Here is a 72,089-nt window from a genome sequence, read left to right as displayed (position 1 = left end):
TCATGAGAAAGGGTATTTAAGGTGGCCAACTGCAAGTTGTTCTCCTCTTTGCATCTTCTCTGAAGAGTGCCAACATGGGAGCCTCAAAACAACTGTCAAATGACCTGAAAGCAAAGACTGTTCAACATCATGGTTTAGGGGAAGGATTCAAAAAGCTCGCTCAGAGATTTCAGCTGTCAGTTTCCACTGTGAGAAACATAGTGAGGAAATGGGTGACCACAGGCACAGTTCTGGTAAAGGCCCGGAGTGGCAGGCCAAGAAAAATCTCAGATTAAGCACAGGAAAAGGATGGCGAGAACAGTCAAACTCAACCCGCAGACCAGCTCCAAAGACCTACAACATGATCTTGCTACAGATGGTGTCACTGTGCATCGTTCAACTATTCAGCACACTTTGCACAAGGTGATGCTGTATGGGAGAGTAATGCGGAAGAAGCCTTTTCTGCTGCACATGCCACAAACAGAGTCACCTGAGGTATGCTAAAGCACATTTGGACAAACCAGCTTCATTTTGGAATAAGGTGCTGTGGACTGATGAAACTAAAATTGAGTTATTTGGATCTAACAAGGGACGGTATGCATGGCGGATGAAGAACACAGCATGCCAAGACAAACACTTGCTACCCACAGTAAAATTTGGTGGTGGTTCCATCATGCTGTGGGGCTGTGTGGCCAGAGCAGGTACTGGCAATCTTGTTAAAGTTGAAGGTCGCATGGATTCCAGTCAGTATCATCAGATTCTTGCGAACAATGTTCAAGAATCAGTGACAAAGTTGAAGTTGCGTTGCGCCGGGGCTGGATACTTCAACAAGACAACGACCCTAAACACTGCTCAAATTCTACTAAGGCATTCATGCAGAGGAACAAGTACAACGTTCTGGAACGGCCATCTCAGTCCCTAGACCTGAATATTATTGAAAATCTGTGGTGTGATTTAAAGTGGGCTGTCCATGCACGGAAACCATCAAACCTGACTGAACTGGAGATGTTTTATAAAGAAGAATGGTCAAAAATACCTTCAACCAGAATCCAGACCCTCATTGGAAGCTATAGGAAGCGTTTAGAGGCTGTTATTTCTGCAAAAGGAGGACATACTGAAGATAATTTTTCTGTTGGGGTGCCCAAATTTATGCACCTGCCTACTTTTGTTTAAAGAATTATTGCACACTTTCTGTAAATCATATAAACTTCATTTCATTTCTCATATATCACTGTGTTTGTCTGCTATATGATATATTTAACTGAAATTGCTGATCTGAACAACCAGTGATTTATAAAGGAAAATCTTGAAAATTATCAGGGGTGCTCCAAACTTTTTCATACCACTGTAACTAAATAACTTGCAAAAAAGCCTCCACTGCTTCATAGCAGTATCTACATAAATAGCAGGGTCCACTTTTTAGTTAAAGTTTGAGTTAATTTGCAGGCACTAATGCAGCACAGCACCCTTGTGAAAGGGCTGGACTACTCTGTGGTGTTTATCAGCTTTGGGTGAAGGTTTTCCAGCTTCACCTCTAGATAAACCTCAAGGTTTCAGCTCACAAACTTTCAGCCGCACACTATCTACATACAGTTTGTGCAGCTAGTATAAATAATACAACGATGTCAAATATGAAGGACCAATACTGAAAAACAGCTGTATGTGCATGAGGGAGGACAAAATGCTATGGAAACATGTCTGGAGGTGACATCTGTTGTAATTTTTTCTCTTCTTTTTTTGGAATCAGACCCATCAGGTTTTCTGTCTTATACCGACCCGACAGCCTGTGACAGAGGTTTTTCTTGCGGACACAAAATAACACCACAGAGCAGCCCTTACTGGCAGCTGTCCAACAGTAACACAGATAGGCTGGTTCGTGCCGATTCAGCTCCACAAGCCATTAATTTCCACCAGGGCATGAAGCATTGGCCAGCACCAAAGCATGCTGGGTAAACTTCTAGACAGGGTGAATAGTGCACAGTCATGGTTTTTAATCATTGTTAGGTTTTACTGACCATACGCAACACTCTCCTCTGACGCCCTCTCTGCAGACAGTGGTGCAGTAGTGCCACCTTAAACCTCAATTATGCAGCTGTTTGTTGAAACATGTGTCTGTCTGTTTGGCCCTCATTTGTAACTGCTGAGGAGCTGTGACAGTATTAACCCCAGAGTTAATATGTGCAGCTGTGGTTTCTGAGTTACTGAAACACTTCACAGACTTCTGAGTGGTTGCCATGGTATTAGTGGGAAACAAACAGATTAATTAAGATGATCTACTGAGTCAGTCGTCATTTAGTGTTACCAGCCACGTCCTGTTTTTCAAACCACATCTAATTGTTACATATTTCTTATTATGTCATCAATTGCTAATAAATGGAAATACCACTGCTGAAAATGTTAAATAGGCCTACAACTACCAATTATTTTCCTTATGAATTAATCTGTTGAATATATTCTCTAATTTTTCTGTTCATAAAAGTCCATAAGATAGTGAATAAGGGACATCACCATTTCCTAGAGCCCAAAGTGACATTTTTAAACTGCTTATTTTGTCTGACTAACAGTCAGTATATTCAACTTTTCTCTAGAAAAAACTGCAGCAATTAATCAGTTAAAAAATAGTCACCAATTCATTCTCTGTGATCGACTTACAATATATCAACTCATCATTTCAGATCTGATCTGGAAGCACACTGTTAAGCACTCCTTTCAGTTTTCTGTTTTAAAGTTGTTTCAATTTGTGACATCACAGCAACCAGTCAAATAAACTGTGAATTTAATCAGTCTTTACATTCCTGTTTACAGTGCAGAGGCTCAGCAGGAAGAAACATGCTGTAAAGGAGGAGGGCAGAGAGAGAAAGAGATTATCTTCTAACCACAGTGTCCCAAGGTTTGATCCCGACGACCTCCGACCTTGTAACCCTGAGAGACAGATTTCCAGTCTCTCCCGGCTTCAGGATTTTTGTGCCCTGGATAATGTGACCCTCACCATCCTCCCAGCTATTGATCCTGTGTGACCCTCACCTTCATACACAAATCTGACGTTCTCCTCATGTGCAGGAGTGAATCCCTCCGCTGGGCTTTCGGCCTTCTGCGTGGCTGCACTGTGGTAGCGCTTCCCATTGAGGCGGTTGAACACGATCTTCGGGGGCGGCGAGCTGTAGAGAGGAGACAGGATTAGGGTCTCAAGCTTTTAGAGAAATTGAACGTTGAACCTTCGTTGCTGACCTTGGATGTAGTCATTTAACAAAAACAAACAATAACTCAATGTCCACCTTTTTCCAGAGCTTTAAACCACATCTGAAAGTCTTCATCATCAGCAAATGGAGTTTAGAGAAACTGATCTGTGTACAGTAAGCTATTGCTGAGTTTTTGTTTTCTTTAATTTGGACTGAAATGACCTAATGTTACTTTCTTCATCAAGAATGCCTTTCAAGGGCTCTCAGGAAAGGGGAAATATAATGTATCGCAATAGCAAGATTACAATAGTTTAGTGCAATGTAGAAAATTAAAACTTGCAACCTTTATTTAAAATGCAAGACATCTTGTTCTTGCAATGCATTCTGGTCAATTGCGGCTTGCTCTATATAGGATATTAAATACTGATGCAGACATCCTTAGTCTTATTGACGTACTGACACTGGTTTTTAACTTTACTCCTCAAGTTATCAAAAACGTAATTTTTCTGCTGTCATATTCAGCTGAGGGTGAACCGGGAATGCACTAAAACCCTTTTAGAAAGGTGTTGGTTTAACTTCATGGTCATTCTGGAGGCTGTAGTTTGTGGTACCGTCCAATTATATTGTATTACACTCAGAGATGTTTCTAATATTTTGCCCAACACATTTATATAAGTGAAGGTTGTATTAGACTGAGAAGGTTTTAGCTAGGCGTGCATATAAACTGGCAGCCGTATGGCTCATAAGTGAATTTTGCATTTCCGAGCAGCACCTGAAGGAAGCACAAGATCCCTGCTACTTTGAGAGCCAGAGCCAGACAGGTGGGGTCCCGCACCGGCATCACACCCCGTCTACACCGGGTCACGGGTATGATTGGAGTGGGTACGTGGCACAGGTTCACGCGGTACTCTCACGGTACCAACAGCCTGGTTAAGAAACTGCCGGAGAACTTGTGTCCGATAATGGACTCAAAGCCCAAAGTCACGCCGAGGTTGTTACATGATCGCACCCGCGGCGCACGTGCAGAGTATTTTGGGCCCACGCTACTCAAACAGCCCAAAAGAGAGAAAAAAACAACACAACACACGACTGAGAGCAGCTACTTACTTTGATGTGAGCCAAGACGTCGGCTTGAGCTTCAAGTCGCTGAATTTGCTCTCGATCTGTTGAGTGGGACCTGAGAGACAAAATAAAGAGTTAAATTGCTCTCATTTGCACCGTTTACCTCTGAACTCTCTGCATGCAAAAACTGAAACGTTTTAACTGGTGCGACAACTCGAAAGTTCCTTTCATAACCCAAAAGCGATGTGATGTTACATTGCATCATACTTGAGATAACAGACACAGTCATTCACCTGTCCTCCGCTGTGTAACAAGTTTGCTGGGACCTCTGGTAATTGTGTACATCATGTGAACGCCGGTAACCTCAAGAAATCCTGTGGCTTGTGTGTGTATAAAAATGCTTATCTCGTCAATAATCAGGTGCAAACATTGACTGTCAACTGTGCAACTCCCAGTCCTCTGTCCGCCCCTCCTGACGCAGCCGCGACTGGAGAATTTACGCAACGTGCCTTATTTTGTTCCCCGGGTCAGCTGCTCCGGAGTCGGCCTGAAAGCCTGCAAGAGACTCGCTCTGACTTGTTGCCCGCTGTAACACGCACACCGCCGCTCCTCCTGACCAGCAGGTGTTCAGCTGTTACGAACCGACGTCCGCTCTGCTCCTGTGAGAGGTGGCGTGTAGGTCATCCAAGGAGAAAGCGGCTCCACATGCCGGGACGGAGGTGGAGGTGGTAGAGGGGGGGCACACTGTGGTTCCTGACGTCCGAGGACAGTGACACTCCGTGCTGGACACTCTGTCCTCTTCGCTCCGCTGATGCTCCGGGACTGACAGCAGGACCTCGGCTCTCTGACAAACTACAAGGACACTGCACACTTTGATATTTTCATCAGGACGGAAACACACCATGCTTGGCCAGCGTCAAGTTAGCCAGAATAAAAAACACGATTTCCGGTCTTGGTTTTCAAAATAACATTTTGCAGCGTTTGAAATCTAACATTTCATGTACAAAGGACATCAAGCACCACTTAAAACGTGAGAGGTCCAACATTCATTCATGTGCTATTTGACATCCTGTAATGCAAATACAGTTCAAAGTTGGGATTTCTTCTAATACTGATAAGAAATAGGATCTAGAGTGATAGTGTCTTACGTATTGATGTTAACCATTCATTGTGAACCTCTAGCATTATTTTGTGCCTCTGCTTTCACAGTGGAACTAAACAGTATGATTTTCTCGACTGGTTTTAATTGCTTTGGTGGAAAATTGTCCCCCAAAAACACAGTAATATCTGGATTATCCAGGGCATTGTTTCTTGTAAAACAAAAGCTATTGAATTTTTACATTCAAATAATTTTTAATAATTTCTATTCTATTGGCATTGCAGAAGAAACCTCAGGGACAGATTACAGTATATTTAAACCTGAGAAATACACCCAAAACTGTCTACATGGTGGGATATCAGCAGAAGCAGGTAAGAAGTTATGTTTTCTACAGTATGGATCACTTAATTTCCCTGAGGGAGTCATCCCAAAGGGATCAATAAAGTCTTGTCTAAGTCTATGTCTAAGTGACCTCTATGAGGTATCTGAGTGTGAGGCTGCTTGCAGGTTACCTGTCTAAATAGTGCAGTTATCACCTGACTATTTACAACTCCACTGTCAAAACATGGGTTGAACAATTGCACAATTATTTTGAAGTTGGAGTCTCTTCATTTCCGCTCTCGTTGTTTCTGTTTCGTCTCTGCTCGGTCTGCTTAGGCAACCCCTCTCAGTGACGTCACAGCACGCCCCTCAGACGGAGTTTTGGAGGAGGAGCGGCGACGATCACCTTTCACCTATTAAACCAAATGCGCAGATAGATAAATGTGTTTACAGTAATGAAGAAATTTGAGATAAAATTGATCTTTTTCCGCAGGCGTTGTAGATTTCCCTACGACTCCACTGTTATTAAGTAATAACTACGAAAGCCTGACAATTTCCCAGTTAACTCACATTTTTGACTTATGATAAACTTACAATTAGGTATTATCTCTAAGTCATCTTGCTAATGCTGTGTGAGGGCTATTTTGTTAGATACCTTTAACACCCCTTTAAGATCCAGGATATAAGACGCAGGTACAGGTAACAGTCAGGTGAAAATCACCAGGGTGGCTCCTCACACAGTATGAGCAGACAGGCTGCCTTTAGCAACTGAAGATCAACCAGGACAAGAAGTGGCTCAGACAGGCTTATCCAGGGTGATATCCAACACTACACCCCCCCCATTCATCTGTACTATCTGGGTCAGTCACCTGAGTCTCCACACCAAGAAGCTAATCATCAACAGTCCACACCAGACAGCATTAACAGCAGATAGGGCAAACTACAGTAGAATGACAGTCAGTGTTCACTGAAGAAAATACATTTATCAGCTTTTGCATTCCCCCATGTATTAAACTTTTAAGAGAAAGCATCTGTTTATAACAGTGCAGACCAATGTTCAGAATTAATCAAGGAAGTTAATGGTATATTTTTTTCCTTTCTTAGACTATAACTGGTTGTGTGATCAGGTAAAAAGCATCTGTGGGAGTTTTGCACAGCACCTGGCTGCATGATGTCAGCTGAAGCAGAATCCATTTGGTGTCCCCAAGTCTCAGCTGTTCCAAGGTGCAAAAAGACATCAAATAACAATTTTATTAAATTCAATCATTCATCACAATATTAAGTCATATGAAATCAAATCTTCACAATTTCTTTTCATTTTAAAACTAATTATGGCTAACAATGATATAAGTCTAACATTTTATTATCCTTGAAAATTACAAGACTAATTTTTAATGATTTTAAAATAGAGCTGCTTAGATTCATTTCAGCATAGATATGATGCAGCTGATTTTGATAGTTTGGTTAAAGAGCATCAAATGGTAGTAGTCTAGCTTTCATGCTGACTTATTTCAGAGCACTGTTGAGTCTGAGAAACCTATCCAACAGAGAAGTCAACTTGTCAAATGCTTGTGTAATTAATAACATTAATTAGAGCTGTGTTCCATTTAGGCCCTGATATTGCAAATCTGGATCATTGGCACAGCTCAGGTCTACTGCACTTTTAAAGCCTCATAAAATCTCTGTACATTTACCCTATAAATCCTTATTGCTGCCTATTTCATTTCAGGTCCCTCACTGCCCCTCTACACTGCCTTATTGTGTTTCCACATACAGTACTGTGTTACTAAATTGTACTCAAGTGTAATTCTAATTACTTTTCTTGGGACTTAAGAGGAGGATTTGAGAATAGCTGCAGAAAGATCATTTATTGTTTCTAGAGAAGCACTGACAGAGGCAAAGCTAAAATGTTACTGGAGCCACTGGTATCTGCACTACAGACACAATGGGCTCCACTACCAAGAAGCAAATTTTGTTTCTCAAATAATATTGCATTATTATCTAGAAATAATGTCAATACTGAATTGTATTGTGTCTGTATGCACTGCACTAGACACAAGATCAAAAACCTAATATATGTGCACCAATATTACTCTATTCTACATCTCAGTATATTAAATGAATATTTGTATTAGTTCTAAACTGGTGTTCATTTTTCATGAATGAGAGAACTCATCTCTAGGTAGTTTAATTCAGACTAATAGCCTTTACTGAGTAAAAAGCACAGACAGTGCATGACCTTACAGTATGTATATATGTAGAGAGAGAGACAGTAAAATAGACACAATTACCAAGACCAAAAAACAAACCCAAAAAATCAATGTAGTCCTGAGCTGGTGAATACAGTACATTTGATTAAGGTCTATTATAGACACGTATTACCCAAGTGTTTGTATTAAAATGTCTATAAATGCAGGTGTCCTGACATGTCTGAGAGAATTCATCATAATATTAAAATGAATGAATCAGAAGAAAACCTGTAACATGGCCTCATGATTTTAAGTATGGCACCCAGTCTGGTCAGTTTGATGGGATATGTGCATGGAAATAAAAGAGTGGCCCACTGTATGTTCTCTTACCTAATGCCACATATGGGTGATGGGTAGTGACATGTTCTTTTAATGTGTGTTTTATCTTGAGTATGTGTTTGAGGATATTCTGCTGGGTTCCTGTGAGTTGTCAGTAATGAGGTTCACAGTCTTCCACCAGGCTGTCTGTGATGTAGTTGACTTGTAGCAGCTCCTGGTAATACTCTTTCTCCACTTGTGTGTTGACAGTCCAGGCTACCACCTCCACCCCTCTCTGGGCCCAGAACTGTGCATAGTCCCTGCAGACAGAAATACACAGTCATTATCTGGTATGAACAACATGATTTGCACCAAGTGATTCTATATCACTGTTTCCTGGGTTTTTAATATTTACGGTTAGCCAGGTAATCTGGCTCAAACTATTAACCTAAGATGACTCACAGTTGACTGAGCAAATATTAAGAACGTTTAAAGTAACGTAATATTTGACATCCAGGATTGTAATAAAACAGCTTCTAGCATCCCTGAAAGGCGTGTAACGATAATGTTTTCTTCCTAATCGATTCAAAACAGAAATATCAGATTGCTAAGAAAACACCCTGTGAACTAAATAAATAATAATGTGAATCTCATGAAGTCATTTTAATATCTTTTTCCCAAGAATGCTGAATTAAATTGGGATGAGAGCATTTGACTGTAGGCTCTCAGCTGCAGAAACTCACGGTGAGACAAAGTTCTTTTGTATCAGGAAGGCTGAGATGCCACAGAGCTTCCAGAGCACGTGATGATGCGCTAAGTCCAACACAATGTCCATTAGTGTCATCCAATGGTGTTTCCATAGTGAAGAGAACCGCGGGGCACCGTCTCCAAAACGACTCAGGCTCCATGGCCTGTGGGTCAATGCTGTGACCACCTCTGGGTCACTCTGTCTCATCTGGGCCGGGACAGAGCAGAAACAAAAGCACAAGTTATATTTGTTAAACACAGTAGCTGGCAACACGTAGCAGGTATGTAGGCAAATATTTTAGTTTATTTGATCAGGACCAGTATGTAAACAATGACACAGTGAGAAGACAAAAAGCTGTTCTGTTTTGTTCCAAGTGATTTTCTTCTTCTTCTTTCTTTTTTTTTGTCTTCTTTAACATTTACCATTTCTTAAATCTGTACCACATTAATTGGAGTTGTAATGAAATGTATTAACACAGACACATTCAGTAGAGGACTTGTGGTTCAATCTCTGTATCAAATTATTATGTACAATTTATGGTTTGGCACATTCAGAGCATGGCCTCTAGCTTGAGACTCTAGACCTGCCACCACAGATGGTTGTCGCTGTAGATATGTGACTATACTCAGTCTTAGAGAATGTGATATTTAAGCTTTTAATCAAACTGATTGATATTTAGCCACAGTATTGCACTACAGTGTGTTCAGTATCAATGTCATACAGCTCATTATTGATTCTCAGTCACTGTAGCTAGCATCTCTTCATTTAATTTAAATGGTTGTAATTTTGTGCCCTTTGGCCAAATTTATGGTTTTTCTCAATTTCCTCAATCAAGCCCACTGTCAGTCAAACAGTCTTCTAATATCCTAACACACTTTAGCGTGTCTGCTTACCCTGTAGATGACTTTAGGCTCAAAGGAGCAGACGATGCTGCTGTTGTAGAGGACTGGATGTTTCTTATACAGTTCTTTAAGGGCTGCAGCTGCCTGGGAGGAGAGGACAAACACATGGTTATAGTAGGTCAGTCAACTGTTTACAGTGTGTGTGAGGCTTTGTGTCATTGTGTGTGTTCCTGCACAACCACGTGTTGGTAACTTGCAGCTGTGTGTGTGTAAACCTACAGTCTATGGTGTAGACACACTGCTGTGGGCCCTGAACTCAAGAATGTCACAGCCTGAAACAACAACCACCACCACAGGCTCTGCATTCCTCACTCATCTAAAAATGTGCTAAGTAAGGGACCAGTGCCGAGTGGTTAAAAGTGCACCGATTCAAGCTTTAATTTAGATTTTTATGTGCAGAGTTAAATGGTATGAACACTGCAGTAAGTGACTTAACTGCATCTTTCAGCTAGGAGCTGCAACAATGACTGCTGTCTCTCTATCATTTTGTGGCACAAACAATAAGGTCTTATTTTCACATACTTGAAGTAAGTGACACACAAATCCACAAGTATCTGGTGATGATGCAGTGTTACCACTACACCAACTGCCTGTGGCAATGTCCTAAATGTGTGAGCAGTTGAAATTGTGTGTGTGTGTTTTATGGAAGTTTGGTTTGTTCAAAAGTACAGGACAAACTGAAACAAGTTTTTGGGACGCCTTACAGTGTTTGTCAAAGTAACTGTGTGCCACTGGCGATGATAAGGCATGCACCTAATGATTAGTTAACAATTACATAATCTACCAGTGTTTTTTATGTTCTAGTGTAATTCACTATGTTTTACTTTCACAAGGATAACATGCAGGAGAAAAATGTGATTTGTATCAGACTGTAAAACAGAAGAAATTCTGCTAGAATCAGCAACAAGAGACATTTGACAGGTGATTGGTATGACCTGTACAAAGTAGCACAAAAGTAAAGTAATATGTTATGAAATTACTTTCTACCCTAGATAATGAGTGAAGTGATTAGCACTAGATGATTAACTAATCAATTAATTAATTGACCAGCTTGTTTGAGCGTTGCTTAACAACCCTATCAAACCCCTGCATATATATATATAATGATCACTTTGTACTAGGACAGAGTAAATGCTACGTCTGGACCATTATAATCACATCATCAGGTTCTCTTCATTATGCAATGTTGAACTGGGTACAAATCGATTAAATCAACAAGCATAAGCATAACAGACACATAACATTGCACATTTTACGTAATAAAGTCTCTTTTTTCTGTTTGTTTTGTTTGCTGCACCTGATCTGGATGACCTTTGACATCAAAGTAGATGGTGAGCTGCAGTTTGATGCATTCCTCCACGGCCTCCTCCAGAGTTGGGATCTTCTCTCCAGCAAATTTCTCCCTGATGGACACAAATGTTGCAGTGCTACATCAGGCTCACATGCATCTCAAAGTTACAGTTTAACTGGGAAACATATTGTTTAATTTAATCAGTGATACACCTACCTCTTCTGTAATGAAATGATGAAATGCATGAGATAATGATCATGAGTCTCTGTATATAAAAGCTCTTTTTATCTGCCTGACACTATTTAGACAGGATTCATGGGTAATAATTATAATCTAAGTCAGATCTGTAAAACATTTGTGCAGAGTTTATGCTCCTGTGGTATTTCTTGTCTCTCTATCACATGTCCGGTATTATGTACGAATCGAGCACTCCTCCTAGTTTTTGTATATGTGTTAAGGTAATGGAAGAAGTTTTAGCCTTTGTAATTATCATCCCAAGTATTAGCATTAATTAATGAAGTAAGTAAGTTCTCTACACCTCAGAAGCTGACTGCCTTTATTCATAAAGTTTATGGTTATGTGTAAGATATCATTGTCACATTCTTACTGTCATATTATTTAACACTTAACATACGACTCATGGAGCCTCATTTTATTGGTGTAACCAAATCTCAGCATGGAATAGATACACTCACTTCTGTAAATTAAGAGACAAATTACAGAGATTACTTGTCATGAAGATTGTTTTTGAGCGTTGCAGTTGTCCTGTGATATTTATACAATTACCTGTCAGACAGGTGTGAGATGAGAATGATCTGTCACAGACTCTACCTACTGTAATCTGTCTAATGTGCTCATGTTTAGAAATTAACTCTATTTCTACTCTATTTTTGTGTATTGCAATGTCTTGTAATGATGGTGATTAAGAAAATGACATTTTCTGTTCCACGCGTCAGACTTCTTGCTGTAATAGGGTCCTGGCTGACGTTTGTGTTAGCATTAAGTTGTTATCTTGATTTTAAGGGACTGTTTTGCATTTTTCTTTCTTCTTTTGTTTGTCCTGAAGGAAGCTGTTTTTAGAAACCCCCTGGGTTACTGGTCTCCCCTGTATAAGCAACAGTGTGCCTCTGTATTAATAGCGTTCTTTCCTTTCAAATCAAGGTTTTATTGTCATTACTCAGTTAATTATGATAATGTGTTAACTTATCTTTGTCAACTCCTTTTAATGTTTTCTTACAGACATATTGGAGCCTGGAGTATCCATTATCACAGTCAAACATCTCCACCTGGCCTAACTGTAATATGATCATTTCAGTGTCCCCCAACTGCTGTGGCTGAACAATATATTCTGTACCAGGGGATTCTACTGCGGAGAGTACATTTGAAACAGAAAACCAATCTAGCATTGTAGGGTCAATGTTTTGACTTGGTGATTAAGGCAAGGCTACATCAGCAAACTGAACCAAAAATCTGCCACAAGGCACTAAATTATAATATAGTCAACAGTATTTAATAATTCAAACCTCCAGTCTGCCCAAACAAGACACACGGCTTGTCTAACCAGCTGCCATGCCTCCAAATTTCTGCAAATCTGGTACCAAACAACTACCTACAAGCGTAAAGCAACTGATACACAGCCAGAGTACTTACTGACTCATCTGTTCCTTCAGACATACAGTGCTAGTTTTTAAAAGAATTAGAGTCATTGGTACAAGTTTTAATGGAGAATTTCAGTGAATTGTGATGACATACCTGCTGCTTCAGATGGTTTTCACACTTAAAACAATGACAAGCTGGTGGAAACAAATTAAGCCTGCAATTTTTGTCCCAAAATACTCTAATTCCCTAACTGTAACTTCAATTTAAATACTGATTTATTTTTAAGCACCCCAAAAAACTTAAAACCTGAAGTATTAGCTATTAAAAGTTGTCTATTTTTCTGCTTGCATGCATGCATTCATAGATATATTCTTCTTTCTCACCTGAGTCGATGTTTAGCAGCTGCATCAAGTTTTCCCAAATCAGAGAGTTTCATCTGGCTGAGCGGTCCCGACCCATTGGTGGTCCGGTCCACAGTCTCATCGTGCATCAGTATTGGGATGCCATCTGCTGAGAACTCGAGGTCCAACTCCACGCCTGTTGCCCCGTTTTTACTGGCCTGGTGCAGAACAGACAGGTTAGAGGGATGGAAGCTCAGTATTTCAGGAGGGTTTGTTTCTGGTCATTATCAAATAATCATAATCAAATTCAAGATCAGCCCACGAATGAAAACAAGATTTAAGTAAGAGTTTGTTAATGCTTGAGAAATACATCGCCTGGGCAAATAAAATGGCCAGTACAATCATATCACAGATATACTGGGGTGTGTAACATGAACAACGCTTTTCAGCTTTGCCTTGAATGAAAATATGACATGTTCCAGCCTCTAGTGGTGGTGTGCTCCTTGTAACCATTGCTATCTGAGAAGGAGAAACCCACCAGACCTCGCCAACCCCTTATCCTCTCACCTCCCGGATGGCTGCAATTGTGTTCTCCGGTGCGTCGTGCCCACCGCCCCGGTGAGCGACCACCGACACCTTACCGGAGCCAGCCGCGCCCCTGGCCGGGTGCAGCACCTGGCGGGCTCGGCTGGTTGGTACTTGGGGAAACCGGAACATGACCAGAAAGAGGTAAAGAGAGGCGGTGACGACGGTCGTCCACACCGGGCTCCGGGTCCCCAGCAGGACCACCAGGAAGACGACCGAGTACAGGGTGACTTCGTCTCCCAGCTGCAGCATGGTTGTCCTCTGTTGTCTCCTTGACTGTGTCCAAACACAAAAAGTAGCAGCGGGAAGCAAAACTACCGCCGCCGCCGGTCCGTTTAGCGGTACCCGACGTTAACCGCCCGTCCTGCTAACTTTGCTATCTTCAAATGCCCTGTCCGAGGGAGGCTCATGCTCTGCTTAGCAAAGTGGCAATATTAGCTGTTGAGAAGGAGCACTAAAACATTTACCTTGGGCTGAAGAAAGAAGCTTCAGCCGCTCTGACAAAGTACAGGTTTATGTTCAGGAGACTTTTAAAAACACAAATTCTAATAAAATCTATTTAAAGGTACAACTCTCCCACAAGGGGGCACACGAGAAACAAAACAGGAAGAAACAACATCCGGGTCAAAGTTGGCATTTCATGTTGCTTAACAGAGTTGCCTTTGGTCTGTCGCCTGTTTCTTAAAAACAGAAAGCTCGGTTCAGTGTTTCCTCCTTCTTCTTCCTCCTTAGTCTGTCGTCGGGCATGGTCAGCTTCTTTCTTTCTCAAGCTCCTACGCTGTTACACAAGTTATCAGAGGAAGATGTAAAGGCTAAATTATTAGCTACACAAGCTAACTGATAGCTGCTGCTTTGCCTGGTCTGAATGACAGCTCAGCCATGAGTTGTGTGACTCTGATTTGTTAAATACACAACAGTTGTTACATGTTTGATGTTAGTGCTCGTTTCTATTGAAGTAGTTAAACAGGTGCATTTGCCCTATTGCTTATTTATATATTTGATCATAACTTTATACTACTGTATATGCTCATTGTACCTAAGATAGCCAAAATAACAGAACATCTCAGGGGCAATCTAGTTTAAAAGCCTTGCAATAATGTTTAAATGTTCTTGAGATATTGCAGTGTTAACGGGAGCTGTGGTGGTTTTATGTTGCAGTACTTTGTATTGTGGGACCTAAAACGATTGATTCATTAATCGATTACCAGAAAATTAACCAGCAAAAATTTGATAATTAACTGTTTTAGGCAGTATTGGAACATAAAGGTATTTGCTTGCATTTTTATAGGATATCAAATTAATCAGTTAAAAGGAAAATTACCAGTTAATTCATGATTAATTAAAATAATTCAGTTCACTTTAATAACCTCCTGCATGTCTGTTGAGGTCAGTTTCAAACTTATCTTTCTGATGTTATGTTTCCACAGATCAGGTCAGTGCTTCTGCACAGGTTAACCTCTCACATCCTGTCCTGTACCAGAGGATCATGTGCACTAACAGGCCGGATACCTTATGGTGTGCAGCTTCCTTCACCGGGTCAAACACCCGTCCAGCAGAGCTTCCATGGACCCCTTATCCCTAAAATCACAGCTCTGGTCAGGTACTCTGACTTGTCCACGCAGAGGTACACTATGATTTACACCTTGCCATACATTAAGCACCTCAGAGCCATGTCCAGGCTCAAACTGCTCCAAACTGCAATCACCATGGTCATCTTGCCCCCAGTGTACGTCCTTTACCTCCAGGGAGATGTCTCCCTCTTCTTTGTCAGCTACACAGCGGGGATAGCACTGTTTGCTGGTGTCATGCTGTACACTGCCAGTCATTTTTTCAGGAGAGTTGTGGGGATGATGTACCTGGACCCATCACAGACTACACTGAAAGTGTCCCACCTCACCTTCTGGGGCAAGCGGCAGGATATCTACCTCCCTGTGTCGGATGTTATGACTATCGCGGACACAGGTGACTCCACAAAAGAGACGATATTGAAACTACAGAGATACAGCAGTCCGCAGACATTATATTTCTCCATTCGTTATGGACATGTGGTGGACAAAGTGGGTTTTGAGAGGGTGTTTGGAAGTTTTAAATGATGCTTAATTTTTAAAGTGCATGGATTTGGATGACAATAAGTGATTACTTCTGAATTATTTAATGTTCCTTGTGCAACATTGTAATAATGAGAGGGGTCTGTTCTCCATGGAAGACGGATAATGAATATATAAGTGTGGAAGAGTGGAACAACATGCAAGGTAACCAGTGTTGGCAATGATATGTGAATGGTAATAAGATTACTTTTGTCTGGTAACCAGTGAGCTGATGTGTGAAAAAAGTAAAATAAAATCAAAGTCAGCTTCACACAAGTGAGATTGTCCTAATGTTTTCCAAGCAAAAGTAAACTGAAAACAGTTTCAAAGTAATGAAGGTTTTTTTTTTTTTTTTTTTTTTTTAAAACTATTAAAAAAACCCTCTACTGTAAAACTACAAGTAGCTCTTACCAGGAAAGTTGCTTTGAAATCATTTGGAAATTACAGTTATATACAACAGTATGAGTTTTGTTTACTGTACCTTCATTTCCACTGTAAAGATTACCATCATGAAGTGGTATCACTGGTAGTGTTATCACAATCCTTCAAGGCAGCATAACATCTCTGGTTTTCCCTGAGCAGGTGATCTCCATGCTGGAAGAGGAGTAATAGGGCTTCATCAACACATACTCTCTCAGTGCAGATTCAGACTGAACACTGAAATAGTTTATTCTCTATACAGATCTTGCTAAATCACTGTGTTTGATTTTTTATGAAATAACAGATCCACAGTTCAACTGTCTACATGCTACAGCTGCTGCTCTTAGGTTCCTGGAAAAAGAAAGGCTATCCACTGGCTTCCAGTCATTATGGAGGCTCCTCCAATCAACCTCATATCACCAAGTGCTGATCAGAGACGAGAAAATGATCAACACAAAAGATGAAGAGCAAAACACGGCTCCTGTGTTTACTTATGTTTACTCTTCAATACTTTCTGAAAACACACACACACAAAAGATGTCTTTGTGAGACTCAAGTTGTACATCATGTTTAACACAATGTGTCATTCACTTTCATATTAAATACATTCAAGTAATAATATTACAATCACACGGTGAAAGAGTATTCATTTGATATTTGTATGTGGTAAAATGTCTCTAACCCTGGTTGCATATTACCACCCGATACAGCATATGAACCACATGCATCATAAAGTCTCTTTTCATACACTACAGTTGCAGCATCACAAAAACTGGCTGACTGTCAAAGTGTCAGATGCATAAAACCTGGATGTTCCACTGAGTGGAAGAAGAAAAAAATTACTCAAAATGCCAATGAACAAATGCGTCAAATATTTGGCACAAAACATTATAAAAATGTTCCATGTCTGGTTTACTGTGTGCTAAAGTAAAGAGGATTAAGTTTGGCTGGATGCTCCACTCTTTGCTCAGATGTTATTATCGGCAGAACGGGTGAATCAGAGCTCATAGAAGATACCAGGCAGTTAACCCAGCAAGGACGGCCACCCAGGCAGCCAGAGCCACCTGACAGGGCGGATGTCTGAGAAGCATCATGGCTAACTGGCACATATAGGTGGGGTTTCCACTGGCAGCTGTGGAGGAGGTGGAGGAAGTGAGGGATGGAGAGCAGAGGACAATAATGAAGCAATGAGACCACACAAAGCAGGAAGCTTCTTATTTCATGGATTTCAAGCTCATCATTCATAAATACACAGCAGGGGATACTGTCTGTAAAAGTGATAATTGACTACTTGATGTAGAAAAAACGTCTCTATTTCTATTATAATCAGTGTTCAGGAATATGTGCTTCTTTCAGACCTTAACACTTCAAATAACATCTTACCCATTTTTGCAGCATAGTAGGGGCACTTGTTGATATCACCACCCTCCATGATCTCTGCATGACTGTGTCCAAGTCCTGCATCTTGGATTTCCTCTTTGATTGTCTTCCCAATCTCCTCAAGGTCTGTGAACACCTGTTTTCAAAATAAAAGTAGATTTTTGTCATACTTTTATCTTTTCCCAACATTGTGTCTTCTTGTCATCTTCTTCGTGCAGTGTTTCTTTATCATGATGATTTCTGTGTTGTCAGAACTTTCACATCCTAATGTATTCTCTCCCTCACCATCATATTGAAGCTAAATGCCCGGTTGGACTCATCCACAATCCTCTCCTTTGGTCTCAGGGTCCAGTTCCAGTTCATTCATCCTGCTTCGGTAAAGCTGCTTGAAGCCTTTGTGACTGTGGATGCCTTCAAACTGATAAAAGTTGAGACCCTCGCCCGTTGATGGGAGCTTCAGTGCCCTCTGTGCCACTTTCTTGAGGATCTGTCCGCCTGAGAGGTCGCCCATGTAGCGGGTGTAGGAGTGGGCCACCAGCAGCACTGGGTCCTTCTCTCCCACCTCGTGGATGCGGTCCACGTAGGGTTTGGTGCCTGCAGAGAGGCTGATCTGTGAGAGGGAACACTGCTATGGTCAGAGGTTTGTTTTGGTTTAATCCATTTTAAAATACTATCATCAGTGGGAAGTCTAATAAAACTAAGTTGGGTGAAAAAACACTGGCTGCATCAGAACTAAAAGTCACACTAGCTCATGTCTGAATTTCAGTGGTGATTCAAGAGGCACCAGGTGACTGATGGTCCATATAAGGCCAGCAATGTCTGAGACTCCACCTTGTAACCTTTATGTCACAAGACTGACATGCAACCTCTTTTTGCTCTCTGCTGACCTGGTTCTCCCAGTCCTCTCCATAGAAATACTCAAGATCCCGGGCTAGGGCCTCGCACCTGTGAAGCTCTGTGGGGAAATAGATTGGTGCGATGTGAGGATGGTCTTTGTTCTTCTCGATCTCCTCCTCCATGGCAGAGTAGACAAAGTACAGAGCTGCTGTGCCTCTCTGACAACAGAAGCAGAGAGAGAAAAAAAGTGGAACAGACTCACAGATAAAACGGTAACTGCCTATATGTCTAACATATCATTTCTGTCTTTTGATTTATGTTATTTAAAGCACAATGCCTTGAAACCCAACCTTAAACAGCTCCCTTTTGATGCGGCCTCTGAGGAAATCTTTGACAAACTGGCAGTTCTCTGCTCTGTTGTGGGACTCCTTGGTCCCCTCAGCTAACATCTCAGAGAGGTCGGTCCGGACTTGGTGGAAGAGCGTTGAAAAGCGAAAGGAGAAGTAGAGACAGACAATAACACTTGTGCCATTTGGTTGCAATTTAAATGCTTTCTACAGTGAATCTAACAGCAGATGAGCACCAGTGCCAAAACAGGCTGCTGTTCTCCTCTGTACCTGAGAACTTCATCGTCATCATCCACAACAATCCTTGCCCCCCCATTATTCACACCAATGGATTTTGGCTCTGATGTCAGCTTGGTTTCCATCTTGGTCGTTGAACTGTGTTTTCACCTTAAGTAAGCAGGAGAGAAACAAAGATATATTAAGCATGTGTAATCCACATGTGATGATACAATACAAGAAAACAACATGTGCAGAGAGATTCTTGTATTTTTATGCACCAGTGATATGTATCACTATATCAGTGGAAAAGAAAAGCTGGAAACTGAAGCACTCTTTTATTACTCTAAATAAAAGACAATTGCTTGAGCTAAATCACTTTTTTAAAATAGGTCGACATTGCCTCATAGATATCTAATGGTCCTTCTGTGAGTGTAGATTGTGTTCAGTTTCCCAGGGTTACAAAGCACTTTTAAGTGACACCACAGGAGTTTGTACAAAGTTGTTATTTATAATTCCCGGTTAAAAGCCCTATTGTGGTTGTTAGTGAGCCACAGGAATTACTGTATCGTTGCTCTGACACATTAGCTTAATATCAATGGTATACAGCATTATAGTAACAGTTTTGACACGTATTTTGGTAAAAACATTGCACTGAAACAAGTTGAAGCAAAGACATGCTACTGGACTGGAGAGTTACAAAACTGACACCGCACGTCTTCAGTATTATGTAAGCGAAGAAGCTACAAGACGCAGCTCCTTGAACACCATATGAACTAAAAATCACTTCCTGTCTATAGATACAAGCACACGCTAAATGTTATCACCGTATATTCGTAAAATGAGGATAAAACATTGGTTTACCTTGTTACCTTGTTGCTGCTGTTATAACCCGTCACAAAGCAGAAGGACACCGAGTACAGGGGGCGCGGTTCTTATGACAACAAACCAATCACAGTTCTCCCTGCAGAGAACGAGCATGCTGATTGGTTACGTTCACAGACCATTTACCAATCATATTTCTCATCACAGAGAAAAGGCGTGCCTCTTCCAAAGCATGTGTTGTTGATAAATATAATTAAATTGGTGTTGTGGGAGATGAAGTTTGGACCCTTATTATACGAACGTTAAGGACACACACATTTTTATAAAGCTTAGAAAGCAAAATGATTATTCACTGTTTTATAAATATTTCCATTTAAATTATCCTTATTAATACAGTGTGGTTCAGTTTTCAGATCCTTTATGCTTGAACTCGTGTTGTAAAAAAATGTTTGGTTTTGGTTTTAAAAAAAATATTTTTAATGTAAGCTTACCTACAGACAGACTCTTCGTGGTCCATGGCTGAATTCACAGATCCCTACTCATCTCTACACTCTGTTCTGTAGTATGTTATTCAGACCGCCAGATGTCACTAGACTCCATGTAATATACCTCAAATGCTTATCAAACGTTCTTACTATTATGTTCAGCAGCTAGACACTGTCTTAGTAACCTAGGCCAGAAATTCAGATGGAGCAAAGGATTGCTGGCCTTATCTCATAAACTACACTGGTGATTATTTAACAGCCAGCAGCTGCTGTTGTATGGACATTATGCATTATAACGATATATAACCCAATGACCTCACCAAGCTCTGCAGCAACTATCTCCATCTATTACTGCAAACCTTCATCATTGTTTGTTGCTTATCACTTATCATTAAATCACCACATTCTTTACTTGTCATTGCTCCTTCAGTATGATGTCACGGATACAAAGATATTAATGCACATCCTGCTCTTGAACCAGCTGACAATGCATAGGAACTGTATTATTTACATGTCACTATCATATTTTGTATGGCTTGTCCCCCTATAGCTTGCTGTTTACATTGCTAGGCTGTGCTAATCTATACATCTACTCAGCCTGAAACATCCACCAGATAGAGACTGTTATTGTGTGGTCACACCCCAGATAAAGAACATCCTCAGTTCACCTATGGGTTCCCAGAAGAACACTTGAGAACATGAACAAAGGAACAAAGGTATTAGATTGGAGTTTTTTCCTCTGCAAAACCTCCGTGTATTGAAAGAGACTCTGGCAGCTCTGAGGGCTCCTTTCATGTCTTTAAGGGCCCTGGAGAGCCCTGCTCCCCTGTAGGAAAACCCCACTTCTACTTGTTGCTGTCTTACTCTGAAACGTCCGACTACAGACCCACCTCTGTTTGTTTTTGTCATTGTTAATAACCGAGACCAGCTTCCTATGATCAACAATATTGCATTGACCTCGACTCCATCGCTGCCTGAATGATTTTGCTTTTATATTCAATACAATTTCCTGTGTTTATGAACATTTTTGGCTGCTTTTCTCTGACTCATTAGTCATTAACAATATATAGGAAGGCACATGCAGCTTTTTAGAACTGGTGTGTAATACTCTGAAGTATGCCTTGCCGCTTTTGTATTCCCAAAGAGGCATTTATCATAGTGCAACCTGGATACCACCGTGTTTGGATCACTCCCTGTAAGTGCTAAACTAAGGCCATTGCTCCCTGGGGTTTACATGACGCTGCTATGATCAGCTGCCCAGCCATACCAGATCCTGGTAATCACACACCTACCATGTGGGTAGTTTGTTCCCTTACATTGTTTACCACATTCCAGTTTGTTTTTTGGCACAATATTTTGGATCTTTATTACACAAAAGGGAAACCTTCCTGTCTGTGAAGGATTTCCTCTTGTTTTCAATAATGAAAAGGCTCAGGCAAGAATAATTCAGAGCTGGATTCATTTTTGGCTCAGTTCAAATTTTTTGATAAAAATGTTTTTTTTTTTATTTCTTTCAAATGGCAGCAACAGTAGTGCGCCATTGATATTTTGTTATTTTGTTTCATTCATTCATTAACATTTTTCTGGTGTTTGATCAGTTACACAAACTATACTTCTGTCTTTGACTCATCTCTGTCAAAACATATGGCTCATTAATTAATATGAACTAAATAATATGAACTAAAAATACATCTTATTGTTATGGAAACATATCCATGTGGTTGTAAAGTCTTATTATATCTGCTTAGTTTGATACAACATCCTTGTGACATATCAACACAGCACGCCTGTATATTAGCAAATACACTCATTTGCTTTCTTGCTGAGAGTTAGATTATGGGATTGACACCACTCAACAGAGCTAAAGCCAGGGGTCATTTAGCATAAAGCCTGGAAACACAGGGGAAAAAGCAAGTCTGACTCTGTCCAAATTAAAAATATATTTACACCTACACCAGCAACTCTAAATCTCATTGTATCTTGTTCATTTAATCCATATGCAAACAAAGATGTAGAAAAGCCAGTAGGGATATTTTAGAACTTTAAGAACATTTCTGCACCTGCTGATTGAGATTCTTGCTCATACACTCTCAGACTCACTAAGTGCAGCACTTTGTAGGAACTGTAGGCAGGAGATGGATTACTGAAGATAAGGTTTAATAGTTGAGAGGTCAATAAGAACAAAGGCATTAGAATGACGTGTGTATCTACCAAGAGTGCAAAGAGCAGATTTGGTTTCTCACCTCTTGTAGGATACAACACTATCAGTTTGCAATAGATTGGCAGCTACCGGCCATACGTTTCTGATTTATTGCCACAGAAAGTGAACAGCTTTGCGTCTCTGGTGGGTTTCGGGGTTGGGAGCCTGGACCTTGGTACCATAAATCCTGGTGGCTGTAGTGGCCTGCAGAGAGTGTGCTTAACCCCACATCGGGTTTATAATTAGAAACATACCTCCCTGCGTTTCGCAGGCAGGAAGCAGCCTGGGCCTCCGTGTGTGCAAGGCTGTAGGCTAACAAAGAGAGGAAAGTGTACACATGGGGCAAGCATGCGATATGTTCACAGTCTGGTATTTGAGTGCTGCGATCACCTCGTTAGAATGTGCAGGTGGATGGGAGGGCAGGATGGTCAGAACCTATGAGACAAGGTAATGAGACAAGGGAAAGGAATAGTCATACTTTTACTGCATGTTTCATTTAGACATCACTGAACTACAAACAAAGCTCTGCAGGCTGACTCATGTTGTGGCGCAATGGGATTTGACTGTTACAATGCATATACAATTCCTATGAACTGTTTTGAACACATCTGTGACGTCAGTATGGGACAATAGCAGTGCTGTTTTTCAATGTATATTTCATACTGAACATATATTCTATTTTAATATTACAAATACTGTCTGAGCTAAACTTTAAATATAGTGCTGTTTACAAAGTAAAAAACAAGCAACAAACATGAGTAAAATTTTGTGTCAAGCTACTTAATTTCTTCAGTTCAGGCTTTGAGCTCATCCAACTTCTGTTAACTTGTTACTAATTTACTCTGAGTGAAAGCAAGAATTATTATTTTTTTTTTTTTTCCTGCTAGTTTAAACATTCAGCTCAGTTACTTTTCACAAGAAGATTAGACAATGTGTATACAGTATCTATATCATGGTTTGCATTGTTTTACTTTTGACCAGAGAGAAGAACATCGGATTGCTAAAAATGTTCCAAATGACACATAATGGCCATCATCATGTGACTTTTTTCATTTTAGACAAAAAGAAGGATTTCTGGAGAATTTTAACCTGAAGGCAATGAATGCTGGGAAGTGCATGCAAATGAGCTAACAATGTTTCTAAATAACTTAAACAGATTTTTTCAACTAAACTCATGATTATCAGTTCTGAAAGTGATCATTTAAACTTGATTTTAACAAACACAAGCTAGCAGAACTTTCTTTGGCAGCATATTCTGCAGCCATGATACAACATGTGCTTCTGCTGTCACTGGAAATAAGTTGTTTTATTGTTAACCAGAAAGTTCTTGTCATGAAAAAGATCTTGTTCTGCAGAGCTTGACAAAATATAGGATATTTGCTTTTTTGACCCCCCGACATTCACTGATCCCTTTTATATTTGTGATCCACCATGTCTCCAAGGAAATCTAAAACATATGGAGTTGGGACAAACCTGACGTCTGATTAGAAACCTTATATATTAGTAATGGGAAATCCTATTTTGTAAGTGAAAACAGTTACATTTGGTTGAATGCCACAGAAGACAGGAAATCCAGCTGATCCCCGCTAACACAAAATACACCCAGTTCTATGTCCAGTTTTTTCATCCGATGCATCAGCTCTGGCTGTTGCATTCACAGCCACCATCTAACCAACCATCTAATTCTTGGCTCTTCTCTCCCAAACCAGCCATAACCAATCTGCAGAGTTAATGAAAACTGAGAAATAATGTTTTTTTTTCTTTTAAAGGAAAAAAAAGGAAGACTAATTCAAACATTCTTTGTATGGACCCTCTAGTTTGGGAAGCCATGTTCCTGGACACGCTTCACCCCATCTTCTGTTTCATAAACTGTTTTTACAAAGTGTTGCATCCCACCACCCTGGCAACAGAGGCCAAGGCCAGACAAAGCGCTTGCTAGTGGGATGTGTTTGAAAACAAAAAGAGTTAAGGATTCATTGGTTCACACTATGTTTTTTCCAGTAATGGTAGAGGGGATGCATTGAGGGGTAACACAGGGTGAGGCTGAGGGAATCTGACAATAGACAATGGACAATCTGCATCACAACATCCATTGTGGTCTGCACTGAAGTGTCTCCTAGTTTGATTCGTGGAGCCCAAATATTCCCTCTTTTGAACCAGATCCAATTTTTTTTTTTACAGCACAGCATTCTTTCACCAGGGAATCCACAACAAAAATGTTCTATTTTTGTATCTGGGCATTTAGACAGCACTGAGGAGACATTTAAGAATTGATTTCTTTGAGAGAAAAATGAAAATGTGCACACAGCAAAGGGCATTTCCCTATTTGGAATTAAATATTCCCAAATGACAATAGATTGGATATATGCTTCATTTGTCCTTATAAGGTTAATTAAGTACTCTACATGCAAAGGATCAGCAGACCTGCATGAAACACATTGCATTAACACCCTCACTGGGAGCCCGGCAAAGTTCATGGGTTAACATGTACAACATTTGCACCAATTTGACATGCTAAGTATACTTCCACTGAATTGGACCGAATCTTTGTTATACAATTTCCCTCCCTAAACCAACACACTGAAACCAGCATGCAGGACCGCTTCTCACACCCGACCTTCAGAAAAAAGCCTTGCAGGCCATGCTGCACATTTGAATTCTTTGAAAGCGATGCCTCACCCAGCGGGGGGTTCCTGCTGAAAAGAGAGAGGGAAGCGTGGCTCAGTCTCTGCCTCAGAGACTAATATAGGATGGATGGAGGAAGATTACTCCGCTCCCAACATTATGTCCCCAGTGTTCCCAGTGCCATTCCCGATCCAGTTTTACATTCCTGAATGCTGATAAGTGAGAACAGCCTGCATCCTCATTAGACAGGTGTCAAATGGGCACGGAGGCGACTGGCTGGCTAATTTGGCTAATTAAATGTGTTTACCTTGGCTGCACTGGTCAGACTGACAGTCTCCACTTAAGAACTGTGGGGGATTTCCTCGAGGTCAATCTCATCAATACTGAACAATGCCACATTACTGGATGAGGGAGGGAGGGTGAGAGGTGGGGTGAGGTGGGGTGGTAGGTGCCCTCTGGTGCTGAGTGATGTAATCTGCTCAGTTATTGTAGCACTGCCCCTTGAGACTTCATGTACTTACCTTGAATATAGCACAATGACAGAGAGAGGAAGTCAGTATTTTGGTGTATATCAACAGCTGGCAGGTTAATAGCTAAATCATTAAGCATTATCTGCAACTCCATTGTGTAAACTAGAGTTTATGAGATGCAGTATACAGCATGTACTGTGAGTTATTCTAGATGTAGAATAGGCAATAAAGTACAGTGAGAATGTAAACAATGAAGGCAATACCATATCATCCATTTTAAGCACAAGGCCTCAATAGGAACTGACCCCTAAAGTATGTCTTGTGTTACTGCCTACTGATTGACTTTGTTTGTATTGCATTCAGGCTGGCAGCACAGTCCAGACAAGATCTAATTTGTTGCCACACAGAAAATAGTGGGATTGTGACCCAAGTGACACACCATATTTGGCTTTAGTTGTTGGAGTGTTTGCAGAAAAAGAAATAAAATATATCATAATTTTTGCATAGAATTGTAGTCTGAACTAGGTAAAAGTCATTTAAAGCTGATTGTTAATATAATTTCTTAATATACAGAATAAATCTAATAACTAAGTTGAATGTCAAAAGTTTTGGTTTTTCAGCCTACAACTTTAGTGCTTGGGTTCACTCTCATCATCCGTTGTCTCCAGACATTAAGTACCAAGGGAGCCCAGTATATCCTGCAGTTGGTGCAGACAGGGATTTATGCAGGTTTAACAAACAGACCTAAAGTTGCAGTTTACTGGTATTAGCTCCACCACTTATTCCTCAAGGTAATTCACTGAAACAAACATGAAGTCCTCATTTGGTTTTGCTGACTTCTGTTTTACCCTAACTTCACCATTGCTGGGTCAAGTTTCAGCACAGGGATAGTTTTACACTCTGCTTACTGTTAGTCATCTGACAACCACAGAGAAAAATACAAATCTCTGCCAGAAGATAATTCTTCAACAGCTTGCTGACTTTCCCAGAACCCACTGTTAATGAGACAGTGCAGCCGATTGCTGAAAGGACCAAATGGAAAAATCAAATGATTCATGTGTAAATTAATACCTCATACTTTTTTTTAAGACAGCAGTTAAACCACAGACACTTTTTTAATTCCTTTACCCATTATACTGAGAGGATAGCTAAGACTGTTGACGAATGAGCTCAGTACACATTAATTTTTCAACATCATCTCACCTAAATAACTGTGACCTTGGAGAAGAAGAATATCAAGGCCATACAGAGATTATACAGCAATGATTAATGTAGGTCTTTAATACCTCTTCATAAAGATGTGCATCAGATGAATTACACTAAAATTGGCTATAGCTCATTTAAAGTAAGTATGTTTTCATATGGTCAGGTAATTACCCAAACATTCAACTGTCATTCATCATTTTATACTCAATAGTGCAGTTTTAAGTATTCATTTTTAAAAAAACATTTCTGATAGCAAATAACAGAAACCTTTTATTTATTTAATGTTTATTTGATAGGTACAGATGCAGTATACATAGAGAATGGCACAACAATTATCCAGTGCAATACATCACAGCATTTCTAGCTAATGTTAATTTCCAGTGTCTGTCTGTAGTATAGTATGTCTGTAGTATGTGGTCTCGGTTGGAAAATAAGTTTGTGGATTAGGAGATATATTTGACTTGTTTGAGGGGATCGAGAACATAAAATCTTTTTATTCTATAACCAAAGTTCCCTACTATTCATGTCTGATTGGAAACAGGGATATTGCTTGACGGATATTGTAATAGCATTACGTTATTGCATACTAAGGTGATAACTTAGTATACTAATAACTACTTTATGTGATTTATGTGATCATATAAATAAACTACACTACATCTTAAAAGTTTTGCTTTGTCCAGGTCAAGAAAACACAAGCTTATTTTCAAGGAATCAGATATAATCTTGGTATTTCAATCCAAAACTCAAGGACCATTTGTTCTGTGCAGACTACACCCTGCAATAACGATCAGCTGGAGCCTGTCATTCATTATTTCTGCTATGAACCTGCAGGGCATTGCCTGGTATTTCCATCTACACCCATGTTACACGCACACAAAAGCATACTGTATAAGTGCAGGGCACACACACACTTGTTCTACCCTTTGTTTTTTGTGTCCCTTGATATCCCTGACAGTCCATGGAATGACTTGATTGTGTTTCAATTTACCAACTTCAACCTCTGTCATTTACAGTCTCAGCATGGAGAAAATTCAGTCAGTATATCAGATTTTGCAGCCTTGCTTTCTTGCTATTATTTGAATTAGATCGATATATCAATGAATTGCTTTTGACCAGGCTAGTGCAGTGGCTCAAGGGTGAGGGTGAAATATCTCAACAAGTATAGCATCACAAATCACCAGAAACACTAGAGATGGGACCCAAAAGCAGACACAGACCATGCTCAAACAGCTCAATAATTTCTTTAAACACAAAAGAAAACACAGGGCTTGCTGATGGCAAACAAATCCAGATAGAAAATCCAAAGAGACACAAAAGACAAAAAGTCCAAACACAAGAAGCATAGTGAAAGAGTACATGAGAAACACAACCCAACATAACATAATACTATGGCAACAGAATGTGCCAAGACATATATATAGTTATATATACAAGACTATATATATGCAGGGACTAATTAACTAATGAAACACAGGTGAGACTGAAAACAGGTGGGAAAAAGACAAAGACAGGAAGTAAAAGCACAAGAGACACACAAGGAAAGTACTACAAGATAAAACAGGAAGTAACAAAACCACAAGAGACAAAGGGGAAGGTGAATATCAAAATAAGAAACAAGAGTCACGGGATGGGTCATAATTTTAGGATAGGATTTTTTTCATTATCTATATCACTTAACCATTAAGGGTCGCGGGGTGGTGGGTGGGAGGCTGGAGCCTATCCCAGTTGACACTTGGCCAGAGGTGGAGTACACCTCCAAGTGGAGGACAGATCACCAGTCCATCGCAGGGCCAACAAATAACAACCAATCATGCAAGCACAGAGAGAACATGCACACTCCACACAGAAAAGCCCCAGGCAAACTGGGGACAGTGCTAACCACTGCACCACTGTGCCGACATATAGGATTTTTTTGCCATGAAATTTTGTACAGACATTCATAGTCCCCTGAGGATAAGACAGATTGTGGTGATGTGGTGACAATCACCAATTCGGGTAGAGATTTGTGGTTTCGAGTGAAATGTCTCAACAACTACTGGATTGACTGCCATGAAATTTAGTACAGAAATTCATGCCATTCATTTTCATCTGGGGCCATATACAGATCAGAATTTCAATATTTCTGATATTTTGGTTTATGACCTGCAAAAGTTTCATCAGCCTCAGCTGCACTGATTAGCTAATGTTAGCATGCTGACATAGTAAAACTAACATTCAGCATGCTAGCACTGTTATTTGGCTGTAGACTCTTAGTCTGGTTAAACCGTGTTTATCTTATTCTGGGATGGAGCTTCTGAATACTTGGACATCCAAGGTGTATCAGCTAAGAGAGGCCATCATTGTATCCTAAAATATCCCTGCTTCATTCCCTACGACTCTGTGGCGCTCGGAGCTGCTCCCTGTGGGACCACTAGCTAATAACAGCATACAATCAGTAAGTCTATCACTTTTTTGTCATATTAGGGCATATCGAAAAAGGGAGAGAGAGCGCTGCAGCAAGAGAGAGAGAGAGACAGTCCCTCCTCCAGATTCTCAGGCCCCTGCGGCACTGTCTCAGTGGCAGAATGGACAGTTCCTGTGTTTGTGCCTGTTCCTGTCTCCCGCTGTCACCCTGAGGCGCGTCGCCATTGTTTCCTCATCTAGCGCCGGAGGTCAGGGCTGCTCCCTCGCTGGCTCATGCTCTCTCTCTCGACCTTGCTGCCCAGGCGAGGGAGGGAGAGACAGCAGGAGGCGAGGCTCCAAGCAGGGCCGGTCACACCTAAAGGAATTAGAGATATAGTTGGGAAACAGAACAGGCTGCTGAGCTGGAGCACTGATGCTTCTCAGAATGAATGGGGGCACACATACACACACACATGCACATTCACAACACAGCTCACTTGCACATGCACACGTCCACCTTTTGTTGTGCAGGGGGATTCCAGGTTTTCTTGTAAACACTGTTCAGGTAAACAGACTCTCTGTCTGGCACACTGAGAATAGAAGCTACTGTACTCTCCTCTCCTCTGCTGAATTCAAATGCACTTTGATTGAGTCACTTCACTTCTTTCTTCTTTATTCATCTCCATACCAACCCTGCTCAGTTTTCTACTGTATTCTACTGTATGATCTTACTGTATTTTCTATTATTTAGTTTTTCTCTCTTCTCTTCTCTTCTCTTTTCTTCGCTTTTAACTTTTGGAACAAATTCTATGATCTTTAAACAACAGCATTTAGTATTTGTTTCAAGGCCAGTTTTCCAACAACCTCCCTGTCACTGAAATGGAATGTCAGAGAGATAAAACAGCAGATGGCTGCACCCTTTTTGAAAACAATATGTCACAGATACTCTAGCTGATGTTGCCACTGAAGCAATAAGGTGTGTTTTGTTCACTTCAAAATAGTGTTAATAATTCTTTCTATTTTACAGTGCCAAGACATTAAATTGTCTGCTTGGCCATCTCCTGTACATCATCATGATCCATGAAATGCCACTTTCCTGTCTGAACAGATGTTACTCAGAACAATTTTCTGGTTTCATTGTCATATAAACGTGTGAAGAACTGTGTCTGGTTAAAATCCAGATCTGATATTTCAATAAATACAGATTTTACTCAGCTGCTGTGTCTTGGCAGCTCTGTAGGAAACAGACGTGTGATGTGTTTATTCAATCTTCTCACCTCACAGAGAGTGTAAATTGGGGCAATTTACACATAAAATGACCATGATGTTTGTTCTGGCATATGCATCCGATGCTCTCATCATTCCCTTAAAATAAATTCAGTGTGGTAGTATGATGGATCAGGAATTATTATTTTTAAAGTAATCATCACAATAACTGTGTTAACAGAGTGTTAAGGACCTATTATTACTGCTAAATTCATCTCTGTGGTGTATCAACTTGACAGCAGCCACGGTGAAACCTTCTGAGCTCCATACAGCGCTGTATTATGAATTATAATGTACACATTTGTTTAATCAAGGAAAGTACACTGACCACATTTGTTTTGTTTTTTTCTCACCCTGCTTCATGTTCAGAACCACATCTGGGAGCTGCCTGTTAAATTCACAGTCTACTAGTGTATAGGTGGTCATAGAGCAGGAAGTGTCACTACAACATCTGAGTTTGGCGCGTTGATCGAGAGCACTTATGGGAGCTGCTGAGAACAGTTACAGTAATATATTCATATTCATACTGATTTTACTTGTACACTGCTGCAAGGCAAGATTTGCAAGATTGCAAAATTTTAAAGATTTACACACAGGCTGTTTTGTTGAATAATGACCCTCTCAATCAAAGCACAAACATCCCATTTAGAATATTGCTATTGATCAACTGTGTGATTTACCTTAGGCCCTCTGTGATCTCTTGTTACACTGATGGTGCTGTATGTTGCAGAGGCCATAAAAAACATGTCAGGCTATAAACAGATCAGTCTTAAATCAATTTACACATTCACAGGGCATCCAAAATTATGTGACAGTGACACTGTAGACAACAGTGTGCTTCCAACTTTTCCAACAACAACCACCCCTGTTTAAACCTGACAATGCCCTGTATGCAAGCATGGTCTTGTAAGAAATGATTTTCTCAGTTTGCCATGGAAGAACAGATCCTGATCTCAGTCTCACTGGATACCTTTGGGATGAACTGGAACAGCGACTACGAGCCAGGTCTTATCACATATTTAACATCAGTGCTGCAGTAATCTCTCTTGTGGCTGAGGTTCAACCAGGTTCCAAAATCTTGTAGAAAGGCATCCCTGACAAGTGGAGGCTGTTTTTAGCAGCAGATTAATGTCCAGAGTTTTGGAGTGAGATGTTCAACAATCATGTAAGATCAGGTGTCCTTGTAGTGTATCATACATGATCACTACACTGCAGGAATTACACCTCCCAGTCTTCCATCCATCCATCCATCTTTATATCTCACCTAATGCAAACAATGAATATAAATGGCCTTTATCTCCCTACACATCTCCTCCACTTTCTCTCCTGTGGTGTTATTTGCTCAGCTGGCAGCAGACGCCTGGACTCTGAGCTATACGCAGACTGACGTGAGTCCCTGCTGGCTTCATATGTTATACTGATCGACATCTGAAAGGCTCTTTTCTGTCCTCTACCTAAGCATGCGTCATATTTTCTTTTACACCTTCAACACACATTAGGCTCATTTCTCCTCACTTAATGGCACTTTTTTCATGTGTGTATTCAGCATGCCTAAATAAACAGTTCAGGCTGCAAGGTCAGGTAGCTTCAGGGAAAATGATCCCAAACGTGATTAATAACACTACAATAAATACTGTAGGGCATGTTTATCTTTTCTATTTTTAATATATGACTATTAGAAATGGGTTAAAGAGCATCTGTGTTGCATTGCCATCAACTGCAGGTAGCTGAGTCACATAAGGCATCAGATTTGACTGTGAAATCCAGCATTTTCCAGTTGAGCTCAAGTTCTTAACTAATGGCTGATGCCATCTGGTCCTGATGAAGAAAGGAAACACACAGTGAGCCTGATGTAAAAACTGTTCGTGAGGTCTGAGTTTGTCCAAACAGAGGCAAAGTGTTAGTGATAGATTCCAACCATGATAAGGTGGTTTGTTTTTACTATGACATTAGCAATCTTCTGTTGATCTCACTGCAGACATGTGCACTACTATGTCACTTTTCTGAAGGGGCCTCTGGTCTTCAGTGGACATTACTGCTGTAAGTAATTCATCATAAAACATACACAGAATCTATTAATCATTACTGGTGAAATTTCAACAGCAATTGTTATACATCCACAGTGATGAAGTGCTAAACTAAAGTGTAGAATTATTTTTGGTGTGAAGCTGAATGAGGAAAATCTAGTATCACACTGATGAATAACATTTCAAGTGTTATGATTATAATGAATTAATTCCAACTTATACAGCAAATACACCAAAACTGTATTTCATGTTTATTATCTTGGTCAATAGAAGTCATGTCTCTCAGGCAGTTCTGTTCAATTATCAGCACCAGGCAGAACAGAAAAGAAGAAGCACATTCCCTATGATGTTACCCATATTAGAGATACAGACATAGATTTAAGTAGTTAAAAAGGCTAAGAGTCGACAGCAATGTTGGCGGGTCTCTCTGGCTGTACTTTGGCAAAGCAGTGCCTTGAGTTATGTGCTTTTTCCTCACAGGTATTTAGTCATTAACCAAGGTGTTGGACACATTATAATAATGATCTGATGATCAGAGTCACATTATCACCCTATTACACTTCATCCTGAAGAGGGAATGTGTTTTTTCATTGTAATCTACAGAATAGTTATCAAGACATTTCACTCAAAACCACATATGACAAGCTGATGATGGTGGCGGAGGAAAAGTCTGGGGATCATTAGTATTCAGTGTCTGGGAACCTCAAATGACTGTACAAAATGTCATGCCAATTCATCCACCTGATAAGTAAAACAATGCAGGTTGGAGAAATTTGAGTAATCTCAGTAGGGTTCATCCTCAGGGGACACTGTGAATGTGTCTACAAAACAGCAAACTGACAATGCCATCCCTTGAATCAAACCTACATTGACTTAAACTATTCATTTGCTGGACCACTGTAGTTGTGTACCACCACAGGCCTTTTCTTGTCCATACAGCACCTTGCTGTCTGTCTTGTAGCTGACAGTGAACAGGACTTTCTCCTGAGGCCCTACACTCCAGCACTAAGCCTCAGGTGACCTTACATCAGTCAGCTCAATCAGGAAAAATCACAAATACAGCTGACATGAACGTACAATGATGAATCACTTACGTTGCCACATGTCAAAAGAATGAGCCCACTTCCTCTTAAAAATCCTGCGTAATTGTACTCTAATTTAATCTGTAACAGCTTGACTGTTTTAGGTCTTGAAATCTCTTCTTCAGTGTCCAGGATGGGTTGACAGGGACCTGAGCATAATGTATTTGCTGTCAGTGGATTTGAGCTTTTGTTTAAATAAAGTGGTTTTTGCATTAACAGCAGGGTGCAGCATTCCTGGGAGATGCAGGAACAAAGGCTGCTGTGTAGGCAGGCTGTTTTTCTGAACCTGACTGTTTTCAGATCATGGAGAGGACATGGAGAGGTGGTGCTCATTATATTTCTGACTCATTATACTGTAAATGCACAATATAATTCCCAAGCTTGTGCATGTTATTCCCATGTGTTGGTGGAGTAAAGTGTATTGAAAAGTTAAACTTTGATTTAGGTGAATTGGCATAGTCTCATTCACCATTACTCTCCAAAAACAGCACACACTTCCAGTCTCTCCCTGAACACAATATTGCACTCAGCAGTACACACAGAAACTGATGGAAATAGTTGTGTATGTTTAAACCCTACATGTTAAATAATCCAACTAGCACCTCAGACAAGACTTCAAAGTGAGACTATGTGACTTTTGAAATGATTTGAAAGGTCAGGTCATAAAGTTAAATACTGGTTATACCAGACAAATTAAAGTTGTATGTAATGAAAAGCTTGTTTCAGTACATATGAATTCACCATTTCATTTGTAAGAGTATAATGTGTTATATCTTCTTTCCAAATTTACACAGTCTCACTTTGAGGGTCAGTACAAATATGGTGGCTCAGTGGTTAGCACTGTCTTGTTGTTGCCTCCTGTTGTTAGGACAGACACATTTGAGTGTTAAGCCACATTAGCAGCATAGTTGTAGAAATGATGATTTCCACCCTGTCTCTTATGTTCTTTATCATGTTCTGAATGCATTTGAAACCAGTAGAATATATAACTATCTAATGACAGACTACGTGATAATGATGCCATGAGCCAGACAAGAAGCTGGAATAATATCAAGGTGAATTAATAAAATAATTCTAATAGTTAAAGAAATTAAATCAAACCATTATTAAATAACATTAAATAAAATTATGATAATTGCTGTACAATATTCAAATATTATTAACAAAACAATAAATCCCTTGAGGAGCACCAGGGGATGTCTAGCTTATGGCACCAAAATGTCCAGAAACAGCCCTGAACTCACTACTGGGAGTCTTTATGAGAAAACTCATCACATTATGTCATAGCCAAAGTTTATTCAGCAATTATCCCATAACTCTGACTCTCCTCATATTTATATTTAATACTACATAAACATATAATGACAACAAGAAACCACTGGAATGTATTTGAACATTTATCCTGTTATATGTAGTGATAATAAAATAATTAATCTTGTCTTGTTAACATGTTTATAGGTTTGAATTGGCTTCCTAAACCATTTATTTGAAAGGCCAGTGTCAGTGCATACTTACATTGGCACAGCAACACGGCATGGCTCCTGTGGGTAAAAATTTAGTTCTCTGTGTACTTTACTTTGCTTTTATTGTCCATTTTCATTTTAATCTCTGTTCTCTTTGTTGGTTGTTGTCCCTCTACACATTCAGACTGCAGCATGTCTTGAATGTAGAGAACTTGTGTGCAGTTTGCTCTATTTTTCAGGCTTCGAGAAGTCAACATTTGCCAGACCAGATGGCAGCATTTGGTTCTGCTCATTTTAAATTGAATAATTACAAAGATAGCTAATCAAGACTAATGACTTTTTAACACACAGTTTATTCTTCAGAGGTGATGACTCCTTCCTCAGTCAACAGATAAAATGTGGCGTGAACGGTCATGCTCTGTTGACAGAGCTGTTGACCAAGATACCAAGGCCTGGGCGGACACCAACATATGGTTAATGCCTGTCATGCTGGTGGTGATATGCTTAACACACACAGGCATGTATACGCATATACGCACATCTACCCTCCCCCAACTCTACCCAGTCACTGCTTGAAGAGTCCTCATTTTGGGTCAGGACATCAGAACAAATTAATCACTGTGTAATTGGCCTGGGAAGCAGGGATGGACAAAACAAGCTGGACAGCTCAAAGTTCTGTGGTTAGAAAAGACTGATCATACATGTAGCCTTTACATCTTAGACTAGAACAGCTATGACACCCAAATAAAAACATTCAGATACATTTATATTACGCACAGGAGGAATTCTACAGAGGCCAGGAGGTGTCATGGAGAAAAAAAACAAAAAAATAAATTTGTGCAGTTTAGCATAATAATGACCTTCATGCCATTAGTCCTGTCTCGTGTGTACCCTGTTAATATACTGACATCACTTAAACATATTTTACAGGATAACATTGACTGACTTTGTAACTTTAAAAACTTAGATGATACTGTGAATGTAACCAGTTTCATGTGTGTCAAGTGAGGAGACAATATATATCATATGAATTAAACTACGAGCATAAATTAGTCATTTGTGCAATGACATGTTTAAACCGACAGCACAAATATATATATTTTCCCTGTGACACTTGCCAAGCTCCATAGAAGTGTAATAACTTTGGTAATCCCTTAATGTTTCATCATCAAAATGTTTATTTCTCCAATACACTAGTTTATGGCCTGTAAAGCCTGCAAAACTAATGATAGCCTCAGCTACGCTTTATTATTATTTATTATGTGATAATTACCAATGTCAATAAAAATAAGATGAGAACATTTGAAAATATAACACCTGATAAACATTAGCATGTTGTTCTCATTGTGGCAATGTTACCATGTTAACATTAGCAGTTGGCTCAAAGTACACAGTAGATGTACTCAGATTGTTACTTTTGATTTATATACTTATGTTTTACAACTCTGTGCACAATTTTAAAGTCACCATTATAATTAAACCTTACATTGTTTAATCAACAATTACGCCAATGAAATCAAAAAATCCAATCCAAAAACTTGGATGACTTTTACATCCTGTGACTCCTGTCTGCCAGCACACCAGCACTATCTTCTGCCAATACAAACTACCTTTGGATTTGCAAATGATTCTTCCCAGATGCCATATTCAGACACTGGCAACAAAGAAGAAAACAAGAAAGCATGGCAACACAAGGGAATGGAATCATCAGAAAAGTTTGTATAATATAATATATCTTGAACATTTCCATTGATGTGACAGATTTATGTTTATACTCAGCTGAGGACAATACTCCACAGCAAGTTCTGTTTTAAAAAAGAACAGATTACTTATTGGACTCACACACTTCCAGATCTCTGTCTTTGCTCACCATGCAGACTTACACATGACTCTGATGCATCTCTTGACTTCAAAACACCATATTTCTCGAACAAAGAATGCACTGTTTTAGTCAATATGGCAGCTGTGACGCTGAATTTTCATTTCTCATTCAGATTTACGTCTCCATCCACTATTCCCAACCTAATCTAGTCCTCCCTTGAATTTATCAAAGTGCTTTATGTATGGCGGCAGCGGGCTATGTCTAATATTGTCTCTGTCTAGTCCCAGTGACGGCCTGTACTCAGAGTTATGGATCTACCAGCTGTTTACAAATCGCTATCAGGCCATCTAGTGAAGACTGAACAAGGACTGAAGGGTTGGGGGAAGCACCAGCAGTCTTTATTTTGGTTTAGAGGCCTCCTGTGGCCTTCTAAAATCCCCTTTAGGCCAACCTTACCCCGCCTGCAGACTCCCTCCCCTTATGTCTATTCAGTATCTGAGAGATTGTCTGATAATTGCTCTGTTTATGTCCTGTGTTCTCTAAAAGTACTTTGTTGTAAACCTGCATTGTTGAAAGCACTTTATAAATACATTTGAGGTGAATCAGGTTATGTTCACACACACATGCACATCTTCACACAGTACAAGGGAACCTGGTTAAGATGCCTGACTATGTTGCCTGTTTAGTGTTTTTTCACCTTCTGCACATCTCACAATTACACAGGGTTGTGTGAAAAAACAAAAACATAACTGCACAATCATGACTGAACAGACTCATTGTCTACAAACAGTCATATCAACTATTACTGCTCAGTCAAAGAGTGTCTTCATGTTGGCAGGTTATTGTCCCTGTTCGAGACCATTGGTGTCAAGTATCAAAGTGGAAAGAAATGAATACAGACAGGTGTCAATGGAAGTCAGATGTGGCAGTGTTATAAACTGACAAAGTCCATGAAGGGAAGGGGTCTGGGTGGATGGCTGGGTTACCAAAACGCTTAGAGAACGCTGTTTGTTGTCCATTTCTTCTTGACAGTCAGTGTTGGTGTCTTTTACCCATGACCACAGTTGTTCCTGATGAAGGTCCCCCTAACCTTTATGTAGTATTAATTTTAACCCAAACCATGAAATTTCCCTAAACCTAACCACAATTTAACCATGGTGGTGTCAGATTAGAAAACACAGAAAACACTTTCAGTTTCTTCTTTTGACTACAGTGCTTCTCAGTAAATTTTCCCTGTGACAAATTTTAATAATGTTTAAGCAATTTAAAAGTTCAGGTTCAATCCAGGACTGTGATACATATGACAGTCAGTGCAGTAATGCTTTTTTCTTTTATTCTTCTTCAACTGCCAATAAACCAGAAGAGGAGAAGGAAGAAGAAGAATTTGATGAAAGCTGGTTGTTTTTTTTTTTTTTTTTTTTTTTTTTTTTTTTTTTTTACTTTTTCACATTGGCATGGATATGCCCTGGAAGTCTCCCATAACATGTGCCTACAAAAACCCTGCTGGACCACCGTCTGTCTATTGCTCTAAATAAATCTATACACTGATCAAAATCTCTCGCCAGCTCTTTCCCAGTGCACCCTGATGTTTAGCAGGGGAATAGTGTGTAGAGTCACAGTAGGGCACAGAGAGATCAGCATGCGTTTGTCTGTGTTCACATCTATTAAAAGTCTCCTCATGGCTCCCTAAGGGAGGATTTTGTGGGGGAAAGCCAAACTATGCCACCCAAGGTAGTTCCACAACCTCTGACCTATGTGACATCCCTCTCTGGCTGTCAAATCATGTGACCTGTCTCTCAGCAGGAGGGAGTCATGGCTCATTTCATTTTCACTGTAGCGTTTTATTGTACTTTCCCACCCTTAGTGAGTCCTTTGAGTTATTTGTCTACTGCAAATTGATAAAATCTGTAATCTAAAATGACATTAACCCTTTGTGTGTTTGTGTGTGTGTGTGTGTGTGTGTGTGTGTGTGTGTGTATGCATACTTGGGTACATACTGTAAGTGGCTGTCCATGTATTTTGTATTTTTGAATGGGCCCTTGTGGTCAACCATGTTATGAATCAAGCTGACCAACAGGGCCAGTGGTCAATGTATTTCACTTGTTGTCAGTTTAATGTCTATAATAAAAAGCTGTCAAGTATCAGTCATGAGAGGTTTTCTCATGTCTGATGGAGGGGGCAAAGCTCTATTCTTATTTATAGCTTACGTTTCTTCGATACCATGTAAGGAGGTGCTTCTGCATTGTTGCTGTAAAGCCAAAAGGCAACATAGTTGCCCGTGCATATTTAGATAAAGTTTTAACCCTCAATGTCTTTACTCTGTAGCTGGAGAGCTATGAAGTGAAGCCAGTGGAACTGCTGTTGGTTTCTCTTAACTGCTCTTGTTATTTGCTCCTGTTGGTGAAATTGATTCATTCTTGGCTGGCAAATGAAATTCTGCCTTATCCTCACATTGTTGGTGCTGAAACTGATGACAGCTGTGAGAACTAGTTATTCTCATGTATTTCCTGAGATAAGTTTCAATGTTGAATGTGTGGCCCTGGTGGTTAAAGGTACCAGAGGTGCTCAATGATAATCTGATGTTTCAGGTAATGGAGTCCTGTTGTGTAACCCTTTTAACAGGACCACCACAGGGCTGGCAAAGGTAGAAAACTACTTGTAAGGGTTGACTGCAAAATGAGCCTCACAAGATGCACGCTTTTATGAGCTTTCCCACAATAGAGAACAAGGATTAATTCTACATCATCTACAGATGATGCTGTGCGAGTGCTTATGCTAACACGCCTGCAATCAAGCCTTGGGCCAAAGCTATCTGGAATATCAGTAACATCTATAGTAGAAGAGAAAAGGTGTGTTTACTTGATTGACAAGTGTCTGAGCCAATTGCACTTAGTTGTGGTGGATGCATCATTTTCATTTTACTTTGCAAGGTACCCTGGTGCATCTTTGCCCAGATTTGGACTTTTTGGCTTCAGCAATTGATAAAGACTGAAATGGGCAGTAAACCCAAATAAAATCTTTAAATTCTACCGTACAATCCAGCAACACCCATCAATAAGACCTTTTTTTTTAGTGATCCCTTCACATCATTAATTGCAACACATGCACACCTGGAGGTTTGCCTGTACAGTACACATATTGGCTTCTGAACAGCTGTGTTGTAATAGATGGGGGTTTAGAGCATTGTTGATGAGGAAATGGGAGGAGTCAGTGTATTTTCCACCCGCATTTCTCAGCCAGTCTGGGGATTTGAACTGGTGACCTTATAGTTAGCAAGCTTGCATCTCTGAACTTGATGTTTCTGCTGCTCTGCTTGGATTAACTCAGAACAAAGACTCAGAACAAAGTAGTGCTACTAGTGGAATCCATCCAGTATTTGTGCAACATTAACGTTATGGTTCAGGTTCACAAAGGAATACATCTAAAATCTCAGCAAACACACTGAGTGACCCTGCTTCTTGTTTGAGCCATGAGAAGTTACTCCACAATGTCCAGAAATGAGAAAGTCTATAATGCTGTGGTCAGTGCTTAATAACATGTGTTGGACTTTGATTTGACATGATTAAATGACTGTTGTGTTTCAGTTGCCTGCAGTTTATCTCCAATGGGAGTTTACAACATGTGTGTTTACATTTGGTCACTTCCTTTGGTGTTTGTGTCCTGCCCATGAGTCCATACAGTGTATTTAACATCACACCTACAAAATGAGGCCATATGAGACAGAAACTTATGAAACACATATGAGGATCTCACTATGCCCTTTTCCCAAGTAAAGCAAGTTCACGTTCTGGACTCCGTACTGGGTATGAGAAAAACTTAACCTCTCAGAGGTCAGCCAGGAAAGTCCAGTCCAATATAATCTGATGTCTTACTCCAATAACCACAGTGGAAAGAAAATGTTGGGAGCTTGTTTGCATTCTGCTTTGGGTCAAAGCCTTAGAATATGTGTAGGAGGGACCAAACTTGTCATTACCTTGCTCAGATTGCCGGTTTTACAGGAACTGACACATTTGGTAACATTGTGATTCATTTTCCTTGGCTTTAAACCAAATCTAAGTCGAAACAAAACCACTAAAAGCTTTGCCTTTAAAAATATTTCAAAATAAGAATTAACCTGAGGTTTTTTTGGAGTGGAATTTGAATTTGGCAGAATACATTTAATGGCTCATACAATATTTATATTCTTCAAAGCGCTGAAGGATGCATCTGCAGAGTGAAAACATTATATGATTTGATTTCTGTTTTGCTTTTGCAAATATTTAGGTTGAATATGGTGTGTAATATAAAGTGGGTGACCATTGAAAAAAATAATGCAACTAGAAAACTCTTACAAACAAACAGTTGTAAACTGGTCTTGCTGAATACAACATTAAATGCTTTAGTGGGATGGACATTGTAACGTTCGTTCTTCCACAGCACCTCTGTGATGGAGAGCTTCCTATATAGCACGTAGGAGAAATTTCACACCATCTCCTGTCATCAGAAAGTGTTACAAATGTGTCAAAAAACTCAGCAGATGACACAGCAGACGGTGAATGCAATAATACTTTGAGAATAATGGTAAACAGTGACGAAACTGAGTGAAAGCAGCAGCTGTAATCTGTAATCTTTTTTCAGACCTGAGGAGCAAATTATGGTGTGCTGTAGAGAAATGTTGGCGGATTTGCCTGAACTCTGCTCTCTGTGGTTCATCAGACTTCAGAGAAATGTTGCTGGTAAAGGCCTGGCTCTTAAATGTTCTTGTGTGGAATTACACACAAAAATTGTTCAATCTTCACTCACATACTCAGGCAGGTTTTATTCCCTAACACAGGTGATTTTATGTGAAAACACGTAAAATAGTGATGAAGTAATATTATTTTGAAAATAAGGTAATAATTTTCATTATTTAATAAACTGAAACAATGTGATTAAAGGAAAATCTAATCACACTGGAAGATTTATCAAAAAATAAAATTTGTAAGAAAAAAAAAATCTCCGTGCTGATTAGCCTGTGGTTCAGTTCATGCTGCCATTTCTTTTTTTTTTTTTTTTTTAACTAAAGAGGCAATACTGCTAATTTAAAATTATGCAATTGTGCACAAAAGTACAAAAATATAATTATCTGTATCAGTCAAATGTGAGTGTTATTAATATTATAGGCCCATTATTGTATTATTATTACTCAACATTAATGTGCATGTAGCATTTTAATAGTTGGTCAAAGTGGAGCTGAGCTGAGTTAAATCTATAACTGTGCATCAGATTTTTAAAACTTGTCACATGATTTATATGCAAACCAGTAATAATACTGGTATACATTTATGTGGACCTTACACATTCTACTTGTTTTGCATTAAATAGTGGATAAACTGTGTAATTGATTTTACAGTGGAGTCAGTAGTAACTGCCTGCAGGGCATATCTGCCTTGCAAAAGGAAATAGCTGGGAAGTCAACTCCTCACCAAGTTAATGATGCTTGTCTGTTGAGTGCCAGCAGAGGAGCCTGATAACCAGGCAACAAAGACACAGTCTGCTTAGTCCTGCATCACAGTGGAATGACTCATTAAACGGGGATCATTGCGAGCCTTTTGTACGTGATGTCTCTTAAAATGAGCCGTGAATAATGACGTCCCTTGTTTTTCGCTCCCTGACCTTTTTTCACAAAATGCTAATAAACAAAGATGTATTACATCCCTTTCTCTGCTATGGAACAACTGGGACTCATTGCTGATAACTGATGATATTTACCTCTTTTTTTCTTTTTCTTTCCCTCCTCTGTTCTGCCTTGTCTATTGTTCAGACTTAAGGGATGTCCCTGTGTGGAAACAGTGATCAACCTGTTTCCAATAACATTATCCATGACCCCTCTCTCTGCTGTTAAGTTAGGGAAACACTGAACGATTGGTCATGATGAATCTGAAGGACATTCCAAAACCCCCCAGAGCTGTTTATGCTAATGCCTGTGGATTTGATAGAGAAGAAATGTCTTGTGGGATATGTGGTTTCTGTCACAGCCAGAACTGTGAACTCTTTCATTCTTATTCCTTCCCTTCTACAATGGAGCTGCCTTTGACTCTTTCAACTGAGAAGAGTGATCACTGTAGGCAGCTCAAACCTCGTTTGTCTTTTTAAGTCTGTTTGTTGATGCTGATTATTGATAGAGTGTTAAGGCCTGCAGTTAGTCGTCTGTAGGGGGTAACCAGGGCTTTGCATGTATGTGGAGGGGTCACCACACAGTCAGAGAGATGAGGGACTCACGCACATGTTGCTGGAGGGATCACAGAGCGGTCAGTGGTGGGGCAACTGTGGCTTAGGAGTTTGCCCAGTTTATCGCAGGAAGTGCTGTGCTATAAAAGCGCTACATATACACTCCATTTACCTGACTCTTTGATGAGGTTTACCAGTTGGGTTGTCTGCTGTAGTCACTTGTGTTTCAATGTATTTTCACAGGGAAAAAAAGACATTTACCTGTAACGTCAGCATAGATTATTAACATCCATTCTAATCATGTTTACTGCATTTTGATAGGTGGTACTTTTAGTATGTACATACATCAAGCATGAATTTGCAGTTGAGAGTCTTAACAACTTAACCTATGTGTGTTTGCATGTTGCATCTATACCAAATGGTTGACAACATGTTCCTGTGTATGAGTGTTTAGCCTTTCTTCAGTGTTGTGTGTGCACGTGTGTATGTGTGTGTGTCCTCTTGATCTTTCAGCATGAGGTCCATGTTCTTAAATCCTGAACAGGAAACATCATGTTAGCATCTCCCTTTTCCCCAGATTTCTTTTCATATAGCAGCTTTCTTCAGGAAACCAAAGGAATTACATTCAGACTCTTAACTTGTCCCACTGACATCCTTCACTGTCACACACAGCACACACAGCCCTGTGTGGTTTTGCAGCCAACATGTTTCCTATTAACTTTCATTCAGACGAGCTGCGTATTAAGTTGTTCAAAGATGTACGGTCGAGAGCCTCAAATCACACTGGATTACCCACAACCTCCAAGACCAAATCAACCGGGCAATTTGTCGTTCCAACCTGGTTATGTTCTCTGTCTCAGGTGATTCGAGTTGAAGGCTGCTTTGTGCTGAGTGAAGCAGTGCTGTTTTCATGTGGTTAGCATTTGATTCAAAATGAGAGAAGATTAGAATATAGAAAATATCTCTTTATCTTTCAGGTGTTTTGTTGAACATCATCCTCACTGCAAAAGTAGAAAAAGTCTGGAACTTTACATCAGAAATATCAAAGTTTTAACACCACTGCCAGTTAGTAATGTGCTCATTCCTTCAATGTAGATTTTTCCAATATTTGCTGTATTGTGAATTGTCAAGCTGACATAAACAAGGTCTTCATTTCTTCATTTTAATTTTTATTCCAGCCATTAATTTGTTTTGTTTTGTCAGTTCACTAATGTAGTTTTTTTGACAGTAACATACTATATATACTATATGTACAGATCATGTCTATTTTTGCTGGACTATTTGTGATTACTTCTAATTTAATTCTGTGATTACTTTATCTCAACATCATTCATGTGGGAAAAAAATCATTATCGAACTATGTTCTTAAATGTCACTGTAAAAACCTCAGTTTTTGTAAGTTCATAACTTTGAAACCACAAGTTTGACTTTGATGAAAGCTGGGGATAATAATGCAATGTGGAGTCAACCCAAGGAGTTCCTGCATCACCTATGGACCTTACATACACACAGAGTGACCTGTTATACTGTGGAATACAATAAATGTGTCGTGTGTTTCGCACTCCATCAAATACACTTTGCTGTCTGCTTGTGAGGTCCAGTTTTCCTTCACCATTTGTGTCAACATTTACTAATTTACTTCATCTGCTGATATGTCTCTTCATCAATCTCTGCTTTTATTGTTCTCAGTTTGACAGAGCGTGTCTGATTCAGACTCTAATTAGCCCACTGGACTCATTTTATTAGTCACGACGGGCTTGTAATGTTTTATCTAGTTTTATTAAAAATATTTCACACACTGACCCCGACACCTCTTTGTGTTTGGTTAGATATTTTTTCCTTGTTGTAAAAAATCTCAAAATTCCTCAGCTGAACTGGATCAGAGTGATGTGTCTATAAAAATACATATTAACAAACAGTCTGTACATATGTCAGCCACCTCCATCATGGCCGAGTCTCAGCTGAATAAGCACAGTATAGAAATCCCATAATCATTCCTGAATGTGCCCAAAAGGCCCAAACATGTAACTCTGACCTTCCAAACTGCTTGGTCCACGTCCAAACCATGTCTCATGTTCCTTGTATGTATCTACTCAGAGGTCAGAGGAGAGCGCTGTAGCATGAAATTAATCTGCTCTCCACGGTTCCACTTTATTAGAGCTGACAGTTTCATAAAGCTACACAGGCTCGCTGGTGCTGTGGTTGAGTACCAGAACCAGCACAAATGAAAACCTCTGAAATCTCAGGTGTGAAGACATCAGACAGGAACGTTAATGGGCATTACATGTGCCTTTCCTCTTTGCTCCTTTACTGGAAAAAGATTTGCTGAGTTGGTTTCAGTTCTAAGGTGGAAAATGTCAAGTGATAGTCCCATTGAATTATTCATTGAGCCTCAAAGTGACCATTCATACACAATGCCAGACTGTTGTGTGAGGTTTTGGCTTGGCCGTGCTTTTCTGTTTGAACTTTTTTATTCTGGTGAACCTGCAGCAGAAAGTCTGGTCTCCAGTGTTTTATTTCTCTCTCTCGTAAGAGAGGTTGCATGGTCTGCTGTATAGCTTTTTCCACCTGTCTGAGGCGTGGTACTGCCACTTTTTATTACCGTCAAAGTGAGTAAGTAACCTCTCATGACAGCTCTTGAAAGAGAGAAGTTTCTCAATCTGCCCACACACTTCTGTGGGGCATTTTCCACTTCAAAACTGCTTAATGTGATATTTAAGATATTACTGTTAAACCAAATAACTCCCTGTCATAGTATCGGATGCAGTACTCTACAAGCTGTGCATCTTTTGCCTCTTTTTAGCTCATTATTTGATTTTCAGGCCTTCACAGCAGCCCAGTTAAGGGTTGAAATTAGGGTCAGTAAGATTTTGAGTGTTTAAAGTGTTCCTAGTGTTCCAAAGTTGTAGCAGTAAATCAACCATTGTAAAACTTTAACATAAATCTGCATGAGAAATTCAAATTTATGCAGGTGTAAAAAAGAAAACTATTTAAAACGGTCACCTGAAAGGTATAGTAGGTTTTCGAGATGGATGACGACACTTCTTAGACCTAGGTGGGTTTAACTATATTTGATGATGCTGTTGGAAGTAATGGTTCCTCCAAACATTAATGTGCTATGTTGTTGTGCTATGTACAGGAGTGTGTCAGTGGAGACCAGGATTCCTGTTTCATGCTTCAAGACACTTTTCAGTTTTTTTTTTTTTTTTTTTTTTAGTATTTGACCAACACCACAATCTTTCCAACAGAAAATGAACTAAATGCTTTTAGGGGCCATAAACATAAAAAGCACTTGAGCACTGTTAGTGTTAATTTTGCACAATCACTGATGTTTCCTTGTGTTGAGAAATGAAGTTTCTCTCAAAATATATTTGCTGTTGTAAATTAGTTGCATATATTTGTATATAAAAGTAATTTGAACAAGTAGGTTCTCCACATAGGCTGTGTGTCATGTTGAGTCTCATGGCTTTAATGATCCCATTCTAAACTAAAGACAGTCTACAGACAACTAGTGTCTAATAACCGAAGACCAAGATGTTAGTAGGCAGAAGACATTAAAGTTGAAAGGAAAGTATATACTGAGACAGATATGCAGAAACTCAACAAATTCTCAAACCTGAACGACCATATAAGTTTGTCTCTATACCCTCTGGTACGACCCATAGGAGCATCACTATGGTGTAGCACACCTTTGTTGTCATGGTTCCAACAATATGTTTGCAATTAAGCTTGGAACATTCATAGAAACAAATTACAATGTTGGTTATTAGTTTCACATGGGAAACAAATAGCAGTCTCCTGTGTTCTTGTTACCTAACAATCAAACGTAACTATGGGTCGTAATAAGCTGCTCCACAGACAACCTATGGAGTATGTTTTTTACAGAAGGAAAGTCTCCAGAAACTTGATATAAATATATTGTTCTGCATCTGCTGGCATGTGAAGAAGACGTTTGCTTGCTAACACATTAGCTTGAATACTTTGATATGTCAATGGTCTATGCAGCCAAATGTTTCTTTACATTTGGTAAATTTATTTTTGAATTTTTCTACATCCTACTAATGATAAATCCCTTATTGTATCTTTAAATGAATAAAGAACTCAAATTAACACTGTGGCAGAGAGTTTCAGTCACATTTTTTTAAAAATAAAAACAAATAGATATCTATTTCATATGACTTTATTGAAAAAGGGCTTGCATATCATAGCTAAAATACTGTCTCTTGGTTTACAAACAGTGAAAATACACAGGATAATACTCTAATATGTCTCACTTATATGAAGAATATGTGTCAGAAGCTGCCTCAAAAGAAAGAAAATTATTTCACATTGTGTCGGGGTCCAAAGCAGAAAACACGCACCCAGTTTGATTGTGTTATCAATATACTAATGTCAAGTAAATGTGAACCTGAATGTGTTTTGACATGCAAAACTGCACGTTTGGTCCGAAATATACACTGTTACATACACAATACGCATGATAATGAAGTTGTCTGTATATTTGGCTGATACAGTTCAGTTACAGTCATACTAAATGACGTCTACAGTGAATGTTTGATGAGAATGGCACTGACACTGCAAGAAATAAATGGGACCACAGTACTATAGAAATTATCTTAAGTCTGTTTAGTACAGCTAATTACTTGTTGTTACAAATGCATCATTCACATAAATCATTAATGAAACAAATGCTGCTAACAATGTATTAAACACATTTTCCATTGATTTAACAAAGTTTACCACTTTGTAATGTTGTAACTTTCCCCTGTCATTGAGATAATTATCACATCACATATTAGAAATGCTGAAATCTACATAATCTTCTGTCTAGATGTAACTCTATAGCAATGTGTTTAAACAAGTTAGTGTAATAATATAAAATTAATGTCCATTAACTTCTATTACATTAATGGGAAATAAATTACACTTATAGGATTATTGCACTATTAGCTGCAAATTGATAAGAGTATCACCTGTAACCAGTCAGTCAGTAAATAGACCACAGAAAACAAAACAAAACAAAGACCATAACAATTACTACAACCACCACAACGTCCATTACAATTTCAGGGGGGGAAAAAAACACAGGCTCTAATTTTGTGTCATGGCAACAGTTGAGTGAAATTGAACGAAAGACTGTGGGGTGCTGGGAGTGTCCAGATTGAAAGCACATGTTGGTTACTTGGCTCTCAACTCAAAAGGTTTTGTTCTGTTTTGGCTCAGTGGCTCTATTGACACATCATACATCCACCTCAGTAACACTATGAAAAATCAAATCAAGTGTTCGACGGGGGCGACTGGTGGGGCGGAGCTGAATATTTTCCTGACCCATGTAACACAATGACAGCATCTTTTGTTTTCAGTCACTGTGTGTTGGATGTAACAGATTTCATTCAGGTCACCCATTTTACCTCTCAGAAACAATGTGGAGAGAACAACAAACCAGAAGGACAATATTTATCCTGTTTGGCTGATATTCGCAAAAAAAATGTGAACAGATAGTGTTTTATTCCTTTGGATAAGGAATGTGTTGCATACTGTGTATTACATACTCACCAACAAGCCATTACACATAATGTGAAATATTGCATGAAACCTTAAAAATGAAGCTTAATACTCTTGCATTTTATGGAATAACCTTCATTTAGTAGCTACTGCCTACTGTACATTGCATTAAAAAAAAAACATTTAGTAAAATTATACACAATATAAAAATAAAACCATTACATATAAAAGACACATCTGATAATAAAGTGGCTCAAATATATACTGTATAAAAAAGATCAAAAACTTGCATTTTGCCACCGTGAACATTCCCTTTGTGACATTTATCACTCAGCTTTATATTTCATGTGACAGTTTATTAGCTTTTCATTCCTACCAAGGACAGGTGTTGGTATGAAAATACTGTCATTAAAATGCTCCATTGTCATGACATACATTTACCCAGTCCCCTTGATAAGGTGTAAAAAAAAAAAAAACTGCTCAGAATTATAATGTTCTTCTACCTTTTTCTAAAAATAAATGAAATAGAAAGTCATGCTTTTTGAGTTTCACAGATTTCTTCATGCTGCATGTTTAAGTGAATAAATATTTGGTCTTTGTTTACTGATATGTTCAATCAATAAAAAAAAAAACTGCATTGATAAGTGTTTTATTCCACTTCCTTATTGCCTTTCTCAGTACAGTATGGCCTTCACATAGCTTCAACTTTCCATTTCACTTTCCCCTCAGACTCCAACAACAGCGCTCTAAGTATTTTGTGACTTGTAAAAACATAACTGTGTTTCATATAAGACATAGAAGTCACATCATCCCATCTTAAATCTTGCATAAAATAAACAGTGAATTACAATTATGTCAAAGACTCTGACCCCTTATACTGAGTATATAGCACCATGAAATCAGTGCTTGTTTCTTAAACAGTTTGTGTGAGCTTCGTCTCTGTTTTGTTCCTGCCATAAGCTCAAAGACAATGCAAGACCTGTGGTAGCATGTCCTACCCTGATTGGTCACCGCTTGTGGAGGGTTAACCTCACTGGCCAGCCTGTATATGTGTCCTACAACCTCTCAGTCTCAGAGTAATGCCACATTCACCTCCTAGTGGAAAGACTATTTTTCTCCCATCCTGAATATATATGTATTTTTTAATGAATATGAAATCAACAATAAAACCAAAATAGAAGTCTCTCTTTTCAAAAACCATTTGAAGTTGGGGTAATTTTACTGCTCTAAATATAACTGATCCTTTTCACTTGGGTGAATTCCTGAGTGATACACCAAACCAAATCTGGGCTATTTAGACAGGACCATGAAGGTAGCATTACCCTCAAAACCTTGTGTGTAAGACAGAAAACTCAGTTTGTTCCTTTAGAGCTGTGTGAAGTTGCAAAATACTATATACAGACACACAATCAGAGTTAGTTTATGTGAAGCACATTCAAACAAACAAACACACACACACACACACACACACACACACACGTTTCCTCTCTTTCATGCCAAACATCCAGTGCTCACACACACACATATATCTGATATCAATCGTATCCCATCATTCCAGGAGTGTTATTGCATTTGGTTCTAACTTAGGGGGGATGGAGGTGACTGTGTGGGTGTCCAGAGGGATCGTTGGTGGTGCTGGGGACGACATGGTTTGGCGGTGAAGTGCTGGTTCTGCAAGCGGTCCAGAGAGGTGGACAGGTACATACAGCGTGTTTTCATGCATCCATAGCAGTGACAGGGAGGTATACAGGTTCGACACAGGCCTGGCGACACACATCTTCCCTCGTGTTTAGTTTTTCTTGTTATTGCGTCTTCTGGATTTCTTCACCCTGAAGAGAGATTCAGAAGGAAAAGTATTTATGAGAACAGCAAAAATTTCTGAATATGCTGCTATAAAATAAAACCCAGCCTATGATAAATGGAAAACAAACATGGATGACCTGCAGTTTGAAGAGCTTATTTTAAAAACCCATGAATGGCAGTAGAGGATGGTTAGTCTGGTCAACTACCAGTGGTGGAAAGTATGCTGTTGTATTAGTGCTTTTACCTAAGTAAAGTATGCAGTACATGCAGTACAGTACAACACTTCCTGCACTAGAAAAAATATTGCTGGGGAACATAGTCCAGGCAGTAACTGAACCTCCCACCCACCCAAAAAACAAAACAAAACAAAACAAAAAAAAAACCAAAATGGTGTACTTTTTTTGAAACAGAGGATATGAATAACAGAGTACTGGTGAAGAGAATGTGTATGTGCTCAAAAGAGCAGCTGCGGACATGTTTTAATGGGTGAACATCACAGCATATAAATATAATTTTTATGTGAATGTAACCAGACATGAAAAAGAGTGATGCTGACAAAGAGCAGCCACGCTCACAAAAATCCTTTCAAACGTAAAATAAAAAGAATTCCGCTCGTGATCTCCTTTTATGTGAGAATGTACATGTAAATACCATGTCCTTATAACAACATTATTCTTATATTTACAGTGTGCTTTTTTTTCTCCATTTTATTTTGTCTGTCATTTCTCATGTTTCAAACAACATTGCTGTAACAGGTGGAGTGTTTAAAGTAACACACTAAACCAGTAACACTGCAGTTTCTGTCATTTTCATATGCCTCTACATACACTACTCTCTACATACAGTGTTCACTGACACATGAAAGGCCAGTGTTTTTATGTGTCTGACCTCCCTGACTCTTAGAAATTACATACAATGTACAACAAAACTGCAAGAGCAAAGGAAATGTAGTTGCAACTGAATGTATCATAAACATGTTCACAGACAATATATTTGTATTCTGCAAAAATATATGATCTTGTGGTAAAATATCAATTTATAGTGAGTACAGCATAAAGCGACACTACGTAACTTTTGCTGAGAAGTGGCAACAGTGGCCCCTGCAGCCACAAATGATAATTACAGGACTATGGGCTCCAAGTTGTTGCTTTAAACTTTTTCATGGAAACATTTAGGCACTCTCAGTGTTTGGGTAGGGTTAAGGAAAGATCATGGTCTGGTTTAACCAAAGCTTGTTTGTTAATGATCATGTTTCCTACAAAACTTATTTTCTGTTGCAGGGTTGACAGACTGTTTGCCGCTGTGCCACATGCCAGCTTCAATGACCTATGTCGACTCCCATAATAAGACTACATTTAAAAAATATTCTGTATTTGGTCTTTTACTAACACAATAAACAATATCTCGTAATTCCTCAGAAATTACTTAATTGTTTGTTTTCACATTGTGGACTTAAGGTGTTTATGGTGTTTTAAGAAGCAGACACACAGCCTGGTGATAATCACCACCAGACATGCTGGGAACATTTTTTCTTTATTTTATGAGGAATTGCTCACATTTTAACTACATAGCTCATTAAAAGCTCAATGCTCACTGCAGCTCACTGAGCTGCTGCAGTTTTTGCTATCAATACTTTTTGACCATAGTGCTGCTCCCAAAACCAGAATAGTGATGATAATCATGTGGAAAATTGCTTTTAGAGTTAGAGAGTTTAGAGTAAAAAAAGATGAACAATTGATTCTTCTGTAGTCTTGCTGAAGTCTCAGACACATGCTTATGAGAAAGAAGGAAGCAGAAACACCAGTGGCAGATTTATCACCTCTCTTGCTTGATGCTAATTATGTCACAGATAATAACTCAGCTGCTTACATCAACCGTGTCAGTGATTTCAGAGAGTAATTGTCAGCAGGCGAATGAGAAATTGTCATTTTAAATGATGGTTTGTTTCTTCTTTGCAAGCTCTAAACTCAGAGGAGAGCTGTATTTCATTTCTGTCCCGGTCAGCAACGTTTGTGTCCGAGCAGAGAGAGTGAGGAGGTTTGTCTTACTTGTTAATGGCGTTCTTTAAGTACTGCTGCAGCCACTTGGTCTCTGGGTTGATGCAAACTTCCCTGTTGTTCTTCAGCTTGGCACTGGAGGAAGGAAGAAAAAGAAAAATTAGACTCCACATTCTTTCATTTTGTGTGACTAACCCATTTTACATGCAGATGTGCATTTGCTGTTATAATTCCTACACTTACACTGGTGTTCACATGAAACAGAGGCAGCAAAGATAAAGAGGAAGTTAAGTGTTTGACTCTAATCCAAATCACATGTAATAAATCAGCCTCAAGGACATGTCCTGTACTGGGGAATATTTTTCACCTCTGGGATTCCTTTGTAGCTGAACATCCGGTGATGGTGTACAGTACAGAGATTGTATCTGCTTTATTAGCTGTGTGGTCAACCAAACTGTAACATGACCTCTCAGTAACCTCAGGGAAATGTGACTGACATGTTAATTAGTGCTGATGCTCATTTAATTTCCTTGGCTGCTTCACTTGGTTTCCATTTTAGACATTTTGCTGTAGTTTTCTGCAGACAACTAAACAGGGAACAAGGCTGTTGATGAGAAAAATGACTTTCTGAGGACCACATCAAAGTCTATTTTTCTCAGCACATTAAGTAGATTTCCCTACATTTCAGGAAGCCAGCAGTTTTGATTCATGTAAGCACCCAATAAATCAACTTATAAAAACTTGGAACTTGCTTGGGGAAAGTAATTTATCTCAACTGACTGAGACCTATCACCTATAATCTTTTCAAAGTTATTTTAAATTATGGCCATTTGGGAGCATTTTCAAACAGCACCTATTGGCAGTTTAAACTATCTTCATCTAGTGTACAACAAAACAAACATATACCAATGTTGATGTGAGCTTGAACACACCAACATCACTTTCAGACCAGTTCCTTACAACTGCAAGTGATAAAGAAACAGTAACTTTGATTTAAAATAAAGGTGACAAATTCTTCATTGTGATGGATTACCTCGCTCAAGCTAATTTCAGCTCTCTGATGCAAAAAATGCTGAAATCTATGGTAAGGAATAGTTTCTTGCAATGTGGGAAAATTAACAAAAAAAGTCATTGTAGCCTATAATTTAGATAATGGTGGTCAGAAATTTGCAGCTATTAAATGTAAACATGCAAACCACTGGTATGGTCTTTTAAGCTTAAAGGCGCCATAGGCAACATTTATAATTCCCCAAAGCACTATAAAGGCCATACACTGGGCTGGGTAATAATGGTAAAGTTTAAGAGTTTGTGGTCTAAAGATGCTGTAGATTAAGCAATATGGTGCCTGTATGGTGGCTATACGTCTTTATCTGTGGCTAATAAATCACAATAAAGTCATGTATTCATTATTTTTTTCAAAAGCCCACTTCAGAAAAAGCTCAACTTAATCTCTGAAAACCCCAAAACATCTTTCAACACGTCCCTGTTAAAACAAGGGGATTACTTCTTCTAACAAACTGTCTCCTTAATGTCATGAATTAAAAAATCACACAGCTGCTGCCTAATTTAACATCAGATAACCTGCATTATTTTTTAACCAAAAAAGGAACCCAGATCCCTTTTTTGTCAGCACATATCATCTCGTGAAGCATAAATACCCGCCCTATTTAAGGATTTGACTCTTGTTGAATAAATCAAAGGATCTTAATGATGAAATGAGCCCAATATGTCAGGATAATATCTGATATGGTTTATGAAGGCTGAGCTCAGAAACACCTTGGCTAAGCTCTAAAAACCTCAGCACGTCCTATAACACATCCAAGCTGAAAAGCGGAGGATTACTGCACATAACAGGCTGTCACCCTCCAGTCAGTGATGAAAAATCACAACTCTCTGTTTCCACTCAGGGACAGCTGGAAGGGAGGCTCACATCGCAGATCACACCATACTGTAGGCCTTGTAAAACTGTCTCTGTGCTGCACACAAAACATCTGAACACATAGTTTGATGTAGACTTTGTATCTGGCAAAAGACTTCAGTTTAGTCAGGCTGGTTTAAACAGCCCAATTTAAAAGTGATGTTGGCTGTAATTAGGGGATACATTGCACATCAAAAGGTGCATTTTTGGTCATTTTAATTCAGGCCTCCTGCCAAATTACTTGAAGACGCTATAAACAGCTAAAGAACTAGTTATCAAAACACTGCTCAGGCAAATGTAAGAATAGCATTTTATGAGAGTCTCTATAGGATCTGCGCTGAACTGTAGTAAAACATCTAGAATGCCTCTTTAAGTACTCAGTCACTATTGCTACCACAATGGGGTTGTTTTAAGGTGGTATTATGGCTGTGCTAGGATGAAATTTAATTTGTAATGGTATACTACCCTGTCCAGAAAACCCTTGAAAAGAGAAAATTTTCATTTCCATTAAGCTATCCTGGTGAAAGAATGGTTTAATAAATAAAAAATGACAGTGCCTCTTTCAATTTCTTTCCTGGGTGTTCTATTTTGTATCAGTTGTATCAGTCAAGTTGAAGTTTATCTATTTAGCACTTACAAGCAGTATACAAAAACATTTAATAAAAGCTTCATAATGCATTATAATGTTGAATGCAGACATATACAGTATAAGGACATTTTTAGTTTTTAATAATGTAAAGAATTTGTCAACAATTATAACCTGCCCACAGGAGGAGTCACTGTATACTTTTTGACAATAAATCCTTACCTCTGCTTACAACTTTATAGTGCGTAATCCATTTATTACATGTTTATAAACTTCTTATGAATGCTACATAAGGGACTTAGTAAAATATTACCCTAGAATACCTTTAGTTTTATTTGCCCCGTTAGACTGAAGCCGGAGCTACGGCGGCATCACACTTCATGATTTACAACCCTGTGGTCACAGAGAGTGTGTGTTCTTTCGAGTGATGTCGGGCCTGCTGATGGAGAGCTGAGCCAAATATTTAGGAGAGGATTTGTTCTGTTATCAGACTCTGCTGGTGAACAAGGGGGGGTCTCACCCCCTCCAAACATGTGGGTCTCACACCTCGGTGGCAAAAGGTCGTGTATGAGAGTTAACAACTCAAGAGGTGTAGCGCCTCGCTGCTCCTCTTTCTCCTCCCTCCATCTCTCCATCACAGGACACTGCAAATTAAACACATTCCTCTCCGCCTCAAACTGCTTTCTGATTCAATTTGTACCCCCCCAACACCTTCTCCTCCACCCCTGCTACCCCTTTAATATGCCACCTCCCCTATTACTCACCCCATTTAGATGCACACACGAGCAAATGAGCAAATGGCCCCTAAACTTAAAAGAGTGGTTCAGGAGCATCAGTCCAGGCATCAGCCCCAAATCCCTCAAACTAACACGTGAGTCAGGAGGCCAAACAGCTCAGTAACTGGATCTGTGTTTGCTTTTCCACCAGGGATGTCCCCTTCTTCCCCTCCTCTTTTATTTTATTAGGGATGGCCGGCTCATCCGCTCGGGAGCTCTGCTGTTTTGATGTGTCTGCCTTCATCCTGTTTATCTGTCTGCTTGTCTGGATGACCAGCTGAGAGCCTAAACCCTAATTGACTTGGCTGGAATCTGAGGGCCGGAGTTCCACAAGCAGCAGGTAGTAATTACTTCACAGCAAGTTAATACCAACAGCATGCTGACGGGTGGGGGGGTGGGGGTTAGGATGCTGGCACACGGTGGGACACAGGGAGTGGGGGACTAAGGAGGTTTTGGGGGGGGGGCAAGGCTATAGTGTTACTGGCTGTCTTTCATCTGTCTCAATAGAGATATAGGAGCAGCGCTCTGCGGGCTCCTTGTCTGAATGACTTCTTGACTCCTCGGGCAGTTTTCTGGTGGGAAGTTAGAGGGAGCTTGTGGCCCGGTCGGAGCGCTGTGTGTCCTCTCTGACCTTTCGCCATTCAGTCACCCCTTCTAACAGTCACCAGCCCTCCTCCTCCCTATTTTGGCAGAAGCCCCACAGACTTTTAGGCTTTTGGCTGTGAGGCTTCTGCCATCCCATTTTCTATAGCAAACAAATGAATGAGGCTTTTTAGTTAATGTGTTCCAGACCACTGACATTACACTCAATGTGTTGCTGGGCAGTTTGAGTCAGGAAATAAAAAAAAAGAAGGTGGATGAAGGACACAGGGGGGTCGGCAGAAATACAAAGGTAATCACTTTGACCCTTAATTATTGCTTCCTTTGCAAAACATAAATGGCCCCCTTGAGCTCTGGTCGTCACCGTTTTCCTCTTTCTGAGTGGATCGTGTTGTTTTAAACTCATTCAGGAAAGAATAGAAGGATATTAATACCATACTTCACACATCCATCTTTAATCTATACTTTATTTAATTCATTGAATGTTCTGTTAGATTTTTAACTCATTTGAGTCAACATACAGCTCAAAAACTGTGAAACTATCAGCAATAGCTTGATAGGAATCAAGGATAGTGAAATGGGATGGTGGTATGTACATATTTGGATTACTGCTATTTTCTTGCACTATTTTCTCACTATTTCTGTAATATTGTTTCAATGACAGATGAGCACTTCCAACAGCAAACTAATTTTAACGCAATTTGAAGTGAAAATGTTGATTACTGATGTTTGCAGTCCTAAACTGTTCATTGTACAATGTATGTGTCTGTATATTTTTTTTCATGATTAGAAGAGGTCACTGGATAAAAAAATGGATTCTCACTAGATGTTATATTCATTACAACAATTTTTTAAAATTAATTGGCACGTTTTCATGCATGAAAAAATATATTTTTTGTTATGTAATTAAGATTAAATAATATTTCTGTGTCTGAAGGATTCTGTAGAAAATGTGAATAAAGGTTTCTATAAATATCCCCTTTAGAATTCCTTTAAGCTGTTTTTCTTTTTCATCATTTTGGTACACTTACTGTATTTGTAATGATCCTCGACACTGAAATGCTGTCACTATAAAGAAGTTTAGGGCAGGAGATCCAATGCAGTCATAGCAAATATAATGAAATCAGCTAAATTCAACTTGCCCTCTTGCAATGAATAAAAATGTCCAGTAAAAACAATTCAGACTTTAAGACTTTAAAGTCCCTCACTATAATTTGTCAGTGAGTTGGACCAGGTGTCTGTTGTGCAAAGGGGCCATCATGTGAAATATGCCAAAGGACTGCAGGAAACTAGAAGCTTAACTTGTCTTTGATCAACACAGTCATTGCAGTTCACTAAAGACACAGACTTCTAAAAGAATTAAGTTAAACAAGCTACATAAGTGACAGAACAATTCAAATACATGCATTTCTCCAAGTTAATCACTGCAGTGATGTTTTATTTATTTACTTACATGACTTGGAAGGGGCAGTTGGGTGTGTGGAGGAACTTGAGCTCTTTGATGGCGCGCTGAGGAACCGTGTTGAGGGTGGAACGACACCAACACCGCTCGACCAGACTGATGGGCTTTGCTGTAAATGCACAACAAGGAAAATGACAAATTAGCTAGAATATTAGAAAAGAAATGCGATAAACTAAACTAAATTAGTTGAATGATTATGCAGTTCAGTAGCAGATAAAGTATAGTACACTGCTTGGATTTTAAACAATTTAAATGTTCCACTGAACATGGAGAAGTGAGCATTAGGGTCCATATGAGGATTTAAATATTTACATCAACATAATTTAAAATCTAAATTCAAACACAGTTGCTTCGACTTTATTTCAGTAGCAATTTAATGCATCACTTCCCTCAATTAAAAACATGTTTAATCTACTGTAACAAGTCTTTAAAAGCCTGGGAACGTATGAGTTTACCTGCTATAGCTCTGAACAACATGTTCATTAAAAAGAGATTAGCCCTTTCTGACCACACACACACACACACACACACACACACACACACACACACACACACAGAATTTTAGCTTTTAACTCCCGGAGCATTCAGCCCAGCCACTCTGAAGGACAAGGGTCCTCAACATTCAATTTCCAATATTCGGCTCTTTTATGAAGGAGCACTCTGCAGCTCAGACGGCATCAATGGCCTCTGTGGAAATCACCTCAAGTACATTCTTAAAATGATTACAAATCACCCCTGTGCCTCCATGGAGGCTTTCAGGGGCCCAGAGAATCACAGATGCACACGAATAACTCCAAATACAGGCAATTACAAACTGACTGCAGTTCTGCACGTATCTGCCCTCCTAACATACAGCAGAGTTTCAAAAGAATTGGTGGAAATTGTAAAAATGTCAGGGCAAGGATGAGAGGAAACATTATGCAATAAAACTTTAAATGAAACAAAAAACCCAGCCCACTAGCCTTGAATTTAACCTATAATGCTCTGGGTTTGGATAATAATAAAAAAAAAAATGCTAAACTAAAGCTGTAATGGGTGTCAAGAAATGATAAAAGCTCACAGAGCAGATGCTGATTTCATAGCTATTTAGAAAATTCCAACCATTCATTCTTTGTATCAGCCATTTCCTCCCCAGATAAACACACAGATCAACAAAATCAAGTGCATCAAGTGTAACTAACAGACCTTTGTTCTAGGGTTCAGCATATCCCTATTGATATGCATGTTTATAATGCAACACCAAATGTCCTGCCACAAATGGCTAAATCCTCAGTAATATCAGCCTAATGATTCGACACCCAAAAGACCCAAAGTCTTTTCTCATGCAAACTAAGGGATCATTATGCAGCATGCAGCACCGGGGCCAGAAGCGAGCAGCCAATGCTATCACCACCGCATTGTTTATCCCTAATTAGAAACTAATTAAAAGAAAGCAAGGAGAAAAGACAAATACACACATTTAGACCTAACTCTTTAATACGCAATCAGGGGTCTTACTGGGGCCGAAACAACAAGCTTAACATAACACAGACCAGGCGACTCAACACCCCTGATTTGTCCCCTACCAAGGTTAACACGCGGGAGATTAATATGGGGTCAAAACTACACTCCACCTCCAGTACACCAAGGATTTTATCTCAAAATACTGAATATTGTAAGTAATGGAAATTTTTCACCTTGATTACTGCTCATTAAAAGAAAAGAGTGTTACCAAACTGTTTCACTATTTCAGCAGTGATAGTATGTTGCAGATTACAGTTAGTATGTTGTAATTCAACCTCTATACCAGCAATCAAGGCTCACTACAACTAATTATTATTTTCATAACTGATTCATATTCTGATTATGTTTTTCATATTTCTTCAAGTTGCTTGTTTTGTGAGACAGTCCAAAACCTAAAGACAGAGATCTCAAAAAACCAGCAAAGATTCACTTGATGAATCAGAATCTGTTAATTTTTGGCACTGTTCCTTAAAAAAATGGCTTAAAACTGTTAATCAATCTCAAAAGTAACTGCAGATTCATTTTGGACTAATCAGTTAATCAACTAACTTTTCCAGCTCTACTGTAAACATTTAATGCAGATAAATCATTATATAATAAAAGTCTACTCTCTGCTCATTATTTTTCATGAGATGTAACAACATAGAAACAAAGCCAGATATAAAAGTCACAGCCAGAAGTGCAACAACACAAGAAGATTTGTCAGAAAGATTTCTCTAGTCTTCAACAAGTGAAACTCATCAAGATTCAAACCATGGAAAATATGGAGGAATAAAACCTCACAAATGACTATAACAGCAATGTCAAAAGTTAAGCTTTCACAACGGAGAAAGAAGTGAAAGCATGAAGTCAAAATAAATCAAGCATCCAAGCATTCACATCATCCAAGCAACAAAATTCCTTCCCGGTTCTTGACAGTAAAACGTCTCATGTAACAAAATTTCTCCAACAGAAACATCTATCAAAAGTTCTCAATAATGATCAGTCTATTGTCCCTCTCCTGTACTCACCACTGGAGGTTGGTACATGTGTGGCCACGGCCAGCAGAGCCATCAGTGCCAGCAGTTTGACATCCATGGTGGTGGGCTAACAGGCTGCAGGAGGGCTGCTTTCTCTTTTCTCTCTCCCTCTCCTACAATCCAGGGCACAACTGTGACGGCCAGCTCCGCTCTGCGCTGAGTTAAAGCCTCAGATGGGAGAGAGAGAGAGAGAGAGAGGGAGAGGAAGAAGGAGGGAGGGGAGAGGGAGTCCCACTTTCTCAGGAGGGAGGGGGGTCCCAGCATGAGAGGAGAGGAGGTGAGAGCAGGGGAGGGGAGGGGAGGGGGAAGGAGGGAGGGAGCAGTGGCGAGTCAGTAGAGACTTCCTCGATTGTAAATGTGTTGGCTCAGAATCAAGGAGAAAGTTTGAAGGGATTTCTCTCTTTCTCTCTCTCTCTCTCTCATCTGATTTCTTTTAGTTATTCTCTCCCGGTCTCTCACCTTTTTTGTCTATTTCATCCCTATTACATCTTCTGTGTCTCTTTTTTCTATCCTCCTTTTCCATTTTTCAGTGTATTCTCTTTGCCTCCTCTTTCCATCTGCCACCACACACACACACACACACACACACATACAGAGTACATGCATCTTCCACCGTGTCGTGTTGTGTTATTGTTTACCGGGACACAGACCCCCACCCTCTCTCTGTACCTCTCTGGCTACATCTCTGTGTCTCTTTTTCCCGCCTGCTGACTCCCCGTCATCTGTCTGGGCTCTCATCCATAACGCCTGGTTCATGTCTTTATTGGGCTCCTCTGGACTTTTATTGTTCGCTCTGTAATGAAACCATTAAAGGACTGCTAAGACTTCACAATTGTTCCATTAATAGGAGAAAGGAAAAGGCTGTGTTGAATAAACAGGAGGATAATTGCAGATCCTGATCTGAACTGTGTCAGACTTCTGTGACTCTGCGGGTCTTTTCTGTCGGTGAAAGATGATTAAAAAGAAGCTGGAAGTGGAAGTGAAGCTTCACTGATGGGATGCCATGATTGCCAAACACTACATAGAAGGAGTACAGTAATTGGCTCAAGAATGATTTTTGCTTTCTTCATTATTTTGGTCTGTAAAGGCAGGGCACTGCTCATCAGAGGTTTATGTTCTATCAACAAATCAGTGTGAGGAAAGAACCTGTTCTATGAAGGAACTTTAAAATAATATCATCGTTACAGTCATAGCAAGTTTCATCTTATAGAGAAAAAGCAGCAAATAAATGTAATAGGCAGAATTTGCTGGAAAATATAAATGAAATAATTGGTGAAAATGACCCAGTGATAGAGGAATATGAGATATTCTTTCTCTGGGCTAGAGGCAAAAATAATATGAATTTTCATATCATAATATGATCTACCAAGGTAATGGCCAGTGAGGGAAATTTCTCCTCTGATGGAGTCAAACTGCATGTTGTTAAACTGATGTCCTGACTTAAGTTTTTGTCCACTTAAACAGCTGATACGATTAATGTAAAAAAACAAAACAAAACAATTTTTACTTTACTTACAACTTTTACCAAAAACTTCAGGGGTAAAGCATTGATTTGATCTCTTTTATTACTAGAGTGGCTGTTGTAACAGGTGGGAGGATAAATACACGCCTTCAGACAGATGTAAGCTCTCAAATGTTTCTGGAGCACTTAGTCTAACTGATGATCTGGTGGAGAACTTCCAACAGTGAGCAACAATGTAACAGGACACAGATGTGTGTGTAGATGTGGCTGAGCATTTAGTATATGCATGTATGTACATGTCCGTACATGCGTGTGCAATTATGCATGTTTTTGTCTCTGTTCTGGCGTATTTAAAGTCAGCAGCTGGTAAACTGAAACTGTTCTTCATGCCACAACTTGACGCCTTCTCTGTCGTTGGAGGTGATTCAACATCCCCCCTCCACCCCCCACCCCTCATCTGCAGCCCCCTACCACCAGTAATAAAACCATACACTGTTAAAGACTGCCTGTCAATTCATACACTGAAACTCCTCCCCTGCAGTTTACAGGCCCATACCATGGCAGCGTGCTGAGAGAGTACTTGCAGGCCTGAGTCCTGCTGAAGGCCGTAAACCTGAGAGGGTGTTAACCATTAGCCAGAGAGTTATCCACAATAACTACCATAAACAGAGGAGAATTAAAACTGAACTGTAAAGAAACAACATCAAACTATCTTGGTGGAATTTACTTAATTTTTTTTGACAAATGATGCATTTTTGTTGTTTTATGGTCAAAGTAACAGTAAAGAATTTCAGTTTACAGTTTATTACCATAGAGGCAAACAGCTGCTTTATTTGTCTGTACGAATGTGTAGTTCATTTTTTCAAACTTATCACTTTTATCTTGGTATCATGCAGATAGATGTGATTTTATTTTCCCAGATTTCAAAACATCTGCTTTGGACATTTCTGTTGCCACCATGAAATAAAGGATGGATCATTAAAAATATATCAGCAGCATTGCTTTTAAGAAAACTGTCCCACTTATTCTGGATAAACCACAGACAACACGGTGAGCAGTTTGCACTGGAATATCCAGTGTAAAAGAATTGTGAAAGGGTATGTGCTCCTGAATCCAGGTTTTGTGAGTGTGTGACAGCTCGTTTCATAGAAAATTTTGTCCGCAGACTGAGAAAAAGGTAAAAAACAAAAAGTAAACATTTTGGTCAAAGGACCAGCACATCCTCATCTGTTATCAAGAGTAATCACGACACTGTTTGCTGATACATTTTTAAAATGTAATTTTTTACTGTGGGAAGTACCACACACTTTTCAGTTTAATGCAGTAATCTGTGTATTAGAATATGGGCTTTGGAACATAGGAAGGAACAAGGAACATAATATGGGCATTTTAAGCAGGGTTGGGAAACATGTGGGTTTTTAAGGTTTGATTTGATTAAACACAGTCCATCACAGTGAAGCTATGAGCTCCACACCTTTAACATACAGCCGTGTTTGGATTTCCTCCATGGATGTAATGTCTCTATGATGGGATGTTTGGCAGTGTAAAATAAGGCTGTATTATGTTTCATGCAAACACTAATATTTACATGTGAGCTCAGATAAACCCCAAATCCCAAACTACCTAAAACCTTGTCAATCTTATCATCACAGCACTGAGGCTTGTATTTACTGAGACACAAAAACAAATGTCAGAAGTGTTTTAAGCGCTCCGGCGCTAACACGCCACAGGAGCGCTGCTGCGATGGAGCCCGGGAATGTGTCTGGCACATTTACCACAGAGCTGTGGGACAACACTGCCACTTGTATCACACGTGGGGTCAAAGGTCAGTGTTTCATGTCCCTGTATAGGGTTACAGGCAGTGGAGCTGCCAGGTCTTTGTTGTGGACCAGTTCAGATAGACAAACTTGCACAAATGGCTTCCATGATGAGGGATGTGATGGAGAGCAGACGAGTGTTTGGTCTGCATCAGGTCTGCACATGCAACACTCGCCACAGCATCCTATCTGAATTAAGCAATTGCCCAAATAAAGATTATTAGGTGCAATAATAGTGTTTGTCTCTTTTAAAACGGAACTGGATGTATAAGGATGTGGTTAAATAGGAACTAATTAGGTTTTTAATGAGAGAAGAAAAGCATCCGAGTGTTTTTTTGCCCTCTGATAAAACCTGCTGTTTTCCTGCCATGCTTCCACTCATGGTTTGCAGAGTTAAAACAGTCTTAGAGGAGAACAACACACAAGTTAAAATATATGCATGAACCAAAGAGTATAAAATACATACGCTCTGTCCATTTTAATAATCATCTTTCATCAGCAGGTGTGTCACGGCACTTAAACCAAGCGCACACAAACACTTTATTAACGTCTTTCATGACCTTCCGTGTAAAAATGAACCCAAATAAATACAGGCTAATCTTTTCACTAATCTCCAAAGTGACGGCAGATCCAGACTTTCCTGTTAGGATCTATGAGTGGAGATTGCCTTGTGGTCCGGAGTTTATTGTGTTTGTCCAGCAGTTTGACTCTAGTGCTGAGTTTTACTTTATGGTGGCAGGGCAGATGAAAGGTTTCCCTCCACTGGGCTTAGATAAACAGTAGTTCACAATCACTGCTGGGTCTGTATGAGAGGCTCGAAATGTACAGTGTAAACACACATTAATCAACATGTGGAAAAATTCTCAAGAGCAGCCGAATGCTGTTAGATCATAAAAGGGGAAAGTGTTGAGTAAAAACTATTCCTATTTAAAGTTAGGTAGTTTACAGTATATAAAAGATTTACAGTCTAACCACTCTGGATTGGATTTGGATTTCTCGCTGAGTGAAAAACATTTTTTGGAGATGTGTTTGAGTTGCCAGTGTGTGTGTGTTTATGGTGGTAATTTGGAGCAGGGTCCTGTAAACAGGATAAACAGGAGATTTGGGAGGTTTAAGGTGTGTGTGGGTTAGTAGAGTAGGGGCTGGATGTGTGATGTGTGTGTGTGATGTGTTTTTTGGGGGGTGGAGGGTCCCTGTTATCAGTTCACTCCTTTTCCCCTGGGCAGCTGGTTTCTTAGAGGGGCACACACACACACACACACACACACACACACACACACACACACCCTGTTGAGGATTCATTAAGCTAGATGGTGCATTCTGTGCAGAGAAAACATTTTCATTAAACATCTTGATCCATTAATCATGAATGGATCAAATATTTTCTCATGGCCAAAATGATCATCTGTTTTATTATCAATGGATCAGAAATGCTGCAGCTCAGTGACAGACAGTGCTGTTTACCAGAGGTTGAAAGAGAACTCAAATCTGTTAAAATACCCTTTAACTCATTCTAGTATAACTATTTTAACAATCACATTAGATTCAGACTAACATACTCACAGAGAATGAGATTGTGGACACAAGCAGCCAAAATGAGCTTTCTCTACAGGGTGTTAGGGCGTCAGCCTTAGAGATAGGGTGAGGAGGGAGCTCGGAGTAAAGCTGCTGCCCCTTCATGTCGAAAGGACCCAGCTGAGGTGGTTCATGGCATCTGATTAGGATGCCTACTGGGAGTCTTCCTTTGCTGGGCACATCCAATAGGGAGGAGACCCCAGGACTTGCTAAAGGGATTACCCCTGATGATCCCCCAGGAGGAGCTGGAAAATGTTGCTGAGGGGAAGGATGTCTGGAACACCCTGCTTAGCCTGCTGCCACCACGTCCTAACCCCGGATAAGCAGAAGAAAATGGTTGAATGGATCAGTTACAGTCACCATTACTAAAGCTACTGTAGAAATTAAACATAAATAAAACTTTCATTAGTGAGTTTCTGTGGTACACATTAGACAAAAGAGATACTCCAAATGTAATTAGGACTCTCAAGCATTCAATGCATGCACTACGGTTAATGATTAAGTAGCTACAACATAATCAAACAAAACAGTTGTTTTCTGAGGTTTTTGACTGAAATGACATTCAGTAGTGATGAAACATGTTAGCTTTTGATAGTACTGAAAGAAAAAAACTCTCAATTGACAGAAATGTTGCAGGCATCAGTTTTAATTAGTAAAATCCACACAATAGCACAGCATTATATGAGCACACAGGGTGCCAGTCTAGTAGCAGTCCTGAAGAAACAATGATTACAGACCATAGAGGTCTTGGCTCAACAAAACACAGAGAAAGCCCCCATTCAATCAGCCTCTTGACCATTTTAATCCTGCACTTCCCATTCACATGTACAGCACATACAGTCAGAAAGCTATGGATGCCGGCAGGGAGTGATGATAAAGGCATTAACATGTGAATAAGTGTCTGGTCTTTAGGTAGAAACGTCCTGAATGCGTTTGAAGTTTTCAGCTCTCCTTGGCTGTCAGTTATGGGAGAAAGGCCTCTCAATGACTAATCCAGTTTACTTTGTGCCTGTCTGTGGAGGAGAGAATCTGGCATGACACCAAATGCCACTCAATAGATTCTTCTCCCAACAAAAGCAAAAAATGGCTGCCCCTCCTCTTCTCTCCTCCTACCCGCTCTCGTTTCCTGCTTGACAAGCACATTGAATCCGTCTTGTCTTTCATATATTTGTCAAGAGCATGGTTGCCATGGTTTCAGCCCCTGTATGAGGCTGGACATGTGTTTACTGTATGCATTATGGGATGCTGAGAAAAGAGAAGGCGGTCTGGAGTGCTGGTGCCCTTTGGTGCCACATTCAAGTGTGTGAGACTGTGTGTGCAGGAGCAGGAGGCCATAGAAAGGGATGGTCATCACAGCTCAAACTCTAATTGGATGGGATGTACAGTGAACAGTCAGTAATCACAGGCATGCAGTCAAACCACATGGGCATGGTTCTGTATGTGAGTGTGTGTGTGTGTGTGAGTGTGTGTGTGTGTGTTGTAAAGACTGGTCTTTATAGATCAGGATGAGAAAAGAACAAATGCTTGAGACAAAACTGCCCTTTCAAATCATCAAATACCCACAAATTCTAAAATACAGGGGCCCTTGATAATTTTGGAATTCATTCTATTCATATTTTCTTAATCATATTCATCATTTAATATAATTATGTTGTCATTTGTGGGAGCCCATGATGCAGACCTGAGGTTTTTGCACAGCAAATGTTTAAGTAAAGAACATGAAATTGAACAAAAGTTTGGCCATCAGTATGAGAAAATATTGATAAATATTGAAAAAAAATCCAAAACAAAACAAAAAAACAAGCAAACACAAAAACCTCTAAAATTTTAATTTGGATGCAGATTGGGAACAGAAAATTGTGAAACAGCACCTGTTGTAAAAAAAGCATGGTAGCAAAAAAGAAATGTTCATAATATGAACTGAATAATTAGTTGCTCAGTTGCAGCATATTTCACAGATCAGTAAAATTATCTACAATTTTGTGCTGAGCATGATAGCACATAGAAAGTTTGGAGTGTTCTCATTTTGTGCCACTGATGGTTCATGCAGACTTTCATCTGGATGTGACAGTTTTCATGACATCACCTCGAGATTCTTGTTAGAAAAGACACATTAATGGCGGCAGCTGTCTGCCCCTCCTCCTCCAGCCGTCCCGTGACGACGTCTGATTGAGGGGTCGGTTTCAAATTGACAAGTTTAATTTCCATGAGTTGGTCTTAAGCCAAAGCTGATGGAGGCCAAGAGGCCTTGGAGAGAAAACGGGATAAATTGAAAACACCAGGTTACATGGCAAAGTTTTAAAGAACATATTCATCTGCTGAGTTTTGCAGAGTTGGCGAATTGAAGTCGAATTGGCTCGTACACATCTTCCAGCTCTAGTTTTGATAGTAACAAACTCTGCAAACAGCAGCATTTTGTTCTGTTGGCTCTTTGCTCAGTTTGCAGTTTGCTCTGCTCTGAGGCAATTCACTGTGTAAAACCTCTGCAGTCAAATGAGAATGGATGCTGTCTTTGTGATGTAAATTACTTATGGACTGTGAAGGCTTAATGAGATGTATGCCTGGCACATCAGGAACAAATCTGTTGGCTTTGGCGCATACTCACTCACGTAACTTTTATTTAAACACCACACATATCCACTGCACACATCCACGTTAGTTTCAGCACTGGCTTCTCAGCACTCCTTGATCAACACAAAAACAAGCGGAGCAGTGATGTGGAGCGAGGCCAGAGCTGAGGCCAGGCAGGGATGAGATCCTCAGTGTGGTGGGACGGAGCTGAGGTCATGACCCCAGCAGATTGGACAGCCAGCATTGGTGTGAGTCCTCCTTAATGCTCCCGCTCTGGCCAGAACTCACACTCTGGCAGGTGGGGGGCAACCGGCACTTTGTCGTTTTAAACTGTTAAAGCCACAATAGTTGACAAAGTGTTTGTGCTTCAACAGCCAACTTAATCCTGTGTTAAACAGAGAAAGCCTGTTCTGGAAAGGTGTTTTATTCCAAGCCACTTGCCAAACACAGCATTGCTATGGTGAGTTTGTTGGTTAAAATTTAGACTGTTGTCATGGTTAAACATTAACAAAAGATAACACTGACTCTTGTGTTAAAGCTTAGGATGCTTCCCTATCCTCCACATGCCTAATTTTAACTATGTTATATAAACATCACTTACAATTGTTACTTGGCACAGAACACTGGCACTGGCTGTACCTGTGTATGACTGGATAACCCAATATGAATGTATATACATTTCATCAGTGAAGGAGACTGGAGTGTTAGTTCCTCATTGCATGTGCTGTAAAAGAACAGGAGTCACATTATGAATAATTATCATCAAATGTAATTAGTTACATTGCTTGTTACATGCTAACTTTGTTACTCAGCAATGGGCAAAAGGTCAAAAGTCCCCTTCAACAACTCCAAAGCCTCTGCAGCTTCACTTTTCACATTTTTTTCTTTTCAGTGTTGCACAAGTCATACGCAAGTCAATTGATTAAAACAGAACATATGTGTGAATGCAAGAGAGATGGCCAACTGAGAAACGTGGCTGCAGCGCTTTCTGTCTGGACACATTGTTAGACTACACACAGCACTCAAGAGCTCCTCACAGTTGAGCCTCAAACTCTGAATAAAGCTGTGTGATTCCTAAATGATGGCTTACCAGTGGCTAACATTGGCAAGCCAGCTATAAACACACATGTAAATAAGACTTATTTACATAGACAGCTGGACCTCCACAATGTCAAAATGACAAAGCATTCCTGGGATTAGTAACTGTGATGTAATTACTGAATCTCAAATTGTAATCCCTCATGTTATTTGTTGCTGAAAAAGTGGGCAAATTACTACTGTGACCTGTAAGTAATGCATTACTACACTGTTTCTGAAAAAAACGTGTCATGGCAAATTTATTTACAAAGGTGCAAGTTTGGTATGTTTATAAAAACAGGAGCATTGACTTTCATAGTGTGTGATGTAAAAAGGTGTTGTATGACATCATATAACCCAACTTTAGATCCACTGCTGTGTCAAACATCTCACTCAAATAAATGTCAGGCTTCCAGATGAGACAGATCATGTTCGGGACAGTCTGAAGTCTTATTGTTTCCGCATGACAAACTGTCACCTGTCAGTTTCCCCCTCTCCCCCAAATTGGTCATTTTCCTTGTCTTCATTCTCCGTCTCTCCATCTCTTTGAATTTTTTTTCCTACTCTACACCATTCTTTGGCTCTTCTAATTTTACCAGCCATTTATTCTATCCATCCACAGACCACAGCAGGCTTGTTTTCAGAGCATTAGAGCTTGTTCTCCTCGTCAGCAGAGAAAACTCAGCAGTTGATAGGACCTAGTGACGTCCTGCCAACATTTTCTGGAAAGAGTAAGATTAAAGCCTGCACAGTTAGGCCAGCCAGACTCTGGTTGTCTACACAGAAACACATATACAGAGGCATGAATTCACAGACATGCAGACGGTACACAGAAAAAGTAGTTGTTCTTGCTCTGTTTCCGAAACATACATCAGAAATCTTGCACTTGCAGTGTTTCTTGCTTTGTGTGCTTCTGTGTTTATGTCATTACATACGTGTCTCATGATGTGTTTCTTTTACTCTAATAGTCACTAGTTTGTGGCTGCAAGAAAAAACTTTGACTGCAATGAAGCATGGCATTAGTTCAGGCAGAGCACTGAAGTTATGCTTGTATTATCTGATTGACCCCAGCTGTTTCATTCACAATGCTTCGACAGTTGAATGTCTGATCATATTCAGGGGAATTAATTCCCCAGCAAAGAACCTGCTTCTCAGATTGTTTGAGAGCTATCTCTGTACAGCTATTTGCTACAAATAACCAATTCCTTGACATGTTTCTCAGTAAATCAAAGTAGATGTGAAAAACCACAACTCCTGATTTGACGTAGTATACAGAGCGACAAAGACTGCAATAGAAGGAAGTTGGGGTGGCTGGATGGTCAACTAAACATAGGACTTTGACATGGAGACTGATGTTTCTTTTAATCACAGCTGTTCGACAAACTTGGGGCTGCATGGTGGTGCAGTGGTTATCACTGTTGCCTCACAACAAGAAAGTTCTGGGTTCTTTTCTGTGTGGAGTTTACACGTTCTCCCTGTGACTGTGTGGGTTCTCTCCAGGTACAGATAAGCGGTATAGATAATGGATGGATGGATGTTCCACAAACTTGCACGCATGTTTATTAACCATGATGATGAAAATCCCCCAAAGTGTTTATTTTAACACAAACAATTATCTTTTCCTAAACCTAACCAAGTGTTTCTGTTGACAGTTACACAACTTTAAGCCCATGTTTATTATTGTTACCAAGACGACAAGTGGTATGCTCCTCATCCTTAGGCAGGGACAAACAAGCTATATGGTCGTTTAGGTTGGAGCACTTGTTGGTTTCAGGACATATTTGAATGAATGACAGTTGCTTCTTTGTATCAGCCAACACCAACCAAATTTAAAATTTCTGATGTGTTTTTTGGTTTCTTTTTTGACCTTGGACACAGACTGTCTGTGTTAACAGTGTCACCAAGTGTTTTCCATAGTCTTACACATGCTTCTTTGGTAGATGGTTTGCATTGCTTCTGTTAGGAATGAACAGAAATCACATCATTTTGTTAAGTTACGGTTGCTCAGATTCAACTGGACAACAGATGTTCGATATTGGCTTTTCATCTGCAATAATCTTGCATGCTTGTTTTAATGCACTTGTGAGCTGCGTCAGAGTGAAATAAGACTGAAAATGTCTAGAAGTGAGTAAACACAGAAACACAGATGTTGCAAAATGTCTTGCTCAGTCTCTATCTGAATTCTGATGATTTCTTCCTATCTCAAGTAAATAGCTCTAATATAATGAACTGCTCTAAAAAGAAAGACATAATATGACATCAGAGAAATGACTAAATGACTAAATGATCATATATCAGTGTTTTGAATGGGGTCCATGTATATTTAGACTGTACAAACAAGGAAGACTAATATGACAAAACTGGTTCCATTACAGCTAAAAGGTCCTGAACTTCAAAACAAGCCTTCTCTAATAAATATAAAGACTTTTGAGTCTTCAACATGCTACGCTTTTGTGTAAACATCCCGCTTTTTAATCGTGCAGTTTATCTCAATCACATTATCTACTACAATAAATATTTTAATGTTCAGCATTGAGTTTAGTTTCATTTGAGACTAAAAACTGGCTGCTACTCAAACCATTTTTGGCCACTCAGCTTTTTACTGGAGAGCCATTAACTGGTATTATGAGTCCCCTCCTCTCAGTATCGCCAATTTATGACCCATCTGTGAAAACATGACAAGACTTTCTCTCTCCCCCCTTTCTCTTTCTTCAGAGGGATAACAAAACGTGAGACTTACCCGTCCACTGAAGTTTCTGTAAGATGGTTCCCAGATGGAGGAAAGATATAAATCCTCATGCTAAATGTGACGTGACAGATCAAAGTCCACATGCCCCTTTCCTCTGAAACAGTGGCACAGGTTGGTCATAGGTTTCTTCTTGATCCCTGTGCTTAAAAAAAACAATTCTCTCACATCCCTGAGGAAGTAAGATATAGGGAGTATTACAGAGGTTATTCCTGCAGCTGGAGACAACATAGATTTGATGTTATAAATTAAGCCGTGAACACACATCTAATGGCGCTAGATGTGTGATATCTCATAAGATGCATGACATGTACAGGACAGTGTGTCACTTTCTCATATATGTCATCAGATCACCAGGGCATTACTATCTATGTGCTGTGAGTCAGATTAGGGTTTTAACATGTGATATCTGTCTTTAAGCTGACACTCCATTCAAAATTTCACATAGCATTACTGCATGTCATAAATCTATTTTTGCTTTTAACAGGAGATCATAATATGCCTTATGTAAAGTCATTTACATAAGGCATATTATATGTCATTATCCAGTATATCACATTTCCATGAGTAAATACAATTTAAGTGAGAAATCAAGCAATAAGTTTTACAAGGTTTCAACATCAAAAATTGATGTAAAGAGAAATCTTGTGTGCTGTTTATGTTGGACAGTCAGTTCAACAGGTGTTACAGTATATGGCTGGTGTAATTTTTCCTACTGTCAACAAAT

General features: G+C 39.5%; 5 protein-coding genes and 1 long non-coding RNA gene across 7 annotated transcripts in view; 2 read left to right on the top strand and 4 right to left on the bottom strand.

The window, feature by feature from the left end:
* Window positions 1-5,104, bottom strand: part of mcrip2 (MAPK regulated corepressor interacting protein 2) — a 7,784-nt gene extending 2,680 nt beyond the window's left edge. The window contains exons 1-3 of the mRNA XM_018679750.2: window positions 4,514-5,104; window positions 4,266-4,335; window positions 3,004-3,137 (exon numbers count right to left, since the gene is read on the bottom strand). Coding sequence (XP_018535266.1) covers window positions 3,004-3,137; window positions 4,266-4,335; window positions 4,514-4,568 — 259 coding nt within the window. The 5' untranslated portion in view covers window positions 4,569-5,104. The remainder of the gene's footprint in view (window positions 1-3,003; window positions 3,138-4,265; window positions 4,336-4,513) is intronic.
* A 4-nt stretch (window positions 5,105-5,108) lies between these two features.
* LOC108885406 (uncharacterized) lies at window positions 5,109-7,944 on the top strand. The gene is made up of 3 exons (XR_001961251.2): window positions 5,109-5,250; window positions 5,604-5,690; window positions 5,977-7,944. It is a non-coding gene; the product is annotated as an uncharacterized LOC108885406 (long non-coding RNA).
* On the bottom strand, window positions 6,878-14,182 carry gde1 (glycerophosphodiester phosphodiesterase 1). The gene is made up of 6 exons (XM_018679745.2): window positions 13,596-14,182; window positions 13,071-13,246; window positions 11,095-11,200; window positions 9,789-9,881; window positions 8,891-9,102; window positions 6,878-8,467 (listed from the first exon to the last, which is right to left on the bottom strand). Exons 1-6 carry the CDS (start codon window positions 13,863-13,865, stop codon window positions 8,320-8,322), a joined length of 1,005 nt encoding a protein of 334 aa, XP_018535261.1. The 5' UTR covers window positions 13,866-14,182; the 3' UTR covers window positions 6,878-8,319.
* Window positions 14,183-14,217: 35 nt separating this feature from the next.
* Window positions 14,218-16,163, top strand: tmem186 (transmembrane protein 186). Of its 2 annotated transcripts, none has more exons than XM_018679748.2 (2): window positions 14,218-14,361; window positions 15,041-16,163. In XM_018679748.2, the coding sequence occupies exons 1-2, from the start codon at window positions 14,359-14,361 to the stop codon at window positions 15,704-15,706; spliced, it is 669 nt and encodes a 222-aa protein (XP_018535264.1). In that variant the 5' UTR covers window positions 14,218-14,358; the 3' UTR covers window positions 15,707-16,163. The 2 variants fall into 2 exon arrangements, with proteins under 2 accessions (XP_018535264.1, XP_018535263.1); XM_018679747.2 differs by lacking the exon at window positions 14,218-14,361 and adding an exon at window positions 14,368-14,580.
* Window positions 16,164-17,103: 940 nt separating this feature from the next.
* On the bottom strand, window positions 17,104-19,816 carry hmox2a (heme oxygenase 2a). The gene is given in 8 exon segments (XM_051070752.1): window positions 17,104-17,252; window positions 17,504-17,636; window positions 17,786-17,836; window positions 17,838-18,110; window positions 18,388-18,555; window positions 18,688-18,805; window positions 18,955-19,071; window positions 19,773-19,816. Coding segments are annotated over 7 exon segments (963 nt in total). The 5' UTR covers window positions 19,047-19,071; window positions 19,773-19,816; the 3' UTR covers window positions 17,104-17,124.
* Window positions 19,817-47,109: 27,293 nt separating this feature from the next.
* On the bottom strand, window positions 47,110-60,275 carry cxcl12b (chemokine (C-X-C motif) ligand 12b (stromal cell-derived factor 1)). The gene is made up of 4 exons (XM_018679742.2): window positions 60,106-60,275; window positions 57,584-57,701; window positions 52,302-52,385; window positions 47,110-50,279 (listed from the first exon to the last, which is right to left on the bottom strand). Exons 1-4 carry the CDS (start codon window positions 60,170-60,172, stop codon window positions 50,240-50,242), a joined length of 309 nt encoding a protein of 102 aa, XP_018535258.1. The 5' UTR covers window positions 60,173-60,275; the 3' UTR covers window positions 47,110-50,239.
* Between the last annotated feature and the right edge of the window lie 11,814 nt (window positions 60,276-72,089).

Source organism: Lates calcarifer, linkage group LG5 (assembly GCF_001640805.2).
Source record: "Lates calcarifer isolate ASB-BC8 linkage group LG5, TLL_Latcal_v3, whole genome shotgun sequence".
In the NCBI taxonomy this organism is placed as follows: Eukaryota; Metazoa; Chordata; class Actinopteri; family Centropomidae; genus Lates; species Lates calcarifer.
Note: the sequence above shows the minus strand (reverse complement) of the source record. Positions and strands in the feature narration are given on the sequence as shown.

Coding starts and splice junctions, on each gene's coding strand:
- gde1 (XM_018679745.2), bottom strand. CDS start 13,865: ATGCTGCAGCTGGGAGACGAAGTCACCCTGTACTCGGTCGTCTTCCTG. Junction 13,247..13,595: donor CAATTGCAGCCATCCGGGAG/GTGAGAGGATAA, acceptor GTTCTGCACCAG/GCCAGTAAAAACGGGGCAAC. Junction 9,103..9,788: donor AGCCTAAAGTCATCTACAGG/GTAAGCAGACAC, acceptor GTCCCGGCCCAG/ATGAGACAGAGTGACCCAGA.
- tmem186 (XM_018679747.2), top strand. CDS start 14,545: ATGTTAGTGCTCGTTTCTATTGAAGTAGTTAAACAG. Junction 14,581..15,040: donor CTATTGAAGTAGTTAAACAG/GTGCATTTGCCC, acceptor ATGTTTCCACAG/ATCAGGTCAGTGCTTCTGCA.
- cxcl12b (XM_018679742.2), bottom strand. CDS start 60,172: ATGGATGTCAAACTGCTGGCACTGATGGCTCTGCTGGCCGTGGCCACA. Junction 52,386..57,583: donor AACTGCCCCTTCCAAGTCAT/GTAAGTAAATAA, acceptor TCCTTCCTCCAG/TGCCAAGCTGAAGAACAACA. Junction 50,280..52,301: donor TTAAAGAACGCCATTAACAA/GTAAGACAAACC, acceptor ATCTCTCTTCAG/GGTGAAGAAATCCAGAAGAC.